General features: G+C 51.2%; 1 protein-coding gene and 1 pseudogene across 3 annotated transcripts; one reads left to right on the forward strand and one right to left on the reverse strand.

Moving 5' to 3' along the window:
* Nucleotides 1–12,831: 12,831 nt before the first annotated feature.
* CBX7 (chromobox 7) lies at nt 12,832–34,192 on the reverse strand. Of its 3 annotated transcripts, none has more exons than XM_021668767.2 (6): nt 33,893–34,192; nt 30,759–30,802; nt 23,347–23,412; nt 20,313–20,379; nt 16,445–16,517; nt 12,832–16,087 (listed from the first exon to the last, which is right to left on the reverse strand). In XM_021668767.2, the coding sequence occupies exons 1-6, from the start codon at nt 33,959–33,961 to the stop codon at nt 15,930–15,932; spliced, it is 477 nt and encodes a 158-aa protein (XP_021524442.1). In that variant the 5' UTR covers nt 33,962–34,192; the 3' UTR covers nt 12,832–15,929. The 3 variants fall into 3 exon arrangements, with proteins under 3 accessions (XP_021524442.1, XP_021524441.1, XP_021524440.1); XM_021668766.2 differs by having other exon boundaries at nt 12,832–16,084; nt 16,445–16,796; XM_021668765.2 differs by having other exon boundaries at nt 16,445–16,796.
* A 751-nt stretch (nt 34,193–34,943) lies between these two features.
* LOC135271245 (FUN14 domain-containing protein 2-like) lies at nt 34,944–41,601 on the forward strand (annotated as a pseudogene).
* Nucleotides 41,602–70,842: the final 29,241 nt, after the last annotated feature.

Genomic DNA, 70,842 nt, shown 5'->3' on the forward strand with positions numbered 1-70,842 from the left:
AAACCTCTGATCGTCCTTCTATGCTAATTAATTCTCGTGCTAAAAGACGCCACCACCAGTGCCTTGACAGTGACAAATGCCATGGTGACGTCTGTAAGTGTAAATGGTCTGAAATGGGAAAGAGTCCTCAGTTTGGGGAATCCCCCACCCCCCGCTTCCCAGAAAACTCATGAGTAACTGAATGAATAACTATTGATAACCTTCAAGTCACATTTAACAGTAAGCAGCCTTCCAAATGTAACCCAGCCTATGCTATATCATAAGATGTTTGTTACTCATTTTCTTCTCTGTTCTTTTTTCCTCCGCATGGGGTCATTTAAGTAGAGAGTGGCCCGCCAATTCACTAATTATTGATCACTTTCACATTCTGCCCCCTGGAGGCTGCCTGCAAGATTAATTAACTTGTTTTGATTCTAAAGAACAAAGATCCTGGCCAGATGCTGTGGCTCACACCTATAATCCCAACACTTTGGGAGGTCAGGGCGGGAGGACTGCCTGAACTCAGGAGTTGGAGACCAACATGGGCAACACAGTGAAACCCCATCTCTACTAAGATACAAAAAATTAGCCTGGCGTGGCAGCATGCACCCATAGTCCCAGCTGCTCAGGAGGCTGAGGCAGGAGAATTGCAAGAACCCAGGAGGTGGAGGTTGCAGTGAGCTGAGATTGCACCATTGCACTCCAGTCTGGGCAACAGAGCGCGACTCTGTCTCAAACAAACAAAGAAAACCAAATCCCCCCCACCAACTACAAAAAAAAAAAAAAAAAAAAAAAAAACCACCAAAGATCCTGAGGTCACACGACCTCCTTTACGATGTCCAGAAGTTTGATTGGTGAAGAGACACAAGCAGCTTTGATCATGGGGGAATCTCACCTCCCAACCTACCCACCTTACTAAGGCAGGTCAGATTTTAGAGTTTGACTCTCCCATCCTCAAGCTGTGGCCAAATTGAATAAATCTTTCTCTGCTCCTAAGTGCCCATGTGTCAGTGTTTGGCTTACAGTATATCGGTTACTCAAAATCTACCCTTTGGGGTTCTTGTGACTCAATGGTGACATTCCGTCTCCAACTAAAGAATCTTATCATAAATTCCTCAAATGACTGATGTACTGACCGGTGTGTAACCTGCAGACACTAAATAGGATGCTGATTTTTTTTTAAGGTGAGCTTACGTCTGAAGTTCAACTGATTGTCTGGTATATAGTCCTTTTTCATTTTTGAGATGAAGTCACGCTCTTGTCGCCCAGGCTGGAGAGCAATGGCGAGATCTCGGCTCACTGTAACCTCCGACTTCCTGGTTCAAGCAATTCTCCTGCCTTAGCCTCCCTAGTAGCTGGAATTACAGGCACGTACCACCACGCCCAGCTAATTTTTGTATTTTTAGTAGAGATGGGGGTTTTACCCCATGTTGGCCAGGCTGGTCTCGATCTCCTGACCTCATGATCTGCCCTCCTTGGCCTCCTGAAGTGCTGGGATTACAGGCGTGAGTCACCACGCCCGGCCACATTTCTTAACCTGTCTGATGTCATCTGTAGCCCATGATGGCAACCTCTATATTGTATCCTCTAAGGAAAGGAGTCCCCCTCCATTTTTTTTGTTTTTTGAGACAAAGTCTTGCTCTTGACACTCAGGCTGGAGTGTAATAGTGCAATCTTGGCTCGCTGCAACTTCTGCCTCCCAGGTTCAAGCAATTCTCCTACCTCAGCCTCCCAAGTAGCTGAAACTGCAGGCAAGTGCCACCATGCCTGGCTTTTTTTTTTTTTTTTTTTTTTTGTATTTTTAGTAGAGATGGGGTTTCACCATATTGGTCAGGCTGGTCTCGAACTCCTGACCTCAGGTGATCCACCCACCTCTGCCTCCCAAAGTGCTGGGATTACAGGCGTGGGCCACTTCACCCAACTCCACCTCCCTTCTTTTAAACTTTCCTATAAAAACCTTACGACAGACTCCAAAATAACCCCAACTCTTGGTGTGTCTTCCTGGGTCGATCCTCACATCTGGCTTCCAATAAACCTTTATCAAATTATTTCTGCCTCAACAGCCTTAATTTCAGTGGGCACTCTGGATTGCTTAATAAATGGTGCTGGCACAACTGGCTATCCATCTGGAAGAAAACTGAGTCCTTTTTCATGCCATATGCAAAAATAAATTCCAGCTGGCTTAAAGCTTCAATGTAAAAAATTAAAATCTTAGAAGAAATCCAGAAGACATGTACAAAACAGAAATTACGAAAATCCTTATAATTAAAAGAGAGAATACAGAGACCATCAACAAAAATATAGATCTATTACATAAAATCTGAAATGTGTGTATGGGAAAAGATATAAATAGATAACTAAAACCTGGGGAACGTAACAGATTTGAATAAATGCACATAGCAAAGAGATGATGCCCTACAATATACAAAGAGCACTTAAAATCAATGAGAACACAATGTAAAGGTGGGCAGAGGGATGATTTTGGCCAATCCAAATGGCCAAGAAGCCTATGAAGAAATGCTCAAATTACCAGTAGTCAGAGAAACAAAAATTACATTACTTTACAGCTAACTGATTAGCAAAAAATTAAAAATGCAATTGACCCTTGAACAATGTAGGGGTTAGTGGTGCCAACCCCTTAGTTAAAAATCTGCAAAAAAGCCAGGCAAAGTGGCTCATGTCTGTAATCCCAGCACTTTGGGAGGCCAAGGCGGGCAGATCGCTTGAGGTCAGGAGTTCGAGACCAGCCTGGCTAACATGGTCAAACTCCATCTCTACTAAAAGTACAAAAATTAGCCTAGTGTGTGGTGCACACCTGTAATGCCAGCTACTCGGGAGGCTGAGGCAACAGAATTGCTTGAACCCGGGAGACCAAGGTTGCAGTGTGCCAAAATTGCGCCACTGCACTCCAGCCTGGGCAACTCAGTCTCAAAAAGAAAAAAAAATTCTGTATATGACTTTTTGTTTTTATTTTTTAATAGACTGGGTCTCACTATGTTGTACAGGCTGGTCTTGAACTCCTGGGCTCAAGCAATCCTCCTGCTTCAGCCTCCCAAAGAGTTAGAATTACAGGCATAAGCCACCATGCCCAGTCTTTTTTTCTTTTCTTTCTTTTTTTGGTGGGGATCGGGGGAGAAGGAGCCAATGCAACAGCTAGTCTTTATTGGAAAGAAGAAACTTTATAGCACATTTTGAGTAACTTAGAGCAGGCGCTCAGTGCACCAGCTGGTGGGGCACCTGCTTGTAATGGATTCCACAACTGGGGCATTGCTGGGTCTTGCCTTCGTGCCGCCCAAATCAGAGGACAGTACTTCTGTCCTCTACACAGATTGAGACCACTATTTACTTGTTGCTGATGGAGAGGACTAAATTAGTCTTCTTTGGTGCCTGAAGCTGCCTTTGGGGTAGTATATTGTAAGGGTCCAGACCCTTCCTTGCAGCCATCATAACCTCCCTCTCCAACCCAGTTGTCTGCTCGTCATCAGTAGGAAGACCACCTCCAGATGCCATGGAGCACACTGTGACTGTGCCACTGGGACCTCGAGCCCTCAGGGCCTGCACTGCCAGTGTTCCAGCTCCGGGAAGTAACCTTGAACCCATCATATCATGTCTGCAGGCCTTTTTCTTTTTTTTTTTTGAGACAGAGTCTCATTCTGTTGCCCAGGCTGGAGTGTAGTGGCATGATCTGGGCTCACCACAACATTCGCCTCCCAGGTTCAAGCGATTCTCCTGCCTCAGCCTCCCTAGTAGCTGGGACAACAGGCACCCGCCACCATGCCTGGATAATTATTGTATTTTTAGTAGAGACAGCGTTTCACCTTATTGGCCATGATGGTCTTGATCTCTTGACCTCGTGATCTGCCCACCTCGGCCTCCCAAAGTGCTAGGATTACAGGTGTGAGCCACCATGCCCGGCCTTTTTTTTTTCTTTTTTTTTTTTTTTTTTGAGACTGAGTCTCACTCTGTCACCCAGGCTAGAGTGCAGTGGTCCGATCTCGGCTCACTGCAACCTCCACCTCCTGGATTCAGGTGATTCTCCTGCTTCAGCCTCTTGAGTAGCTGGGATTACAGGCATGCACCACCATGCCAGCTAATTTTTGTATTTTAGTAGAGACAGGGTTTCACCATGTTAGTCAGGGTGGTCTCGAACTCCTGACCTTGTGATCCACCTGCCTTGGCCTCCCAAAGTGCTGGGATTACAGGTGTGAGCCACCGTGCCTGGCCTCCTTTTTTCTTTTTATATAGATGTGCATATAACTTTTGACTCCTCAAACTTAAGTCTACTGTTGACTGTGATCCTTACTGATAACATAAACAGTGGATGAACACATATTTTGTATGCTATTATATAATATATATTATATATGTACTATTATATTATATATTATATGTATTATACAATGTATTCTTACAATAAAGTAAGTAGAGGAAAGAAAACATTATTAAGAAAATCATAAGGAAGGGAAAATATATTTACTGTTCATTAAGGGGAAGTGGGTCATCATAAAGGTCTTCGGCTTTATCATCTTCAGGTTGAGTAGGATGAGGAAAAGGAGGGAGAGCGGTGGGCTTTGGCTGTCTCAGGGGTGGCAGAGGCAGGAGGGGAGGCAGGAGAGGCAGGTACACTCGATGTAACTTTTATTCAAAAAAATAGCCAGGTGAGGTGGCTCACGCCTGTAATCCCAGCATTTTGGGAGGCTGAGGTGGGCAGATCACTTGAGGTCAGGAGTTTGAGACCAGACTGGCCAACATGGTGAAACCCCATCTCTACTAAAAATACAAAAATTATGGTAAACAGTGCAGCTTATAAAAAAAAAAATACAAAAATTAGTTGGGTGTGGTGATGGGCACATGTAATCCCAGCTACTCAGGAGACTGAGGCAGGAGAATCACTTGAATCCTGGAGGCAGAGGTTGCAGTGAACCAAGATTGAGCCATTGCACTCCAGCCTGGGTGACAGTGTGAGACTTCATCTCAAAAAAATTAAATAAATAAATAAAGTAAATATTAGGGGCCCTCTAGTGGCTGCACATTTTTTTCCTCCACTCTGACCGGTACCCCAAAAGCACCTCTATAACAAAGAGAAACTTGGTCCCGGATGCCACATGTCAACATTGTTACAGTGATTTCAAGAGACTTGGCCTAATGATGAAAGGTTCCCATTTAAATCTCCCTGGTTTGCGCATCCCTGTAAAGAATCAATCATCAGATTGCTCAGATCCCGCCATCTCAGTCAGTCTCAAATACTGTATTTGTGTGCATCTGGGCTGCTAGTGAAGATGTCTGGAGTGTTCAAAAGACTCAATCTAGATTTATAATACTGGATTTATAATTAGTCAAATTAACAATGCTTAAATGCTTAAGGAAAATTGATTTTCAGAGTTACATTACTTAAATAGATTGGGCAATAAAGTACCAATACTAATAAGTATTCCTCTCCATGCACAGAAATATCTTGAATAAAACAACTATTAAAAAATCTATTTTGCCAGACGCCATTACACTCCAGCCTGGGTGACAGTTCGAGACTCTGACTCAAAAAAAAAATATATATATATATATACACACACACACACACACACATACATACATATATATATGAAATGAAAACTGAGAAATCTAAAAATACCTAATCATTAAAATACTGAAGCCATTACTTTTTTTTTGATACAGAGTCTTGATCTTGTTGCCTAGGCTGGAGTATAGTGGTGCAATCTCAGCTCACTGCAATCTTCGCCTCCTGGGTTCAAGCGATTCTCCTGCCCACTTCAGCCTCCCAAGTAGCTGTGATTACAGGCACCTGTCACCATGCCCAGCTAATTTTTGTATTTTTAGTAGAGATGGGGTTTCGTCATGTTGGTCAGGCTGGTCTCGAACCCCTGACCTCAGGTGATCCACCTCCTCACCTCTCAAAGTGATGGGATTAGAGGCATGAGCCACCGCTCCTGGCCTCTAATGTGATAAGTATTGATAGCTATAACCTATGTACACAAAAGCTCTCTGGGGTTCTTAACAGTTTTTAAGAATGTAAATGGACAGCCAAAAAGTTTGAGAATTGCTATAAAATGATTAGTAGTGAGGTGTCTGGTGCTAGACACAAGTTCAAATCCTTGCTCTGCTATATCCTAGCACACAGCATCTCTAACCACTTGTCTCACTCAGAAACAGGTGCAACAATACTACCTCCCTCAGAAAGTTGTCGTGATCATGCAGGTAACATACACGAGAGCTATGCTGAGCATGTGCATCAGGGCAATTCTGACACTTTTCTCGTTTTTCTTTTTTTTCCTTTGAGACAGGATCTCACTCTGTCATCCAGGCTGGAGTGCAGTGGCATGATCAGAGCTCACTTCAGTCTTGGCCTCTCGGACTCAAGCAGTCCTCCTGCTTCAGCCTCCCGTGTAGCTGGGACTAACAGGTGCCACCATGCCCAGCTAATTTTTTCTTATTTTTCATAGAGATGGGGTCTCACTATGTTGCCCAGGCTGGTTTCCAACTCCAGGCCTTAAGTGATCCACCTGCCGTGGCCTACCAAAGTGCTGGGATTACAGGCTTGAGCCACCACACCCAGTCGTGACACTGTTCTTGGGAGTCAGAGTTCAGGCCAAGGCTTAAAGCTAAAGGCAAAGCACGCTGAGTTCCCCACTTTTTTCTTTCTTTTTTTTTTTGAGACAGAGTCTCATTCTCTTGCCAGGTTTGAGTGCAGTGTCGAAATCTTGGCTCACTGCAAGCTCCGCCTCCCAGGCTCAAGTAATTCTCATGCCTTAGCCTCCTGAGTAGCTGGGATTAGTAGTTGGGATTACAGGCGCACACCACCATGCCGGCTAATTTTTATATTTTTAGTAGAGATGGGGTTTCACCAAGTTGGCCAGGCTGGTCTCAAACTCCTGACCTCAGGTGATCTGCCTGCCTCGGCCTCCCAAAGCGCTGGGATTACAGGCATGAGCCACCGCACCGGGCCCTGAATGCTCCACTTTCTAAAGGGAGATATCAAGGAGTTGCCAGCAAGCAGCTAGGGCCAGACTCTACCCCCAGTGCAGGGAACCAGGAGGAGGCAGAGTTACCACCTGTGAGCATACACACATGCGTGCATGTGCATGCACACACACACACTTGAGCATGCTATAGGAAAACAGCCTGTTGCATAGCAAGAGTGACGCCATCTTGAAGCATAACCATGAGGACTGGTGTCTGACCCCTGCATACCAATGTGTTCTACAGCAAGGTCTAAAGACCCATAATGACCCCTCGTAAAGATGCTTATCCACTCTCCCCAGTGCTCATGAGTCTTGACAACAAAGTCTAAAGATGTGACCAGCTCCACATTTCACCCTAAAAGCTTGCTATATAAAGCACATTTTCTGGAGGGTGGGTGCAGGGATCTGCCATCTCTCGGCTGCCAGAGACATGGCCTCTGTTCCTAAGTAAGTCCCCATTAAATGTTTCTTTCTCAGAAACTGGATTTGTCAGCCTCTGTCTTTGGTCTCTTGGCTCCCTTGATCTTGGGGGCAGGTCTGCAAAGATCTGCCCACCACCAATCACACACAGGCACATCACCTTCTTCCTCCCCTGACCCTTCCCCAACCCCTGTGGCTTTCTCTAGCTCTATGTGCCCAGGACCCCGAATCTGCAGCCCAGCAAGTGTGGGGTAGCACTAAGGGCGGTGGTGTCTGGGTGATGGGTGTAAGGTCTTTTAGGCTGACTGATGGCATCATGGATGCCATGGCAACCTCTGTGACCTGCACAGACACTCCAGATGAGTTCCTAGAAAATCTGAAGTAACTGGAAGACCATCAACCCTTGTGGCACCTACTTAACGTCGAGACCCTCCCACCCCAATTGATAAGCCAATTGGACTTCATAATCAACCTTGGTCAACCCTATGACTCCAGACCCTACGACCCCCTCCCAGTTTGCAAAAACTGCCCAAACCAAACCTATAAAACCAACTCCTATCCCACCGCCCTCCACTGACTCTCTTTTAGGACTCAGCCCACCCGTACCCAGCTGAATAAACAGCCACGTTGCTCATGTTCCCACAGCACCCACCTCAATAATGCATCCTTACCCTGGCTTTCCCTCCTCCCCTGGCCCTGTCTCCACTATTCCGTCCTAGAACCCCGTCCCAAATAAACTACCTGCACCCAAGTCGCAGCCTTAGACTCTGTTCTCACAGACACTGCGTTAGCTTGCTATGGTGCCATAATAAGCTCCCATAGACCAGGAGGCTTAAACAATAGAAATTCATCCTCTTATCGCTGTGGAGGTTGAAGTTCAGGATCAAGGGTCAGCAAGGTTGGCTCCTTCTGGGCTTGGAGGGAAGGCTCTGATGCAGGCCTCTCTTCCTGGCTTATGGATGGCATCTTCTCTGTCTTCACAGGGTCATCCCACAGCATGTCTCTGAGTCCAAATCTCCCCCTGCGCCCCTCTTTTTTTTTTAGACGAAGTCTCACTCTGTCACCCAGGCTGGAGTGCAGTGTCATGATCTCGGCTCACTGTACCCTCCACCTCTCAGGTTCAAGAGATTCTCCTGCCTCAGCCTCCGGAGTAGCTGGGATTATAGGTGCCTGCCACCATTCCCGGCTAAATTTTGTATTTTTAGTAGAGATAGGGTTTCATCATATAGGCCAGGCTGGTCTCAAACTCCTGACCTCTGGTGATCTGCCCACCTCGGCCTCCCAAAGTGCTGGGATTACAGGCATGAGCCTGCCCCAAATCTCCCCTTTTTATAAGGACACAAGACATAGTGGATTAGGAACCACCCCAGTGACCTCATTTTAACTTGATCACCCCTGTGAAGTCTCATCTCCATATAAAGTCACACCCTGAGGTGCTGGGAGTTAGGACTTCGACATGGGAATTTTAGAGGGACACAGTTCAACCCCTAACAGAGACTGAAAACAGAGGCATTGCACATGGACCCTGAAAGCCAATCTTCAGGATGGGACTTAGAACTGGATCCCCCACCAGACAGCAACCTCCACCTCTTGAGTTCAAGTGGTTCTCATGCCTCAGCCTCCCGGCAGCTGGGTTTACAGGCGCCTGCCACGATGCCCAGCTAATTTTTGTATTTTCAGTAGAGATGGGGTTTTGTCATGTTGGCCAGGCTGGTCTCGAACTCCTGACCTTGTGATCTACCCCCCTCAGCCTCTCAAAGTCCTGGGATTACAGGCGTGAGCCACTGTACCTGGCTGGGGTGCCCAGGATTTTGAAACCACACGTGCTCCTGCCTAGGCACGGAAACCCTTAGCCACTAACCACAGCAAACACTGAAGCCAGCCCCTTGTCCTGACTCTCTCAGGCCATTTTTGCACCTGCTCGAGGGACCTGCCCTGCTCTCCCCAGAGACCTCAATCATGTATGTGACTCAGCCAACACTCTCAGGTTCTTGTGTGTATGTGGCATCATCAGCCAGTAGGGTTGGTTCCTTCTGAGCTTGGAGGGAAGGCTCTCAACATGTGGACCAAATTTTGGAGGTGGTGGTTGTGGGGGGAGGGGGGCGGTCCCTCTTCCTCTGCAGGCAACCATAACAGATGCTAACAGAGCCTTGTAATAGTTTTGAGGGAGGAGTCAGAAAGCTCAGGTTGGTGGAAATTTTGGACTTGTTTTATTATTTTTTTGGGACAGGGTCTGGCTCTGTCACCCAGGCTGGAGTGCGGTGGCAGGATCCTGGCTCACTACAGCCTCAAACTCCTGGCCTCAAGTGATCCTCCCACCTCAGCCTCCTGAGTAGCTGGGACTACAGGTGGGTGCCACCACATCCAGCTAATTTTTGTATTTTTTGTAGACAGCAGGCTTAGTCACATTGCCCAGGTTGATCTCAAACTCCTGGGCTCAAGTAGTCCTCCAGCCTCAGCCTCCCAAACTGCTGGGACTACAGGTGTGAGCCACTGCGCCCAGCTGGATTTACTGCATGAGACCAGAGGGCCCACCTCTGACCATGTTCTCTTCTTAGGTTTGTGTGGACCAGAGAGCACTCATCATAGAGGAGACTGGAACACAGGAGGAGAGGACAGTCATCTCCCCCTCTATCCTCTGCAGTGCACGACAGCCAGCCTCTGTCCTTGCCACACTGGTGCCTGCACCATAAGCCCACTGTAGAAATGGCCACAGTGGAAGACACGCAGGCTATAAGCGGGCCTGTCAGCACAGGCTTCCTCACAAAGCTGGTCCTACTGGGCGCAGTGGTGGCTTATGGCACTTTGGGAGGCTGAGGTGGGCGGACCACGAGGTCAGGAGTTTGAGACCAGCCTGGCCAACATGGTGAAACCCTGTCTCTACTAAAAAAACCCACAAAGCTGGTCCTAAGCCTAGTTCTGCACCCAAAGAACATCCAATTTGTCAAAGGCAGACACTGAGGGCGAGCCCTGACGTGGTGTCATCCCTCCCAGAGATCATCGGCCAGAAACGTCACGGCAAGTTGATTACACTGGACTCCTTTCCCTCTGGAGAAGTCAGTGATTCACACTTACCAGACTTCACCCCCAACTCAGGACGTGGCTTTGCCTTCCTTGTCCACAGTGTCCACACCACCACCACGATCTGAAGGGCTACAAAAGGCCTGACTAACTAACAGCATTCCCATAGAACACAGCTTTAGATGGAGGAACACACTTCCTAGGGAAGCAGGAGCAATGGCGTGTTTGCCCATGGGATCTGCTATTACAACTGTGCCGTCCGGAAACTGCTAGCCTCACAGAACCAGGGCACTGCCCACTGAAGCCCAGCTAAAGCATCAGCTCACCCTGCAGGACTGGGGTGCTGTCCCCTGGATTTTTTTTTTTTGAGACAAAGTCTCGCTCTGTTGCCCAGGCTGGAGTGAAGTGGTGTGATGTCAGCTCACTGTAGCCTCTGCCTCCCAGGTTCAAGCAATTCTCCTGCCTCAGCCTCGAGAGTAGCCGGCACTACAGGCGCGTGCCACCACACCCGGATTTTTTGTATTTTAAGTAGAGATAGAGTTTCACTGTGTTAACCAGGCTGGTCTCGATCTCCTGACCTTGTGATCTGCCTGTCTCGGCCTCCCAAAGTGCTGGGATTACAAGCGTGAGCCACCGCACCCAGCCGCCTGGACTTAATACATTTACTGAGCTAGTGATGCCCCAGGGAGAACCAAGGGGTGGAAGCTGGGCAGGCCCTTCTCATCTCCTTGCAGAACTTGTGCTCCTGCCCACTGGGACTGAGACCTGGCAGAGCAGAGGCCCCTGTTTCCAGGACAGGAAGCACATCTACCAGGGGACAGGGTAAGGAACGCAGAAACCGAGGCTACAACTACGACCCAGTCGCTTTGGGCTCCTAGGACTAGTAGATCCGCAGGCAAGAAGAAAAAAGTTGGTAAATTGATGAGGTTTCCTGACCTTGATCACCCCGAGATGTGAGTTGCTGATACATGCTGTTGGCAAACAGGAGTCTGTCTGGACGTCAGGGCAGTCCCTGAGGCATCTCTTGGTGCCTCTGTGCCCATTGGTAGCTGCAGGGGCAGCTGCAGAAGCCTCTGGTGCCCCTCTTGGGCAACCATCTCTCGGCCTCATCTCTGATTTCAGCTGCGGATGGGGTGGACGACTCCCTGTGGGTTCTGACAGCCAGCATGTCTTCACTTTCTACCCTGGGCTCTTCCAACACAACAGATGGGTGAAAGCTGGCATCAGCAGTGCTTGGAAGTTGGGGGATGAGGAATAGCACATCCAGGGTCAACTCTCCACCAGGGAGGGGTTGTGCGCATGCACTAGGCTCCACCTCTCTCACTGGGAGTGGCCATTCGGGGGCATTTGTATACTTCTCAGGTGATCTCAGGCAGAATCACACCCCAGTTCCCTGTAACACTGACTTCAGCAATACACTCTTGTATGCCACTCTCTCTAGCCCCTAATTCCTGCCCCTTGGATCACCTCCCAAATAAACTCCCTGCCCAGAAAATCATCCCAGGCTCTGCTTTTGGGGGTGACCAAGTCAAGATACTTCAGAATCTGCTTCTTCTCCTTTATCCTCCATCCAGATCTTTACCCAGTTGTCCAAACTGGAAACCCAGGCATATTATTTTTTTTTTTGAGACGGAATTTCACTCTCGTTGCCCAGGCTGGGGTGCAATGGTGCAATCTTGGCTCACTGCAACCTCCGCCTCCCGGGTCCAAGTGATTGTCCTGCCTCAGCCTCCCAAGTAGCTGGGATTACAGGTGCCCACCACCATGCCTGCCTAATTTTTGTATTTTTAGTAGAGATGGGGTTTTGCCATGTTGGCCAGGCTGGTCTTGAACTCCTGACCTCAGGTGATCTGCCCACCTCGGCCTCCCAAAGTGCTGGGATGCAACAGCCTCTTAACTCTTTTTCCCCACCATCAGCCCTGACTGCTCCGGCCCAGCCTCTGTCCTGCAGCCTGTGATGCACTCAAATGCAGATGTGCTCCCAGGACTTGACCTTGGCCAACCACCTGTCTCAGCATTCAGACGTGTGCTAAGCTTGGTTAAGCACACAGTAGGTGAGCGTTAGCCCAACGACAGCTTTGTGATCCAGAACCTGCAGTTGCAGAGACCCAAAATGCTCACCGCCACAAGGTCTGGAACAGAGGATTCTCGGGAGAAGCAGGGAAAAGGTGCCAGAAGCACTCCAGGCCTCTGATGACATGCTACAGACCATGGCAATGGCCTCACCCAGAGACACCCCCACCCCTCGTTTCCTGTTCCCGTCACCTCAGTTAATTCACTGTCCCTCTGGGGGCTCAGCAGATGGAAAGGCTTGTCTGAGATCAAGGTCAGTGACTAGCGGACTGGTGTCACCAGGGTCTGGAGTGCTCTCCTCGGCACAGTGGGGATGAAACCAGAAGGAACGATCAAATGCCCAGGAACTTTCTTTAATTTTATCACCTTTAATGTATTTTTAATAATTTTTTGCCTCGTTTACCAGATAAATCATCTAAATAAATAGATGCTATACAGTCTCTTACCAATGTCAGTACAAAAATAAAACCGCGCTCTACATCCACTCTGACTCTCCCAGCACACACACACTCGGCAAAGGCATGTGCTTGGAATCAACTCGTGCCCCCGACCCCTCCCAGATACATTCATTTAGTCTGAACAAAGCTCGAAGCTCATTCTGTGCAAAGGAAGCGCTCTTGTGCTGAGACCTGGTGGCCGCGGCTGGCCACTTATAAAGCAAAAGCTAAACCACCTCACAGAAGCACAGCGCCTGCCCCTGGAACACGGGGAGAGGAGGAGACTGGCAGCGAGGTCACCACCCTAACAGCAGTGACGGTCCTGCATTCCAGGCGGCCATGCCAGGGGTCGGGGTACGTCCTCCGCACCCCCCACCACAAAAGGAAAGGTACCCACAGGCCTCTACATTCAAAGCGGGTAGGGGCTGGGGAAGAAAGGCAGGTGGGCAAATGCTTTCTAAGCCCTCCCCCCACCCCCAAGATTACTGGCCTTTTAAGGGGGCTTCCAGGGTGGAGGTCACCGTCTGCCTTGCTCTACTGGGCCACTCTAGGCTGGAAAGAGGCCTGCACGGCCACAGCCATAGGTGACCTCATAGAGTCACCTGTCCTGGGGAATGGTCCTAATGGCCCACAGCCTTTTCCCCCAGGGAGCCCGCTCACTACAGCCTATGAGCCATGTGGCTGCCCTGAGCTGGGCACCTCAGGCCCACCCATCCCAGGTCACACCACTGGAGTTCGGCTCTCCCTGAGTCACGGGGTTCCCCATGGGCCATAAAGGGCTGAGTAAGGGGAAAGATACGTCCTGCCGCTACAGACAAAACAATGGCAGCCCCCACACAAAAAGCCCCGTGGAACCACAGACCCATAGATTGCACAAATAGGTGTTTGAAAGTGACCGGGAAGCAGGAAAAAGGTCCCATGTCCCCTGGGGGATGGGGAGCCTGACTTCTGCTGGAAGCTGCCAGCCATATTCCAAAGCCATGGGCCAAGACATTCAACGAGAGATCCCCCCTCACAACCCTCTATCACCTTGCCCTCCACTGGGCACCCCTCTCCTGGAAGAGCTCCCCTGGGACCCCAAACTTTCCCTTCCCCTCCACAGGGCCCCACAGCTGGAGACGGGTAGTGATTCCTGCCGCCCCTTTTCCAGACCCACCCCACATATTCCTCTAGATTCCATTCCCTGGGCTGGAGGTGAATCAGGTCACCCCGGTGGGGACTGTCCCCCAATGGAAGCACTGAATTGACCGTGGACAACTAAAATCGAGGAGGAAGGACAGAGACTCAGGGATCTGGGCAGCCTGTCAACAGAGCACCCCAAGCAGAAAGGGCTGTAGGCCATCTTTGGTTTGGGAACTGGGAAGACAGGGTCTGGGGAGAACCACCCTCTCCTTGCCTCCGCAGAGACTCTGTGACTTCCTGAGGACACAGTACAGAGCTTCGGGGAGGGCAGGCAGGTTTCAAACTCAACGGGCACACTCCATTCTTGCTGTGTAGTTACCCTGACTGACAGCCAAAGAAAGACAGGAGAGCAGGCCTTTTCCATGCTCCCCTCTGGCCCCCCAATCTGGCTTTTTCTCCCCTACAGGACTGGAAGAGAAGGAGAAGTCACTCCTCACTGGCAGAGAAGCTACTGGCTGCCACGACACCTTGTACAAGCCAGAAAACAGTGCCCCTCACCAGGGGATGGGCTGGTACAAAGCCTGCCCATCACACACAGGCAGCCTGACCTCAGAGAGGCGTGGCAGAGGTCCCTCCACAGGAACACAGCTCAGCCCCAGCTGTGGCATTTAGGTTGGATGGGCAGGGGCTGCAGAATGCGAGGAGGAAGGGGCTTAGGAGTCTAGGGCTGCCCTGAGAACATGGTGGGACACTCCCTCCCTTCCTGACTGCCCACACCTGGGCTGGCTGAGTTGGAGGGGAGGGCAAAAAAAAAAGGGGAATCTGAAGGGCTGAAAAGTCACCTGAGTCAGAAAGAACAAGAACCCCTCAGGGAAGGAAGGACAGGGTCCAGATGTCTCAAAGCCTGCACTGATACATCGCACAACTTAGCAGACGCCTGCACACCCGCAGCCTGGCCCGGTGCAGCTTAGAAACCGCTTCTGCATGCCTGGAGCCTGGGGTGCCATCACACCCGTGCCAGACCCCTGCCCTCCGCTGAAAGCTGCAAGCAAGTAGCAAGGTGCATGCAAGGTGGAGGAAGTGTGGGTGTGGTGGCGCATTCTTTTGTGCTATGAATTGCCCAAGTTCCCCTGGCCGGGGTTTCTAAACCAGATTTGCAAGGCCCCTGTGGACACCTCTGCAGACCCACATGCGTTCGTGGGGCACATAGGAATGTACACGCGAAGGGTAACACGTGCACACCTGTGCAGCCAGGCGTGCGTGTGCATTTCTGCATGGGCCAGGTGATGAGGGGAGGGCAGAGCTCTCAGCAGAAGGGTCTCAGCAGCGCCTCCTCCCTGGGAAGGGTAGAAGCCTCTCTGAAGGGGAAGGGACTTGCCCCAAGTGACCTCAACCCTTCCTCCTGCCCCTTCCTCCTGCCCCACTCACTTTTGGTTGAAACCAGCCTCCACAGCCCACTGCAAAGCTGGAGTGGAAAGTTCAAGGTAAAGACCCAATCAAAACATAAAGGGAAAAACAGCCAGCCAGGCTGGGGTGGGCCACTCAAGGGAGAGGGTTTGGGCCTTCCAACACTCCTTTAACTCCTAGAACCAGCGGCTGCATCACTAGAGGATAATGATAATGGTGGTGTCCCCGGCAGGGGACATCCTGTCCCCATCCTGTCCTGGGGCTGGTGCCCCAACTCCCAGAGCAACTCTCTCCATCCCCAGCCTGAGGTCGCGTGGTAAACGTCCCTCAGAAAAAGGGCCAGGTGGTGGGAGAGTGGTGGCATCTTCTCCTCTCTTGCTGCTCGGTATTTTTTTTAAATAAAATAATTACCCCGCCCCCAACCCATCCCTATCTCTGGAAGTCCCACCCCAAGCCCAAAAGAAAACAGTTTAAGAAGAGTAAAAACGGTGATTCAGAACTTCCCACTTCGGTCTCGGAAGAAGCCCTCAGCCGCCTGAGCCTCACGGAAGGTGACGGTGATGGAGTTGGCGGTGATGTCCGTCACGGTCACCTCACTTGGGGGGAGCGCAGGTGTCCAGGGAGGGGGCCCCTCGGCCAGGTCGGCATCTGCTGCAGCGTGAGACACAGACAGACAGATGGGAGCAGCATTGAAAAGTGAGAAGCCATGCAGACCACCCAACCCCACCCCAACTCCAGGTCTTCCTCTCTGTGTCTTCAGCCAGCTCAGGGCCTTGCACAGGACTGGACACTGGGAGGAGGGCACTGGGGGCATCTTCCCAGCCTAGACAAGAGCTCGTCTGGAGCGGGAAAACAGGAGGAGCCCTGGGCTAGTGTCAGGGCACTGAACCCAGACCCGACTGTCCCCGCAAAGCTTTAAGGGCCCTCTTTGGACATTGAGTCAGTTGGACCTGATGACCCACAGGGCCCTTTCCAGTTCTGAGGGTCTCTGGGCCTGGGCTGCCTTACCCTCCTCTTCAGGGGGCTGCACAGCAGGCTCCCACTCGCCGGCCGCCTGCAGGACATCTGGGGCCGGTTGCTCCTGCAGGAAGAGCTCCCGTCGATGGGTGTGGCTCTCCAGGTTGGGCCCGCGGGGCGGGAACTTCTTGCGTGAGAGCCGCAGGTACTTGTGGGCCTTTCGGGGCTTGCGGAGTGGGAAGGGCAGGGTGGGCACCAAGGGGCCCTTGTCCACCAGCTCAGGTGCCCCCGCCTTGACCACCCCCTCGGGGCTCCCGCTGCCGAGCGGGCAGGTCAGGGAGAAGCAGAGCTTCTCCTTGCCCTTGGCCTTGTGGGAGCTCCGCAGGTCCATGCTGTACAGCCGCTGCGGGGGCAAGCCAGGGCAGCGCGGGTCAGCCCCGCCCTCCCTCCTGCCACACCTTTGCTCATGCTGTTCCTCCCACCCGGAGTGCCCTTCCCACATCTGCCCACCCAACTCCTCCCCATGCCGTGGACGGCCACCACCCCCACCCCACCCAACTCCAGCCCAGAGAGTGGGCCCCCAAGCAGCTCCAGGCTCTGCCAGCTCAGCCCCGCCTCTGGGCCCCACAGCGCACTCTCATCTCCCCAGGGATGGGGACTGGGGCCACAGGTTTACTCCTTCCATACCCAGCAGAGAAGCATACAAGAAGGACAAACTGAAAACTGACCAAGAGAAACAAATCTGAATGCATTACAGAGTTAGCCTTCATTTTAGGAAAGGCCTCTTTGCTTGCCAGAGCACCTCCAAAACTGACGCTGCCGGCTCACCCAGGAGATGGTGCAGGGCAGAGGGCAAATGGTGTGCCCTTGGAGTTGCTTGGGGCAAAGCCAAGCAAGCGGCACACACAGCACCGCATTCCCGTGCCGCCCAGCCGAAGGGACAGGGCTCCACCCAGCTGCAGATGCACCTGACCCCTCCAGGGTCCTCCTGGGCCCTGTGAGCTGCCTCATGCGGCTCCCTCTGCTGACTGCCTGCCACACCTCTGGAGCTGGAGGGCAAGTCCGTCCACCCCTGAAGTTTGTAATTTTGGAATTTATCTTATTTACTTTGGGAGAGTTTACATGAATCCACAAAAGATCCACTGTGCCAAGATGTTGGGAAACTCTGGATCACTGGGATAGTACCTTCTCCTGCCACCTGTCACCAAAGGCCAGGAGATCCCAGGAAGAGAATGCAGCCATTAGATGGGACCTGTGAGGTCAAACATCTCCAAGCTGAAGGAAGAGATGACAATGCAGGCCCCGCTCACAGTCGTGACTGCTAACGGCACCACATGTCCCGAGGTGCGGGCTGCTGCAGTAACGGGAGAAGGCTGAACTGGGAGGGGACTGGGAAGACACTGCAGCGGCTGGGAGGCCCATCCCGCAGGCAGCTGACTCAAAACCCACTCCTCCCACCAGGCTCGCAGGCCATCAGAAGCCCAGTATAGGCTGGGCATGGTGGCTCATGCCTGTAATCCCAGCACTTTGGGAGGCGGAGGCAGGCAGATCACCTGAGGTCAGGAGTTTGAGACCAGCCTGGCCAACATGGCGAAACCCCGTTTCTACTAAAAAATACAAAAATTAGCCAGGCATGGTGGCGGGCACCTGTAATCCCAGCTACTTGGGAGGCTGAGGCAGGAGAATCACTTAAACCTGGGAGGCGGAGGTTGCAGTGAGCCGAGATGGCACCATTACACTCCAGCCTGGGCGACAGAGCAAGACTCTGTCTCAAAAAAAAAAAAGAAGCCCAGGACATTCTACCATTCTGCAAGGCAGCTTCTTCCTTGGCAACCTCATCACATGAGAACTGCAGCTATTAAAGGGACACAGGTGGCAACAGTCATGTCCTGGGTAACCTACCAGCCTCCCTGGGCCTCGGTTTCTTTCTCAGCGAAACAGTGAAGAGACTGTAGGAGCCAGCCTCCAAGGAAGGCCCCACCCATCCCCGCCTCCTGGAATTCCCACCTATGGGCAGTCCCTTCCCACACCCGAGTGCTGTGGTGTGTGACTTCCCAGGCTAGGACATAAAAGACACTGTGGCTTCTTCCCTGCACACTCAAGCAGCCCTCTGGAGAGGTCCACGCCATGAGGAACAGCTCCTGCCAACGCCCAACCCTGACTTGCCAGCCCATGAGCAGCCCCCTCGGAAGCAGATCCCGCAGCCCTGGTCAAGCCTACAGATGACTACAGCCCAGCCAACACCTTGACTGCAGCCCAAACTCAAACCGCTAAAGAACCAGCCAGTGCACTCCCTAATTCCTGACCCCCAGAGACCATGGGAAATCATAAATGGTTATTGCTTTAAGTTGCCACGTTAGAGTGGAGAGATAACGAACACACTTGCCCTGTGGGCTTAGTATGTGGAGTGTGTTCACTGGTGAAGCACACCAGCACAGAGCCTGGCATGCAGACGTCTGGGAGATGTTACTTTCCTTCCTAGGCTCAATTCACGCCAAACACAGTGGAACACACCCACTGCATGAAGGGAGGCCCACCCACGCTTGTGAAAGCCTCCGTGGGCTACAAGCAGGAGTGGCCAGAACACGTGATGTGGACCACATGCAAGTGGACCATGAATCCTGACTTTCTGGCTTCCAATGCCCTGCCTGGGGGGCCTTATTACATTAAGCAGAGTGGGTGTTCTCTTCACCCCCATTTTACAGGTGAAAAGACTTGCCTGCAACAACACACATGCAGAGTATTCCTTACCCGAAATGCTTGGGACCAGAAGTGTTTCGGACTTCCAATCTTTCTAGGAGTTTGGAATATTTGCATTATATTTACTAGCTGAGCATCCCCAATCCAAAAATCTGAAATTCAGAATGCTCCAATGAGCACTTTCTTTGAATACCATGTTGGCGCTCAAAGTATTTTGGATTGTGGAGCATTTCAGACTTTGTTTTTTTTTCAGGGGGACAGAGTTTCAGTCTTATCACCCAGGCTGGAGTGCAATGGCATGATCTTGGCTCACTACAACCTCTGCCTCTCGAGTTCAAGCAACTCTCCTGTCTCAGCCTCCCGAGTAGCTGGGATTACAGGTGCCCGTCACCACACCTGGGTAATTTTTGTATTTTCAGTAGAGATGGGGTTTCACCCCATTGGCAAGGCTGGTTTTGAACTCCTGACCTCAGGTGATCTGCCTGCCTCAGCTTCCCAAAGTGTTGGGATTACAGGCATGAGCCACCACACCTGGCCGAATTTTGGATTTTGGATCAGGGAGACTCAACCTGTGACTGCGCTGCTCCACACTCCACTGGCCTGTCACTGCAAAGCACTGAGGTTAGCAAAGGCCCCGAAGACCTACGACGTGGGCAGGCCAGATGCTGCAGCGACTCGGGCCCCCACCTGACTGAAGGTTGGAAGAGCAGGCTCTGTAAGTTTTTTCCCCACTCAAAAATGACACACTTCTAAGAGTCTGACATTCCAAGGCTGTAGTCCTACAAATCTAAGATTCCGTTTCTTGGATTCTGAAATTCTAGTCTCTCATGTTTCCTCAATTCTAATGTTTATGTTTCTGAGGTTCTCAAAGATTATAATTTTGTGTTTAAGGATTCTGAGCATCAAAAGGCTCAAAGCTTTCAAGCCTTCCTTACAGCAACATTCTAAGCTTTCAAAATCCTAGGATTCCACTGGCCCTAGGCCCACCCTCCCTCCCACCATGGCACCTCCCACTCAGTCTGTCTTGCCAGGGCACCAGCCCCCCGCCACAGGCTTTCCCCAACTCCTCCCATCAAAACTTATCCACCCCACAGTGCCCTGGGGGTGCAGGGGAGGGAACACAGATCAGCTCAACCAGCCAGTGTAAATGCGCCAAGGGGCGGAAGGGGACCGGGGGCTGGACAGGGCGAGAAAGGAGGCACAAAGGCAGACTGGTTACCTGCAGCAGAAGCCGCTTGGGTTTCGGACCTCTCTTCCTATACCCCGACGCTCGGTCTCTCTCCTCCCTGGGGTGTGAAGCAGGTGGCAGAAGAAAAGGAAACACTGGTGACATCTAAGGGAAGGGAAGGCGTCCGCTTCGCCTGTCCTCTGCTGTCTGCCAGGGAGTGGACACTCCCCACTGGCCTGCCCCCACATCCTCCCCATTGCCTGGCTGGAGCCCTAACAATGGGGGTCACATGTTCAGCTCCCAGGGCCTCGGTTTTCCCATCTGACAAATGGGGAGGGCAACTGCTGAGGCGGGGATTCGCAGCATCTCGAAAAACACGTGGGTCTTTCTGGGGCTCCAGGGCCATGTGAGGGCTCTGCTCGACATGCTCCTGGGGACCTCCTAAAAACATGGCTCAGTTTTTCCTCCTAGGGGAGTGATACAGAAGCCTGTCAATCCAATTTGCCTTGAATGTCCCAGGGGAGCTGATGGGAATGGCAAGTTCCTGTGCGAGTGATGTTCTGCACAGGCTGCCCCAAATTTGGGATCTCTGTGAACCTGGGAGAACAGAGAGGCTCCTACCCTGTCTGCACCATCTTGTTGGGGGACAGGAGGAAAATCAGCCTGTTCTGAGTGCCCAGCAGATGCCTTCCCGTGTACCAAACACACAAAGCACAGCTGAGGCCGGGTGAGGTGGCTCATGCCTGTAATCCCAGCACTTTGGGAGGCTGAAGTGAGCAGATAACTTGAGCTCAGGGGTTTGAGACCAGCCCGGGCAACATGGTGAAACCCCATCTACCAAAAATATAAAAATTAGTCAGGCAAGATGGTACACACCTGTGGTCCCAAATACTCAGGAGGCTGAGGCAGGAGAATTGCTTTGTTTTTTTTTTTTTTTTAATGGAGTCTTGCTCTGTCACCCAGGCTGGAGTGCAGTGGTACGATCTCAGCTCACTGCTGCAACCTCCACCTCCCAGGTTCAAGCGATTCCCCTGCCTCAGCCTCCAGAGTAGCTGGGATTACAGGTACCTACCACCACACCCAGCTAATTTTTGTATTTTTAGTAGAGACGGGGTTTCACCATGTTGGCCAGGCTGGTCTCAAACTCCTGACCTCAGGTGATCTGCCTGCCTCGACCTCCCAAAGTGCTGGAATTACAGACATGAGCCACAGCACCTGGCTGAGAATTGCTTGAACCTGGGAGGCAACTGTAGTAATGCTTATTTACATGAGCCAAGATCACATCACTGAACTCCAGCCTAGGCAACAGAGTGAGACTCCGTCTCAAAAGAAAAAAAGCATGACTTGACGATGCCACAAAGCTACACATGACATGCAAGACAACACAACCAGAGACTCTAAACTGCCAAAAGTAGTGGGGAGAGTGAAAGTCACGTCATCCTGCCTCCCGCTTCAGTTCTCTCCACCCACACTCTCTGCAGCCCCCGGTACAGAGGCCACGTGGACAGCAGAAAGAATGTGGAGGCCAGGATCTCACCCCTTCTGCCCTTCCTGGTCATGTGACCTTGGGCCAGGCTCTGACTCTGAGCTCAGCACACACCAGTGAACCTGCAACATGTATTGCAAATGTCTGAACATCCACAGAGCATCCATCCCCTGCAGGGTACCCAGGGGCTGGGTACCCAGGGAAAGGACCCTGGAGGAGGATTGGAATCTGGGCCTTTGATACCTGCCCACGCTCCATGGATTCCCAAGTGTCGCACCCTGTTGGACCAAGACCCCACCACATACCTGGGAGGCAGAAAGAAACACTGGGACGGGGACACCCTGATTTTTTTTTTTTTTTTTTTGCGATGGAGTCTCTCTCTGTCACCCAGGCTAGAGTGCAATGGCAGGATCTCCGCTCACTGCAACCTCTGCCTCCTGGGTTCAAGCAGTTCTCCTGCCTCAGCCTCCCAAGTAGCTGGGACTACAGGTGCATGCCACCATGCCCAGCTAATTTTTGTATTTTTAGTAGAGACAGGGTTTCACCATGTTGGCCAAGATGGTTTCAATCTCCTAACCTCAGGTGATCCACCCACCTTGGCCTCCCAATGTGCTGGGATTACAGGCGTGAGCCACTGCGCCTGGCCAGACACTGATTTTTAAAGGAAAGAATAATGAAATTTGTCCTTTGAATCCACGGCAGGAAACCTCCTGGGGGAGGAGCCATGAGAACCCGGCAACAAGGGGCAGTGAAAAGCCCCCACTTGGAGGCGGGAGCCCTGGCCAGGTCCTTGCTGCGAGGCTCCTGGACTCCTTGAGCCTCAGCTTCCTTCTCTGTCAAACAAGACCCTCATCCCTGCCTCAGGAGGTTGCCATAGGGGCCAAACACAAACGATTTTGTTAAATGGTCCCACGCCACACAAGGCAGGTGGACTGGGAGAGGCAGGGGACCTGGGTTGCCTGCTGGCAGGGAGGGCGGCCAAACAGGGCACATGGAAGTCAGGGCATGCTCGGAATCCCTGGGGTGCTCTGGCAGAGGTGGGAGACTGACTTTGCCCAAGCCACTTGGACAGGAGGCGGCAGGGAGATAGGCCAGAACTCAGAAATACCAGCCCCAAAGGCCACGCTCCTGCCCAGCCTTTCTTGAGCTTGATCGGACGCTCCTTCTGGCCCTAAGAGGTCCTCTAGAGATGCCGTCTCTGACCTGTCACTCCAGCACTACCGGCAGTGCACACTGGGGATCTCTGTGAAGCGTTTTCACATTCTTCACTGGAACGGAAACCTCTTACGGGCCCCTCTAAGGTTTCACCCTGGCAAAATCAGGGTGTTCTTCAGGGTGGCCCATTTTAAAGCAGAGGGACTGAGGCCTGGGTGGGTAAAGGAAGTGACCAAAAGCACCCCACGATAGGAAAGGGACCTAGGGTCCTCGACTGCCCTGGGACTTGGTGCTCATCACTTTCACCCAGCTGTAGACCAGGCTGGCCTACCCCATCGGACACCCCTACCCTGCCCCAAGAACTCCTGCCAAGCCGGCAGCAGGCTCCTAGGAAGCCTTCAAGCCGGTCCTAAGTCCCACCCGGCAGCGCCGAGGACACCGTACTTCTCCTCGTAGGCCATGACAAGGCGGGGGTCCAAGATGTGCTCTTCTGGCTCCCACGTGCTGTACCTGGGAAGAGGAATGAACGGTCAGAGTAGGGTCTAGGCACGGTGGCTTACGCCTGTAATCCAAGCACTTTGGGAGGCCAAGGCGGGCAGATCACCTGAGGTCAGGAGATCGAGACCAGCCTGGCCAACATGGCAAAACCCTGTCTGTACTAAAAATACAAAAATTAGCTGGGCGTGGTGGTGGCGCCTGTAATCCCAGCTACTCAGGAGGCTGAGATAGGAGAACTGCTTAAATCCAAGAGGCAGAGGCTGCAGTGAGCTGAGATCACGCCACTGCACTCAACCTGGGCAGCAGAATGAGACTCCGTCTCAAAAAAATAAAAATCGATTTTTTTTAATTTAAAAAAAAGCTTTAAAAAAGAAATTAAAACTTTTTTAATAGATGAAAGTTTATAGAATATAAAGCAAATACTTTGTACAACTGTACATGTTTGTGTTTTAAGCTAAGCGTTACTACAAAAAGAGATAAAAAGTTAAGTTTATAAAGTAAAAAAGTTACCATAAGCTCAGGTTAATTTATTTTTTATTTTATTTTTTTGAGACGAGGTCTTGCTCTTGTCGCCTAGGCTGGAGTGCAGTGGCACAATCTCGGCTCACTGCAACCTCCGCCTCCCAGGTTCAAGAGATTTTCCTGCCTCGGCCCCTCTGAGTAGCTGGGATTACAGGCACACACCACCATGCCTGGCTGATTTTTGCATTTTTAGTAGAGACAGGGTTTCACTATGTTGGCCAGGCTGGGCTGAACTCCCGACCTCAGGTGATCCACCCACCTGGGCCTCCCAAAGTGCTGGGATTACAGGTGTGAGCCACTGTGCCTGGCCTAGATTAATTTATTATTAAAGAAAAACATTTCTGGGCTGGGCGCGGTGGCTCACGCCTGTAATCCCAGCACTTTGGGAGGCCGAGGCAGGTGGATCATGAGGTCAAGAGATCGAGACCATCCTGGCCAACATGGTAAAACCCCATCGCTACCAAAAATACAAAAATTAGCTGGGCATGGTGGTGTACGCCTGTAGTCTCAGCTATTTGGGAGGCTGAGGCAGGAGAATTGCTTGAACCCGGGAGGCGGAGGTTGCAGCGAGCAAAGATTGAGCCACTGCACTTCAGCCTGGTGCCTGGTGACAGAGTGAGACTCTGTCTCTCAAAAAAAAAAAAAAGAAAAGAAAAACATTTCTGTATAAGTTAGTGTAGCATAAATGTACAATGTTTACAACAGCCTAGGTCTTCATATTTCACTCACTGACAGTGAGTGGCACGTGTCTGGGTAACAGAGCAACTTCCAGCCCTGCAAACTCCATTTCTGGGAAGGGCTCTAGAAGGTGTCCCAAGTTTTGTCTTTTATGCTGCATTCTTCCTGTACCTTTTCTACATTTGGATGCATTCAGTACAGTCATATGCTTGTAGCCTAGGCACAGCAGGCTCTACCACATAGCCCAGGTGTGGAGCGGGTTGTGCCATTTAGGCGTGGGTAAGGTCACTCTATGACATTCACACAATGAAATCACCTAACAATGCATTTCTCAAAACATATATCCCTGTCATTAAGCAACGCATGACTGTGTATAAAACATATGCAGACAAAAGCAAAGCAATGCTCTGTAGTCCTGTCCAGAGGCTCTGCTAGGTAAGATGGAAGGCAATGGGTGTCAGCAAGGGGTTAAAAGGCAGAAGGAGCCTGGGAGAGCCCCTGCCCTGATGCCTCCCAGGCCCTAGAGCCGAGGCCTCTACCTCACGCCATCCTAGGAACCACCTAACGCTAGGTCAGTCCCGAAAAGTTACGTAAGGACAGGATGCTCACCTCCTTGCTTCCTCTAACACTCTGGCATACCCACTTAAGTGTCAGGCCTCCGTGGGCTCGCAGTGAAGCCCTGAGCCGGGACTGCCCCTTCCCATGTGCTCCCTGCTAGCCGGCCCTCCCTCCCTGTGGGTGTCCCCATCAGTCTAGTCAACTCCTAGTGGACCCTTAAGAGCCAGGTCTTTGTAGCCTTCCCTGACATCCCTCCCACGCTGTCCCACTGCCAGCAGGATGAGCCTGCCCCTCCTCCGCTCTCCCTACAGCTACACCAGGCCCTGGCCATAATCATGGCTGGACCAGGAGACACCCTGGCCTGCAGAGCCCTGCAAAGTGGCCCGCTCAGGCCCTCCCGGGGCTCTGGGAAGGGCTGGGGAGCCCCTGCAGAAATACTGAAAGCGAAACTACAGCAGAAGCCACCAGAGGCTGGCAGCCACTCTAACCCTTCCTCCCCCTGGAAAAAGCTGAATCTCCTCAGCTCCAACTGGTAGGAAGGGGAATTCTGTGCTCCTCCTGATAGTGGGTTTCAGCCTCTCTACGGCATGCTCCTCCACACCGTCCTGCCCATGGCTTGCTGAGGTCCCTGCGGTGTGGATCCTGGCAGGTCCCTACCCTTCTCTGAACTTGTTTTCTCATCTCAAGAATAACGACCACACAGTAACAGCAGGTGCAGCGGGGATCGCGCCCATCCTCAAAAGGTGCTAGTGAGGTAAGTGCTTAGTTCTTACCCCCATTTTACAGATGGAGAAACTGAGACACGGAGGTTGGGCAGCCAGCCCAGGGTCACTGAGCCAGTCAGTGGCCACCCTCTGCCTTCAGGGTCCTCCCAGGCCACCGCGTCTGGGACCCCCGGCTGTGCCGCCCCCGGGTGCCCCGGAAGGCTTGGCTGGAGGAAGGGGTGGTAACCAGCCCAGGCGGCAGGGTCTGAGGTAACACGGTCCATCGCACTTGGCAGCTGGGTGCAGCCCCAAGTTGGGGGCGGGGGCGGCACCAGCGTCTTAACCGCTTGGACCCAGCCGGTAAAGGGGACGCCGCGCCACGCCTCGCCGCGCCCTCCGCAGTGCAGAAGCCCCGAGGCGCCGCGGGGAACGCGCTTCCGAAGAGCCAGGTGCCAGCAGCCCAGGAGCATGCCACCAGCGTGGGCACGGCGGATCGAAGGGATTAGACCCCACGATCACCGGAGACCTTTGGGTGCCTGGAGGACAGCGGGCCCTTCTACGTCCCAGGACACCCTTCCCACACCAGGAGAGAGAGGGTGGAAAGGAGCCAGGGCTCTGGGGACACGCACGTTGCCTGGGGTGAGCAGACCGCGGCGTGGACACTGGGGGACCACGGGGACTGCATTGGGCTAGCGGCGCCGGCGGGGCGGGAACCGAGCGCCCTGGCCCCGCCCCCGCAGCCGGCGGCCGCGCGCACGCAAGGGCCAGCGCGCGCGCCGGGATTACCGGCAAACCAAGGAGGCGGGGACGGGGACAGGGCCAGCTCCGAGATAAACACGGCCACGTGACCGCCCCACCCCGCCCCACGCCCGGTAAACAAGCCCTGGCGGTCTCGCCTGAGCCCAGCCGCGAAGGGCTTGCCACGCTAGAGTGAGGGCATGGAGTGGGAAGGGGCGCAGCGGGTACAGGACCCCTGCCCCTTGCCGGCCATTCCCGGGGGGCGGGGGGAAGCGGGGCTTAGGGGGCGCTGCTGAGCTGTGACGCAGGCGGCCTTGGGGGCAGGTGGAAGCACCCCGAAACCCTACAGAGCCAGGCCAACCCCCAAGTTCCAGTCCCCACTCCAACTGAAAGCTGCCCCTTATGAGAAAAACCATGGGCTCCGGTCCAGACTGTGGGGTGCAGCGTCGTTCAAGTGACTCCACTGCTCTGGGGCCTCATTCTAAAGTGGGCCCACCAGTAATCCTAGCCGTTTAGGAAGGTGGTGAAGATTAGATGTGTTAAGCCACGTGAAACATTTCCATCAGCATGGTACATAGTGAAGGCAAATAAGCCTGAGTGAAATCAAGGAAAAGCCCAGGCGGCGGAAAAATCTGCGGCTCCTAACGCCAGGCTCCCCAGCCTCAGTGGAGACAGCCCTAGCTCCTATTCTGCCCCGGCAGGGTATTAATAAATCTTATCTTGTGTCAGGCAATCTTCAGCAGGGCCCCATGAGGTTAGGGCCTCTCTTATAGGTGGGGAAACTGAGGCACAGAGAGGCTGAGGGCTTTGCCCTGGGTCACTCAGCGGTAAATCACAACTAGAGTTCAGAGGCGGAAAGCCTCAGCACTTCCCACTGAACTGGCCAAAAGGCCAGTAGACAAGAGTCCTGGTCACCTCTAGTGGAGCTGGCTGTGCATCAGAGGGGTAGGCCCCCAAGCCCTGGGGCCAGGCAGCCCTTAGTTCACATCATCGCAGCTCCATGACCCTGGGCAAGGCCTCTTCTCTGTTGTGGGCTCTGTCTCTCCATCTGTAAAACGGGTTGCTATCAGTGGTTCAATGAGCCAATGCCTGATTTACAATAGGGGCTTATTCTCTGACAGCCTGGCCATGGCTGTGACCACTGATATCATTCCTAAAACTCCACAGAGCCAGTTCTTCCAAAAAGATGGAGAACCGTTCACAAGTGGGGAAGAGAGGAAGACATTCTGGAAGGGGGAAGAGCAGGGCCCTAGACAGGCTAAAATGATATCTGAAGGCCTCAGGCACAGCCGGCACCTGTACCTGACCATGTAACATTCCCTGCCCCGTGCCCCGGCCCCTCACTGTGCCATTTACTGTGCTTTCCAGAAGCAAGAGAGCCCCTCTGCCACGCTGGGGAGACTAAACAGGCAAGGCATGTAGTGGCTTAGCGTGGGCCTTGCACAGAGCATCCACTTTTTTGGGGGGTTAGGGGTATGGAGTCTTGTTGTGTCCTCCAGGCTGGAGTGCAGTGGTGCAATCTCGGCCCACTGCAACCTCCGCCTCCCAGGTTCAAGTGACTCTCCTGCCTCAGCCTCCAGAATAGCTGCGATTACTGGCACGTGCCACCATGCCTGGCTAATTTTTTTATACTTTTGGTAGAGATGGGGTTTTTGCCATGTTGGCCAGGCTGGTCTTAAACTCCTGACCTCAAGTGATCCACCTGCTTCAGCCTCCCAAAGTGCTGAGATTACAGGCGCGAGCCACCATGCCCATCCCAGAGTGTCCACTTAAATCATGGTTCCTGCTACTGAGAGGAATACAAGTCTCCCCACCCAGAGGGCAGCTGCTGAGCAGGAGAATGACTCCCCCTACCCAGGCTGGCACTGCTCAGCCAAGGCTCCCAGGCCTGGAGGACACAGTCTGCCTAACTCCCCACCTCCCCACCTCCCCACCCTCCTTCTCAGCTTTTTCTCTAAGCAAGGCCCCCTGAGGAGGGAAAGACAGAGTTGGCTTCCCTGCTTTTCCCCAGCATGAACTTCTGTTTCCCCTAAGTGAGGTGAGGATGGTTAGCAGCTGTACTTGCCTCACACCCAGACTGTGGTGGCGCTGTGCAAGGCATGAGGTGGGCACCATAGGGCGTGGGGTTGGCAGTTATATTCTTGTAAGGACCACCCCTCTCTGGGCCTCAGTTTCCCCATCTGAAAAATGAGAGGACTGGCCTAAATGATTTCTAAGGACATTTTGAGCTCCTAAGAAGAATGGAATCCCCTAGGTCCCTTTCCTGACTGGGAAAAACAAAAAGAACTATGTTATCTATCTAACTTAGTGTTAAAACCAAATGTTTACTAAAGCGCTTGTACTGGGCTGAGCACGCATTTGCTAACTTACATCCACCATCTCACCCTCACAGAAGCCTGCAAAGGAGACTTCGCTATCCCAATTTGAAGATGAGCAAGCAGAGACCCAGCCATGGTGGGCCCCTGCCCCCAGGGCTCATGGCTGTCGGGTGGGCAGCCAGGCCTAAAACCCAGGATCAAAGTGGAGGGGGGTGACAAGGCAGTCAAGAGGGCCCATCTGGTAGCCTCAGCATGTTAAGAAACAAATGGGTCCCCGGACCAGGGGTACCGCGCAACAGAAGCATTGAGGGCCTCTGCTCTGGGAGCCTGGTTCCTTCCCTCCTGATGAGCCGCAGTGGGCAGATGGATTCTCATCCAGGATCAATCAAAGTGGGGGAAGGAACTTTTCATTCATAAGGGCCTCTGCTTACAGAAGAAAATCTTCCAAAGAGTAGAGTCTCCAGAGGAGGAAAAATAGGCAACAGCGTCCTGAAGGCTAACAACTGGTGACCACGGCTGTGATGCCTCACCTTCCCGGTGCAGAGCGAGAGAGGCAGGGCTGTGCGTGCCCAGGGAGGCGGTGTTCCTGCTGCCCGCTCTGGGCATCAGTGCTCCCTTTGCTGCCCCCTTCACCCAGGCCGGAAGCCCACCTTTAAGCAGCCCTGGGGGCAGGGGATCCTCCTTCAGCCCTCAGAATATTTGGGAAGGGAGAACAGGAGTGGGGGTTGGCGTGAGGGGTGGAGTGTATTCTCTGCCTGCCAAACTCAGTCATCAGGATACCCGCAGGTCACCCAGAACATGTGCCCAGGCCTTTCATCCCACAGGGCCACCAAGCCTGTGAGACGAGTGCAGGGCCTGGGTTTCTTAACCCATTTTGCAGAGAGGGAAGCTGAGGCACTGCGGGCTGTCTTCCTTTCTGCTGTCTCTCCCCACCATCACCCCAGAATGGCCACAGGACCCCACACCAGGTCAGCCCCCATCAGCACAGCAGAGAGTCCCTGTCCCTGGCAGCAGAGGTCCTGGGCAGAAGGGGTTTCCAGGAGTCAGCCTCCAGGAGGTGGGGCAGGGGGTAGGGCACCCACAGACCAATGGGGAGGCCCCACGACTAGCTCATTCCCTCCCCTCCCAACAACTCCCTGCCAGAAGGCATTGGTGGGTTCCTGGTAGGGCCTCAGCAGGGGAGGTGGAGCAGCTGGGAGGTCTTAGATGCAGACTGGGAAGGCACAGAGGAGGCACCTGAAAAGGAGAAGGCCTAGTTCAAGTCCCAACTCTCCCTCCACTTGCTGTGTGACCTAAGGCAAGCTGCTTACCCTCTCTGAGCCTGTTTCCTCACCTTGAGAGAGCCTGATCACATCTGCCTTACAAAGCTGTATGGTAGCCTGCTCCGTAGACTGGAAAGTGCCGTCCAGGGGTGAGAGGGATTCAGGCTCTGCCCTTGGCCACAGAGCACTGAGGACTCAGGCAGCACTGTACTTAAAGTGGCTGGGGGCCCCTCCTCCTGTCCAGCAGCCCTCTCCAGTAGCCCAGATGCTGGGCCTTCACCTCCCAGTTGCCAAGAAAAGCCAGAGGGAGGGCAGGAGGGAGAGGAGACGCTCCAGCCAGCAGAGGCGCTCAACACTGTGCGAGGCAGGGTGAGAAGAGAAGCTGGAGACCCACCTTGACCCTCCTGTGGCCCAAGGGGAAACTGAGGCCCAGAGAAGATGATGATTAAATCAAGGTCAGCTCTTCAGTTACAAGAGCAGCTGAAGCTAATAGCTAGGCAGGGGAGGGGGCAAAAGGCAGGTGGAGGAATGCATGAGTAGACAGACAGACAGACAGACACACACACGAAGGAGCTTACTTTGGGGGCCATCCTTTCCACTTCACCAGATACTCGACTTTACCCTGAGAAGAGAGAGAAGCAGACACAGTGAGTCTCATGGTTGTCCCTACAGCCACTCAGAAGGACAGATAAGGCCCAAAGGATCCCAGCTCCAAATCCCCTCTGCAGACAGGTGTCCCCCAACACGCAAACATGATCCAGGGACCATCCACCAGATCCTTGCCAACCCGTATCACCGTGGCTGCTGCATGATCACCCCACACTGCCCTCCCTACGACAGCACAGGAATGCATCTGGCCCCAAACACCTCTGAGGCTCCTGAGGCCTAAGCCCAGAGTTCATGTCACACGTGGGGAACTGGGACTGCAGGAAGGTGTGCGTGCATGGCCAAAGACCCACAGTGTCTGGAGCCCCAGTGCATAGGTCGAACGCTTACTTTCTTTTTTAGATTGGAAGAGTCTCCAAATCTGAGAACATTCCTCTCTGGGGTGTTCCCCATGCTCCTCCCCCATCTGCTGAGTCTCCTCTCAGTCTTTGAGAGGCTGCCTCTGGCTCAGAGGCAATGGGCCAGTGACTTGAGGACCCTTAACTCAAAAGACCCTGGCAAGACCCCATAGAAGACTGGCAAACTCTCCACCTTCAGAAGGGGTGGTCAGCCCTTCAGTTGTTAGAAAGTACAGCCATTTGAAACTTTACAGTTATGGTGGCTCATGCCTGTCACCCCAACATTTTGGAAGGCTGAGGCTAGAAGATCGCTTGAGCCCAGGAAGGAGTTTGAGACCAGCCTGGGCAGCATGGTGAGACCCCCACCTCTGAAAAAAGGAAATTAGTCGGACATGGTGGCACTTGTCTGTGGTTCCCAGCTACACAAGAGGATCGTTTGAGGCAAGAGGATCGTTTGACCCAGGGAGGATGAGGCTGCTGTAAGCCATGTACATGCCACTGTACTCCAGCCTGCATGATAGAGGCCTTGGTGCCAGAAAAAAAAAAAGTTTACAGTCCAACCTCATTCGGTGATAACCTACTTTCTGCCAGCTAAAACTGACTCTCTTTCTCAGACCGAGAGCTGTTCAGGCTTCACGTTAGCTTCTGGAGCCAGACAGACTCCATCTTGGCTTCTTCATTTTAGTTATTTTCCCACCATTAAGTATGTAACTGTAGTACGTAGCTGGGGCAGGCTGACACTGGGCACCTCCAGGAATGTATCTGCTGATAAGAGGCCGAGTTAAGTGGTACCAGCAGAGCCGGGGAATGCAGGTGCTGTCGAGTGCCCAGAGTCCCCATTATCTATAAGTTGTATGTCTTTCATGACAGCTTTACCCCTTGCACCTGGCACTATTTTATTTCTCATGTACTAGTTTATCTTTTAACTTTTTGCTTACTCTGCTTCTGTGAAAAACTTGCTTCAGCTAGGTTCCCCCTCCCTTTTAAAACTAGGGTATAAAAGACCACCTAACTTTTTCTTAGGGGCCTAGAGAATTTTGGGCATTAGCTGCCTCTCGGTCGCTGGCATAATAAAGGATATCATTCAATCTCCGAGTGGCACGTTCCTTGACTCGCTGAGGTACAACAATTCAGTGAGTGAAGCCCCTCCATGCCAGGACTTTAAGACCAAGATATGATACCTCCTGAGAGAGGCTTTCCCTGGCAACCCTCTCCCATGCTGTCTCCACTGGCACCTTGCAGTTCTATTTCTGCAGAGCACACAGCTCCATCTGAAGGCATCTGTCTGTATCTCCTCATTCACTGTATGCCGCCTCTGCAGAATGCCAGCTCCCAGAGGGAAGGGATGGATCCCTGGGGCTTGCTTAGACTGGTGCCTGGTACATGATAGATCCTCAATAAATATTTTGAGTGACTGGCCGAAGAAATGATGGTCTCCATCTCTTGCGCTACCCTGCGAGCCCCATCATAGAAGGGGTTAGTGCTGTACCTGCTTCAGGCTACACAGCATGAAAAGCACTGAGCTTTGTGGAATAAACTAATTCTCTTTTAAGTCGAGGAAACCCTAGGAAAAAGGAAGAGAAGGAGTAACAGCTGCCTCAATCAGAAGAGTACAACCCCAAGCAGAGCTGGAGGAAGAAACGATGCTCCTGACCACCTTGACCTTCACCCTTGGCCCAAGATGCCAGGACTGAGATTTCTCTATGGAGAAAGAAGATGGGCTGGCAATCAGCCCAGCTGAGCTCTTGCTCTACCTCTCTAACTCGCTGAGTGACCTTGAGCAGGTCACTTCTTCTGCCTGAGCCTCAGTTTTTGTCTCTGTTAAATGGGAGGAGGTAACCCCCTAGGGCCCCTCCCAGTCCGCCTGGAGCCTCCCAAAGGGCTGCAGGGAGAAGGAGACAAAGGAAGGACAGTAGTGAGTACCAGGAGAGGAACTTCTCCCCAAGCCTAACCTCCAGCCTTGGGCAAGCCCCCCTGCCAAACAAGTGCACAGGAGGTGTAGATGCCAGGCCGGGACAAAGTCCAGCCCCAAGTGTGGGGTTCTGAAACCAGCAGATCAGACGCCTCCTTAAATTGCAGGGTGTATGTTTTGAAGGAGAAGGCAGATGGGATAAGGAGCCTAGGGGATGCCCCAGCGCAGGGGGCGGGCTTCTGAGCCCTGGCGCGGGCTAGGAGTTGAGGTGGGGTTGGGGCAGGGAAGAGGGATGTGCTCGGGTGAGGGTAGAGGCGACGGGATCGGAAAAGGCCAAAGTCCAGCAGGAAAACTTCTGAGGCCGGAGGAGACTTTTCCAAAGCTCCACTTACAACTCGAAAGGACTTGGTGCCAAGCGTCCAGAGACCCGAGTTCAAGACCCAGCTCTGACGCTAATGCGCTAGGCAAATCCTTTCAACTTGGGCCTCAGTCTCCCCATATTTACAATAAAAGGGAAGCGCGAGGGGATGGTGCTCAGGATCCCTATGTCCGATCCTAATCTCCAGCTCAGGCGGGCTCAGCCACCCCTAGCATCCTGGAGAGACAACTTTTATTCTACTCACCCTACACGGTGGCAGGGAAACTGAGGCACGGACTGGGGAGACGGGCCCAGTAGCGCAGGGCTGCAGGCGCCTCCGCGCCCCGCTTTCCCCCTGAGCCCCAGCGTGGAGGGAGCGGTGCTGGGGACGGGAGGGACCCCACCGGGGTCCTGGGAGCCGCCCCCGGGCAGCCTCACCTTCCGCACACGCTTCTTCCGGATGCTCTCCACGGCAAACACCTGCTCGCCGATTGCTGACAGCTCCATGCGGGGCGGCAGGGGAGCGGGCCCGGGGCCGGGCCGGGGGCGGAGCTGCGGGGCCGCGGCTGCGGCGCGCGATGCTGGGGCTGGCGGGGTCCCCGTCACCCTCGCCCGGGCGCGCACGCGCGCGCGCACGCGCGCACACCCCCTCGCGCTCCCTCACGCCGCCGACGTTCCATTTTTGAACCTGCGCAACGTTTTCAGCGGCGCCAGCGAGCGAGCGCGCGCAAGGAGGGGGCGGGGCACGAGCGCGCGGGCCGGCCGCCGGGCTCTGCTCGCGCCCTGCGGGTCAGCCCCGCCCCCGAATCCGGGCCCTCCCCCGCCGTAGCCCCGCCCCGGGATCCGCCTCCCGGGGTTGCTATTGGGCGGCGCGCCGCGTGCGCCGGGACGCGGGACTTATTTGTCTCGGGCGCCGGCCGGGGCGGGGCGAAGGGTCGCGCGTCGCCTTTCGCTGTGGTGCTGGGGTAGGACGTGATCCTTAATTCCTCCGAAGGCGCCTCACAGCCTCCCGGTGACTGCGAGGGGCCAAAACGGCTGGGCTCTGTGGGGCCAACGACAAAGTCGAGGCTCAAAGCAGGGAGGCCATTTGCCCACCTCCCGCAGCGGAGGAGACGGGGCCAGGGCCCTTGAGTTGCGGAAGGGCCGGGACCCAGAAGGCTTCCCACCGTGTCTGGACGTCGCAGGGCCGAGGTCTTCCTAATCCCGCCTTCGCCGCGGCGCAGTTTGGCCGGCGTCTCCACTTCCGTCCACCCACCCCTTCATCCTCCCCTACGTCAGTCCACCCGACCCTCGAAGGTCGGTGCTGAGACGCGCGGGTCAGAAGCGGGCGCTGCTGCCTCAAGGACTCCCAGGTCGGGCCCTGGTTCGCAGCGGAAGCGGCCGCGGTGAGCTGAGATTCCCCGAGGACGGATTTTGCCGCCGCGCTGCCCCAGCCTCCCCCAGGCCCGCACGCACTGGGCGCCTGGTGCATAGTAGGGGCTCAGCCATCTGTGGCACCAGGTCCGAGACGAACTCTTGATTCCCCACCCCTTCCTTTTTGGCTAACGCGCTTCCATTCCTCGCGGGGAGCCGGGAGTCGTCCCTGCTCCTTCCTGCACTGCCCGCAACTCCTGGCGCTCCTGCCTCCCCTCAGGGACTCGGGTCGGCCCGCTGTCACCGCCCGGGGGGCTGTCGTTTCTCTGGACCACAGCAGAGACCTCGCGGAGCTGCCTTCCCTCCTATCTCGGCCACACAGTGCCAGAGTGCGCGTCTAAAATGCAGATCTGACGGGGTCACCCTGTGCTTAAAAACTTTCCTCCCTATTCCCCTCAGAATAAAATCCAACACCTCTTTCTGGCACACAGAAAAAGAGATTAGATTCACACCTGACTTTTCATCAAGAAGAACGGAAGCCAGAAAGAAAATAACCATCATCTAAGAATTATATATTCGATGGAAATATCTTTAGAGAATTAAGTATCCGGTATGAAGCACATGTATCCAGAACGCAGGTGAAATCATGGTACTTACAAATGCAAAAACTTAACAGTTTGCCACTGGCCGACTCTCCGGAGGGAGATTCCAAAGCGGGAACTTCAGGCAGGAGAAAGATGATCCCAGACGGAGCTCTCATGCAACAGGGAATAAAGAAAAATGAAGAACATTGATAGTGTGAAACAGTAACAGTGTCTTCTGGATGGAAACATTTGAAACACACAGCAGTGATGGTATATACTTGGGTGAGTGGAGTTAAAGTGTTTTAAGATCCTTATATTCTTCAGGAGGAAGGTGAAGATAAGATATCAAATACACTGACAAATTGAAGAATCCAGGTTGTCATTACTGGGATGAACACTGTAGGAGTGGAAATGCAGTGTATACTTATCCAAATTATTGGAGGAGGAAAAAGGATGATCAAACCAACCCAAGCAACCCTAAAGCAGGCAAGAATGGAGAGAAAAATAAATACAAGATGAGGCGGGGATGGCACAAATAGACGATAGGTATAAATTCAAATATTCTGCGATTCAGTAAATGCAAGTGGACTAAATACTGCAGTTTAAATACAAAGATTATCAGAATGCATACATTGCTACATGCAATTTACAAGAGAAATCCACAAGAGACACTTGGAAAACGTAAAGGTAGTGAAGGTCAAAAGTAAACACTTGGGGGAAAAATACCATGCAAATGCTAACAAAAAGAAGGCTGGTGCCGTTGTTTTAATATCGAGGGGAAAAACATCACTAGAAATAAATAAGGTCACTTCATAATGAAAAGTGTCCAATTCACCAGAAAAATAGAACAATTTCACATTTGTATGCAAATACCATAGTCTTCAAATATAAGAAACATGAAGAAGAGAGCTAGATGGAAAGACAGACAATTCCACAATTAGAGTGGGAGAGTTTAACACTCATCCCTCTGTAATTGGTGGGAGAAGACGACAAATATTCAATAACATAGGAGATTAAAACATAATTAATAAACTTAACTAATGGACTTTTATAGCACACTGTATCTACAGTGGTAAAATTCTTCCCTTTTCAAGACATACAGGATACCTACAAAAACATTTAATTTCAATAAATTTCAAAAGCTTGAAATAACAGTACATTCTCTGACCACAACACATATAAGCTAGAGATGAATAATAAAAAGTTTACTTCAAAACCCCACATGTTTGGAAAGTAAGAAGCACTTCTTTTTTTCTTTTTCTTGTTTTGAGATGGAGTTTCACTCTTTCACCCAGGCTGGAGTGAAGTGGCACGATCTTGGCTCACTATAACCTCTGCCCCCCGGGTTCAAGCAATTCTCCTGTCTCAGCCTCCCTAGTAGCTGGGATTATAGGCACCCCTCCCCCCGCCGGATAATTTTTGTCTTTTTGGTAGAGACAGGATTTCACCATGTTGGCCAGGTTGGTCTCCAACTCCTGACTTCAGGTGATCCACCCGCCACAACCTCCCAAAATGCTAGGATTACAGGCATGAGCCACTGAAGAAATATGTTTTTATGTTAACTAATGGTTCAAAAAAAGAAATTGTAATAGAAATTATGAATAAATATGTATGTGTGTGTATATACACACGTGTATTTTTTTTTTCTTTTTGAAACGGAGTAGTTTTGCTCTTGTTGCCCAGACTACAGTGCAATGGCATGATCTCGGCTCACTGCAACCTCCACCTACCAGGTTCAAGTGATTCTCCTGCCTCAGCCTCCCAAGTAGCTGGGATTACAGGCATGTGCCACCACACCCAGCTAACTTTTTGTATTTTTAGTAGAGACGGGGTTTCTCCACGTTGGTGAGGCTGGTCTTGAACTCCCAAACTCAGGTGATCCACCCACCTCAGCATCCCAAAGTTCTGGGATTACAGGTGTGAACCACCACGCCCGACCTATAAAATATTTTTAACTACTCTTCCACTGCTGCCCGTGGGAATGGAAATCTGTCCCACATGCTGGAAGGCAACTGATGGTAATGACTGCGGTACTTCAAGTCCGACCATGTGGATCCTCTGTGTGTGTCCTCGAGAGATGAGCTCGCCGAAATGGCCAAGTGCAGTCAAGCAAACTGTGAGGGAAATTTTGAATCCCTGAACCTTATGGAATTTGCTAAGAAGCAGCCATGGTAGCATAAGCTGTTCCAACAGGAATCTGGATCTTTAGCCGAAAAGTATAGCATGGCAATCCATCCGTTCACTGGAGGTGTCACTGAATGGTGCACGGGTTTCATATTCCAGAAGGTTGGAAATTGGCTGCAACAGTTGTGGGAGGTGGATTTTTTTTTTTCTCCTTCAGCTTGCAAACCATACTGGGTACATCAAAGTTGACTGGCAACGAGTGGAGACGGACATAGAGAAAGCCAAAGAGCACCCGAAGAAGCTAAGAGCAATCAGATACCTACCGAAGTCAGGAGCAAAGCTGAGAAGGTGGTGTCATTTGTGAAGAAGAATGTTCTAGTGACTGGGGGATTTTTCGGAGGCTTTCTGCTTGGCATGGCATCCTAAGAAAGATGACCTTATTTTCCTTTCTTCTTTCTTTCTTTCTCTCTTTCTTTCTTTTCTTTCCCTCCCTCCCTTCCTCCCTCCCTTCCTTCCTTCCTTTTTTGAGATGGAGTTTTGCTCTTGTTGCCCAGGGTGGAGTGCAATGGTGTGATCTTGGCTCACTGCAACCTCCACCTCCTGGATTCAAGCAATTCTCCTGCCTCAGCCTCCAGAGTAGCTGAGATTACAGGCATGTGCCACCAGGCCAGCTAATTTTCGTATTTTTAGTAGAGACAGGTTTCTCCATGTTGGTCAGACTGGTCTTGAACTCCTGACCTCAGGTAATCCTCCTGCCTTGACCTCCCAAAGTGCTGGGATCACAGGCATGAGCCACTGCCCGGCCACCTTATTTTTATTGTTCTTGTTTGTTTCCACCTAGCAGCCTCTACACTCCATTGTAGGACATCGAGTCCCTCCTCCTCTTCTCCCATGCCTTTCTCTCTGCTGTAGCAAATCTGAGTGGCTTCTATAAGCATCTCTTGGTACAAGTTAGTGTGGCCCTACCATGAGCTTGATGGTGGCGGAAGAGACAATAATTGTTAGCTCTCCTCCCACTACACCCGCTACTTGGCCAATCTGTAGGTCAGCAAGAAGGTTCCTTTTTTACCAAAACATATTGCAAGATGGCTCACCATGGAGGATCAGTGGATCCTGAAACGTTGTCTCTAACTGTTGATTTGGTAAAGAAATAAGCACATAGATAACCTTATTGTGTGCTGCATGGAAAGGAACTGAATACATTTGCCTTTAAGCATGAAAAAAATATTTTTAACTGAACGAGAAGAGAAATATTACATGGTAAAAATGTTGGGCTATGGCGAAAGCACTACTTAGAGGGAAGTTTGTTGCCTTTTGTGCTTGTATTAGAAAAGAGAAAAGGCTGAGAATAATGAACAAGCACTTGTTTCAAGAAGCTAGAAAAAGAGCAGCAGAGTAAACCAAAGAAAATCAAAGGAAGTCAAGAGTAAAGGTAAAGGAGAAAATAGGCTGGGTGCTGTGGCTCATGCCTGTAATACCAGCACTTTTGGATGGAGGCCAAGGCAGTAGATCACCAGAGGTCAGAAGTTAGAGACCAGCCTGTCCAACAAGGTAAAATCCCGTCTCTACTAAAAATATAAAAATTAGCTGGGTGTGCACTTTGGGAGGCCAGCACTTTGGGAGGCCGGGGTGGGTGGATCACCAGGTCAGGAGTTTCACCAGCCTGGCCAACATGGTGAAACCCCATCTCTACTAAAGATTTAAAAAATTAGCCAAGCGTGGTGGTGCGTGCCTGTAATCCCAGCTACTCAGGAGGCTGAGGCAGGAGAGTCGCTTGAACCCTGGAGGTGGAGATTGCAGTGTGGCAAGATCGCACCACTGCACTCCAGCCTGGGCAACAGAGTGAGACTCCATCTCCAAAACAAAACAAAAAAATAATCATAATAATAATGAATTGGGATCAGCAGCAAAACCAACATTATTTCTATGAAAAGACTAATGATATGGATGACCCCTTTTGAAATTGATCAAGTAAAAGAGAGAAGACACAATTGACTAATATCAGTAATTAAGAGTTAAAGAACCTGCAGACACTTTAAAAAGGAATAAAGAGGATATTATGAATAATCTCATTACAATACAAAATTTAAATAAAAGGGGAAGGTCGGGCATGGTGGCTCACACCTGTAATCCCAGCGATTTGGGAGGATGAGACAGGTGGATCATGAGGTCAGGAGTTCAAGGCCATCTTGGCCAACATGGTGAAACTCTGTCTCTATTAAAAATACAAAAATTAGCTGGGCATGGTGGTTTGTGCCTGTAATCCCAGCTACTTGGAAGGCTGAGGCAGGAGAATTGCTTGAACCAGGACCCTGGGTGACAGAGTGAGAGTCTATCTCAAAAAAAAAAAAAAAAAAAAAGGCAGGGCAGGTTCCTAGGAAAATATACCTTACCAAAATGGACCTAAGATAAAGAGAAAACCTGAATGAGTACCATCCCTAGTCATAGGACCAAATTATGAAATACTTTCATAGCCAGTCATTGACCATTTAAAACACTTTTCAGCCTTCACACAGAGCAGGGTCCAGAAGGCTATCCAGGCAATAGTTCTGTGACTTATGTGTCATCAGAAGGTCTGGGGGATCTGGGACATCCCTGGAAGAGTCATTGCACTTAGGAGGTTGATTGTATTGGCTGCGTACCAATTGGTATGAAATTATTTTGGAACTTGAACAACCTGAAGTCCTATGGCATCAGACCTCCCCATAATCATTAAAGGAACTGAATCGGTAATGCTTCTACAAAGAAAACTCAGACCCAGAAGACTTCACCTATGAGCTATTGAAAGAACTGATTCCAATGCCATCCCAACTTTTCCACGTAATAGAAAAAGAGAAAATACTTCCCAATTCTTTTTATGGCAAGTACAGCACAAGAGAAAATTACAGCGCAATGTCACTTATTAATATAGATATCAAACTCTCAAATAAAATATCGGCAAATCAAATTGAGTAGTATGTAAAAATGATACTACATCATGGTAAAATTGGATCTAATCCAGAAATGCAATGTTGGTTTAACATCTTAAACCAACATGGTGGTGGACGCCTGCAATCCCAGCTACTCTGGAGGCTGAGGCCGGAGAATCGCTTGAACCTGGGAGGTGGATGTTGCAGTGAGCCAAGGTCTTGCCATTGTACTCCAGCCTGGCAACAAGAGTGAAAAAAAGAAAAAATTAAAGGAGGAAGACATGATTATCTCAGTATAATCATCTCCTGCATAATAATTCAGGAACAGTTCAATATCTGTTTGTTTTAAAATTTGTAGTAAACTACCAACACAAGGCAATGTCTTTATCTTGGTAAAGGTCTCTATGAAAAACTTGCAACAAATAACTATTAATGGTGAAATGTGGAAAACGTTCCCTTGAGATTTGTAACAAGGCAAGGTTGGATGAATCCCCATTTCCATTTAACATCACGTTGGATATCCTGAATCTTTGTTGCCCACTGTGGTGGCCATTGACCACATGTCACTGTCTTTGTTGCCCACTGTGGTGGCCATTGACCACATGTGACTGTCATTTGAAATGTGACTAGTTTGAACTCAGACATAAGAATATAAGAATGAAATTATTATAAGAATAATTATATAAGAATAAAATTAGACATAAGACATAAGAATAAAATTAGATACATGACAGATTTAAAAAATGTAGTACCCCAAACCTGTAAAATGTCTCATTAATAAGTTGATATTCATTTCATATGGAAATGATAATATTTTTGATACGTTGGGTTAAATAAAATGTTATAGAATTAATTTTTAATGAAGATTTTAGAAAATTTTGAATTACAGTTGATTGTTGAACAACACGGGTATGAACTGTGTGGGTCCACTTATTCATGAGTTTTCTTCCACCTCTGCCACCTGGGAGACAGTAAGACGCACCCCTCCTCTTCCTCCTCCTCCTCAGCCTACAAAACATGAAGACAAAGTGGAGATGAAGACCTTTATGATGATCCACTTGCACTTAATGAATAGTAAATATATTTTCTCTTCTTTATGATTTTCTTAATAACATTTCCTTTTCTCTGGCTTACTTTATTGTAAGAATACAATGCATAATGCATATAGCATACACAATATGCGTTCATTGACTGTTTATGATCAACAGTAGGTTATTAGTAGTTAAGTTTTGGGAGACTCAAAAGTTATATGAGGCCAGGAGCAGTGGCTCACTCCTGTAATCCCAGCACTTTGAGAGGCCAAGGTGGGCAAATCACCTGAGGTCAGTGGCTCAGGACCACCTTGGCCAGTATGGTGAAATCCAGTCTCTACTGAAAATACAAAAATTGGCTGGGCATGGTGGCGGGCACCTGTAATCCCAGCTGCTGGAGAGGCTGAGGCAAGAGAATCCCTTGAACACAGGAGGTGGCGGTTGCAGTGAGCTGAGTTGGCGCCACTGCATTCCAGCCTGGGTGACAGAGTGAGACTCTGTCTCAAAACAAACAAACAAACAACAAAAAAGTGAAGATGAGAGCATGGCCTAGACTAGAGCCCTGCAACAGAATGGAGAGAGGCAATCAGATTAAAGAGAGAGAGAGAAAGAATGAATATGGGATGAATTAACTAACTGGGGTATGGGGCAGGGAGGAGGTCAGTTTGGATACCCCAGTCTGGGAAAGGGTGGTGCCCTCCACTGAGCTGGGCCTTCTCCTTTCACGGGGGGAACAGAAGTCATCAGAGGAGAAGCCCCTCACCTCCCTGCCTTGACCCCCCGCCCCAGGAGGATCAGCTTCGTGGGCAGGTGGTCCATCAGTCACACAGGACTTCCCTCCTCAAAGGGGCAGGCACGTGGGTTCATGCTCTGCTTTCTTGAAATTCATAACAATTGTTGAACAAAGGTCCCCATGTTTTCATTCTGCATGGGACCCCACAAATTATGCAGCCACCTCTACCCCGCCAGTGTATCTATACCCACGTCTGGCTCGCCTTACCTGCTGAGGCATCAGAATCATCTGTAGAGCTTGTAAAAACCCAAACCCTCAGACCCACCTCCACCACTATCTGGGTTCCTGATCTCAAAGATAACTGCCACCAGCCTCTAAGTGTCTTAGGCCTTCTGTCCTCCTCAAAGTGTGGTCCAAGACTTGCAGATTCAACCTCACTCGGGAGCTTGTCAGAAATGCAGATTCCCAGGTGCCACCCCACACCCACTGAGTCAGAACCTACAGTGTAGCCGGACCCCCAGGGGACTCCCGTGCACGTTGATCTGTGAGAAGCACCGTCTTAGGCTATATCAAGGGAACATTCTAGACTTTTCCCTCCTAACTCACAGGTCACCAGGTACTGTGAATTCTTCCCTAGTTACATCACACATCCCGCTGCCACTGCCCCCAGGATGGCTCCTCTTGGAAGTCCCACGACCTCTCAGACTGAACAGCTGCAGACCTGAGTGCCCTCCCTTCTTCTTCTCCCAGGTCACCTCCTCCTCCCCTTTTTCAAGTACCTACCTGTCCAGGTGAACTGAGCCAGCCAAGCCAGGTACCCAAGGAGTATTCCAGGTCCTCCTCTGACTCATCTCCCTCCTCCTCTCACCACCCCTTGTCCCAACCTCCATAGCCACCACCGCTCACCCTCCAAGACACGTAGCCACTAGTACCTCTCACTTCAACCACCTCCACCATCCCGCACTGGCAGTGGAATGACCACATCACTCCCTAGAACAAGCCCTCCGTGGCTCTCAGCTCAGGGCCATTCCGCCCTGGCATGCCTCCCCACGCCCTCTCTGCTTACTAAACACTTCCACTATCACTATTTCATCCAGCTTTCAAAAGGAAACCCGACCAGCTCCTCCTCCACAGCCTCCCCTGGCTACCTCTCTGCCTGCTCCCAGCAAGACTTCTGGGCTCCCCTCAACCACAGCCCTGGTTCTACTGCGGTCTACCTGCCTGTCTCCCGGCCTCCCCAGCTCCTCTGGGAGGGAGAAGGAACTGCCGGGTTCAATCACCTTCCTGGTGCTCTGCCTGGGGCCACACACACACAATAGGGGTCTGGTATTTGAACAGATAAAGGCCCAGTGAGGGGCTGGTCTGCAGCAAGTGGCAGGGAGGGAGCAGAAGATGGGGTTATGCAGTGGGAGTGGGGAAAGCTCTTAGAGGTGCCCTGTAGACCCAGCTACAGGCAGGAAGATTGCTTGAGCCTAGGAGTTCAAGACCAGCCAGGGCAACATAGCAAGACTCCATCCCTAAAAAAAATTAAATTTAAAATTTTATTTTATATTAATTTTATTTATTTATTTATTTTTAGTAGAGAGTGGGTTTCACTGTGTTGCCCAGGCTGGTTATGAACAGCTAAGCTCAGTCAATCCGCCCACCTCGGCCTCCCAAAGTGCTGGGATTACAGGCATGAGCCACCGTGCCTGGCCTATTTTATTTTATTTTATTTTTAGATGGAGTTTCGCTGTCACTCAGGCTGGAGTGTAGTGGCATGATCTCGGCCTACTTCAACCTTTGCCTCCCAAGTTCAAGCGATTCTCCTGCCTCAGCCTCCTGAGTAGCTGGGATTACAGATGTGCACCACCATGCCTGGCTAATTTTTATACTTTTAGTAGAGACAAGTTTTTGCCATGTTGGTCAGGCTAGTCTCAAACTCCTGACCTCAGGTGATCCACCCTTCTCGGCCTCCCAAAGTGCTGAGATTACAGGTGTGAGCCACAGCGCCTGGCCAAAAAACTAAATTTAAAATTGTACGAAGGTCAGCCCAGGTTGAATAAAAAGTAGAGAGGGATGGCTACACGACGCCTGATGCTCTGTCCCGGTCCAGAGTTCTGGAGAACAGCAGGACTCTCTCTGCCCACCAGGTGGCGCCAGGACCCCAGCGTCCGGCTGCCCAGTTATCAGTTCAGCCCCGGCTTCCCCAAGTGTTGGGTGGATGGAGCCCTAGGGAAGCCAGAGCAGAGCCTGCAGGACCCACAGCAGGTCCTCGAGGGGACTTGCCCCATCTGCTTTCCCTGCCTGAGTGTCCACCATCAGCACCCTCTACAATACAAGGCAAAGGGCTGTGGATGATGGGCGTGTCACGGGAAAATGGAAGAGAACACTGAGCTCCTTGCAAAGCCACTCAGCTGTGGAGTGATGGAGCCAGACATTTGCACACCTGCAGGCTGGGTCACATCCTGTTTTCTGAAGGCGCTCACCATGGGGCCTGTCTGTATGGCCACCGGAGCCAGGATTGAGCCCAGACAGTCCAGCCCCAACCAGACCCACGTTCGTAAGCACTGGGCTGCCTGCTGCCCCTCCCTGGGGTCAGATCCCCTCCTGTTACAGATGGGGAAACTGAGGCCCAGGGAGGGGAATCACTTGCCGAGAATTCCACCCCTTGTGTAGAGCAGAACCAAAAATGAGAGCTCCTGCCTGTTGGCTCCGAGGCCACCACCCCTTTCTCCTCCATCTTGGAGACCCCTTGTCCCTTCTTGTCCAGGGAACCCCAGCTCCCTTCCCATGGGCTTTTCCCAGGAGTCTCCCTGCGCTGCCAGCTACCCCCTGCTCCCTTGCTGCAGACCCAAGCCACCCACAGACTACAACCCTTCCTACAGCCCCTTTCAACGGCCCCCGAGAGGATTTCCACCAGGGATTGGAAGAGGTCCTCATCCCTCCCACCCCCGGGCCGGATGGGAGCCGGAGGGGCAGGTGCACGAGCGGTGCCGGATGGAGGATAGAGGCAGGAGGAGGTGTGGGCAGGCATGTCTTTTCCGGGTCCCACCTGAGGCCCCAGGTGCAGCCCCCTTGCACCATCCCCCGTCTGCCTATGTTTGGGATCCGGGGCTGTGGCCTCGATCCTTTTCCTCCCAGCCCCTGACCACCTGCTCCTGCCCCTCAGCATGTCTGTTTCTCCCCTTGTCCCCTCACCAAGCCCTGGCATCTGCTCCTTTCCTGCAAGTGCCCCACAGTTATCCTGCCTCTTTTCGGGGCACCCCTCCCTTCCTCCCTGTCTCAGTCTTGTCTTCTCCTAGCTGGGCCCGGGGCAGCCTCTTCCCTCAGCACTCCTCCACCAGCCCTCATTACACAGCTGGGAAAACTGAGGCCTCGAATCTGGGGGCTACTCAGACTCTTAGATACATGGCTGGAGCTCCGTTATCTGTGTGTCCCCAAGGCCTGGCACAGAGCCCTGCACTGGGGTAAACTCTGCAGTGTGAGATGGTGAGTGGGGTCATCTGGGCCGGAATCTAGCTCTACCATAGCATGCTGTGCAGCCTGGAGCAGGTCCCTCAACATCTCTGAACCTCCATTTTCCCCTTTGTAAAGCCAGGGAGAATTAGGCCTATTTTGTAGGGTTGTAGTGAAAATCGACAAGACAATGTATGCAAAATAAATATCACAGTATAAGGCAGTTGCCATTCATTCATTCAATAAATACTGATTGAACACTTTTTTTTGTTTGTTTGTTTGTTTGCTTTCCAGATGGAGTTTCACTCTTGTTGCCCAGGCTGGAGTGCAATGTCATGATCTTGGCTCACTGCATCACTGCAACCTCCGCCTTCTGGGTTTAAGCAATTCTCCTGCCTCAGCCCCCCAAGTAGCTGGGATTACAGGTGCGTGCCACCACACCCAGCTAATTTTGTATTTTTTACTGGAGATGGGGTTTCACCATGTTGGCCAGGCTGGACTTGAACTCCTGACCTCAAGTGGTTCACCTGCCTCAGCCTCCCAAAGTGCTGGGATTACAGGTGTGACCACCACACCCGGTCTGACTGAACACCTATTATGTCTCATTATTATTAAGTTCAAAAGAAAAGAAGCCAAGTCAGCAGAGCCCAGATTCCCTGACCTCCCATCCTGTGCTGTTTCCTGGTGCATCCTCTGCTCCTAACCCTCTCAGAGGCATCACCCTAAATTACCCGGCTGCACATATCACTACTCTGGTCAAAAGCCACCAGCAGTGTCCTGGTGCCTAGGGTGCCAGCTCCTGACTCCTGGCTGTGACACCCAATGCCCTCTGCAATCTGGCTCCAGCCTCTTTTCCATGGGATCTCTCTTTATTTTGTGACACCAACTTCGACTCCAGGTATGTGGATCTGGGTCCCATGGCCAGAATATCTTGGGGTTTCTCACTGCCACACCTGTGCCCCTGCTATGCCATTGAGTGGAACAGCTACCATTTTTGTCCTTACCAAATGAAGTCCCGTCAGCATTTTCTGTTCCATTTCCCCCGCATGGCCTCTCTGACCACTTGGAGCCAGGCTCTGAACCTTGGCCTTCTTGCCTAAGCATCCCATCCCCCACTCCGCAGCCCGGGCCCTGCCAGGCCTTGCTCTATCAGCAAACATTGGCAGGAACCACTGGGCCAACAGCAGGTGCTGGACCGAGCCACATGGCAGAGGATGGCCTGACATGACCATGTGGTTGGAGTCCAGCTCTGCCACTATCCCATGGGGATTTTCTTTTTTTTTCTTGAGAAAGACTTTCACTCTTGTCACCGAGGCTGGAGTGCAATGGCACGATCTTGGCTCACTGCAACCTCTGCCTCCCAGGTTCAAGTGATTCTCCTGCCTCAGCCTCCCGAGTAGCTGGGATTACAGGTGCCTACCACCACACCTGGCTAATTTTTGTATTTTTAGTAGAGATGGGGTTTTGCCATGTTGGCCAGGCTGGTCTCAAACTCCTGACCTCAGGTGATCCACCAACTCAACCTCACAAAATGCTGGGATTACAGGCGTGAGCCACCGCACCCAGCCGGGGATCATTCTTAGGTATCGGATTCCTAAATGGACTAGAATGGTGGCCTCCTCTGCCCCGGGACCTATGCTTTCCAGGCAACAGAGAAAGAGCCAGGGGTCCCACCACGACCAACTGCTCACTGACACTGCAGGGTCTCTTCCCACAGACACCATGCAGGCATCAGCCAGATACCAGACTAGATGGGATTATCCAGACAGGACCACTGGGCTAGAGCCTTCTGCTGAAGGGAGGGAGCCTTGCTCCTCCCCTACACCCTCCTGTTCCAGGGCTCAGTCCCTTCTAAGAGGTCCCACTCAGCCTTCACAAGCCTGCCCCCTCTAGCGACAGGGAGCCCCACACCCCTAGGGCATCTTGCCATTCTGATGGTTAGTTCAGAGCTGAGCTAGCTGCCTCCACGGAATTTCTGTCCCATTCATTCATCCTCCATGAGTTTCTTCTGCATGCATTGAGCACCTACTGGGTGCTAGATGATGTGCCAACTCACCTGAGCTTTGCAACACCTCTGTGAGGCGTGGAGGCGGATGCTGATGATGGTGACGGATCCAAAACCAATGAGGAAGCTGAGGTGCAGAGAAATAGTCACTTGCACAGAATCTTACAATGAGGCAATAGCTGGGCTAGGAGTAGATTTTTTTTTTTTTTTTTTTTTTTTTGAGATAGAGTCTTGCTCTGTTGCCCAGGCTGGAGTGCAGTGGCATGATCTCAGCTCACTGCACCCTCTGCCTCCTGGGTTCAAGTGATTCTCCTGCCTCAGTCTTCTGTGTAGCTGGGATTACAGGCACCTGCCACCATGCCCGGGTCATTTTTTTTTGTATTTTTAGTAGAGACAGGGTTTCACCATGTTGGCCAGGCTGGTCTTGAACTTGAGACGTCAGGTGATCCATCTGCCTCGGCCTCCCAAAGTGCTGGGATTACAAGGCATGAACCACCATGCCCGGCCTAGGAGTATATTTTTTTATCTGGGTGGCCCGGGAGCCCGTGTTCTTTCTTCCACTGAACTGAATACGTTCCTTAGCAGGACTTGGGAGGAGTAATACTTGGGGAGGTGGGGGCAGGACTAGTCCATCCAGTCCCCCAAAGCCTTCAGTAGAGGGCACAGAGCTGGACCTGGGTTGAGGTTCCCAGGGGCGACCGGGGGTAGCTTTGGAGGCCTCAATGGAGGAGCCTCGGCAGCTGCTGCTCACCCCCAGGAGCTCCTTCTGAGAAGGAAGTATGATTGAGCCCACATTGTGTTAGGAGGGAAAACGTGGGGTCCCTGGAGCCCTGCCAGCCCCCTGCCTTCAGGCTGTTTGGCTTTGTTTGTTTTTTTGGCCTTTTTTTTTTTTCCTTTTTCTTTGGGTTGATTGTTCTCATTAAATCTTTTTGTCCTGTTTTGTTTTTTACAGGGCTGACAATGCGGCTCAGTCCTTAGTGTGGCTTCCTGTGTTTCTGCCCCAGCGCGGGCCTGGATGGGGCTGTGCTTCCTGTTGTGAGCCATCGCCATGGCAACTGGAGGCCTGGTGGGCTCCTCAGGGGTGCGGGGACGGGGTGACATCAGTGACGTCACCGGGTGAGAAGGCAAGGGGCAGGGGTCTGGAGGGGATTGCATGGGGAACCGGCAGCCCCGCAGCCAGCCTGTGGCGCATTGCTGAGAGCTGACTCACAGCCCGGGAAGGGGAAGAATGCCTCACATTCTTTTGGGAGGTAAACAAGGTCAGGGAGTGTGGCTGGGATCCTGTTTACCTGACCCTGGCCCCCCGGGGGACCCGAAGCCTGTACAGGACAACACACTGGAACAGAACCAGCCAGACTTCAGGGGGCTAGCAGAGAAGGGAGGGACGGTGAGGGGCCCCCAGGTGGGGGCCAGAGAGAAAGACCAGGATTCAAATCACAGCTCCACTAGGTGTGACAGCTCTATGACTTTGAGCAAGCCATGTGGCCTCTCCCTGTGCCTCAGTTTCCCCAACTTCTAAATGTGGAGAATTTCTTGAGTAGATGGTCCCTTGGTCTCCAGTTACTTTGGGGTGGTTTTGGGGTTTGTGAGGGCTGCAGCTCAGCCCGTGCCTCTGCATTTTCTGTTCTCCACCTGCCATCCAAGACTGGGCCTCCACGTCTCTGTCTGGCTGCACCTGACCCCGCTGCGGTAATGCCCCAGACCTGTAGCTAAACCAAAGGGCCGAGGTGGGCTGACTTTGAAGGGAGGAGTAGGTGCGCAGCCCAGGCAGGGCACAGCACCCCTAGGATCTGGAGATGGTCCAGCTAGTCCCGTGTGCTCCCCACTCCCAGCCTGTGTCTCGCCTTCAGCTCTCCCAGAGCCCTACCTCCTATCCTTGGACCTTCAGAGTGACAGCCTCCCCTGCTCATCAGGGAGGGTCCAGAGGAGCCCCTCATGGTGCCAGTGATCTGTACCCTGATCAAACTCTGGGAGTCCACGGTGCTAGGCTCTACAAGAACAGCCCTGGGAGCAGGGCCAGACCCTGCATATCTGAGACAAACCTTTGCCATCTTTGAAACGCTCCAGCTTCGAACAGTGTGCCCTTCCCTCACAGGTGCCATGTGAGGGCGGGGGCCACGGACCCCCATGGCTACAGTTGAGTTGGGGCCACCTGGCCCATGGCTGAGAGTCTGGGAATCAGAGTCGGACTGGTCTGGGTTCCAGCCTGGCTTTGCCGCTTGCTAGCTGAGGACTTTGGGCAAGCTCCTCAGCCTCTGTGAGCCTCAGTTTCCTGATCTGCAAAGCAGAAGCTCCCAGGGTTTATGTGAGACTGAGTGAGTTAATTCACTTGAAGTCCTTAGCACGTAGTAGGCCCTCACGTGTGCTGAGCCCACACAGAGCCAACCCCTCAGACCCCTGCATCCTCCCCAGCAGCGCCTCATGGACCCCGCTCCAGCTCCCCCATGCTGAACACCCGTCCCAGTGCAGGAACGGTGCCTACCAGATGCCCCATGGTTTTCCCATAAGGGGACCGGACTTGGGTTTCCCTGGACAGGGAATATCCTGTTCTAGGCTGGTGGGGGCGGGGAGGAAGAGGAGCGGGAAGGACACGGCCGCTCTGCATTCCTGGCATTCTTGGCGGCTGCCTTGTCCAGCTGCCTCAGGGCTGCCGAGGGGGGCCCTGGCCTCCTGCCACGCTGGCCTGACACGGCACAGAAGCACCCCACTTGAGGTACTCCTTGGACTTGGAGTGACAGGGGACCCCTCTTGTGCCCCATAGCAGGCTATCACAGAAGCAAATGAACCCCAACCCTGGAAGCAGAGATTTGGGAGCTCTGGGAGGAGTCAGTGAACAGGGTTTCTGCATCCAGTTCTACCTTATGGGGCTCCCTGGCCTACATGCCTTCCCCAGGGAAGCTCTGGGGGTCAGGGCTGGAAGAGGAAGAGGGGAGATGTAGAAGACTCCCGGCTTACAGTCTCCAGTGCTCAGGACAGCCACTTTCCCTCTCTGGGACTCAGTGTCTCTATCTGCAAGATGGGTGGCTTTGCCCCTGGTTTGGGCAACTGCAACCCTTGTCACAATCTATGGCATCGTCACTGCCTCTCTGCAGAGCCTGTGCCTCTGACCAAGGGCAGGCGCCCACCCCTTCTCTGCACTGGGCCGGGCCTGCATTTCTACCGCCATGCAGCCACCATCTGCAGGATTCAAACATTCAGAGGGGAGGGCCTGGGGGCAGTCAGGCTTTGGAGCCCTTGCCCTGGGAGTATCTTTGGGGTCCTAGGAGGATAGGGGTCTTGTCCAAGATCCCACAGCTAGCTCACTTGAGCTGACCAGGAATCCAGGGATTTGCTGTTCTGCAAAACCACCAGAAACTAGGATTATTCTTTTCCATGTTTTTCTGCAAATGGCCCCTAGTTTCAGGCCCAGAGCAGTCTGCGGAGGAGCTGGGAGCTGGCAGCTTCAGAGACCTCCCCTCTGCAGGACACCAAGCCTGTGAGCAGGTGACCGCAGTCACTGGCCCCTCTGTCTCTCCCTGTGCTGTCCTCTGCACTTAGGAAGCCTGGAGGGGTCTTACAGAGCCCGGTGGGGACAGGTGGGAGGAGCTGCAGTGGGGCGGATGCATCTAGGCTGCCAGCCTCTGGACCCCCACCCTCTCCCTCCCCTCTCCTGCTGGCTCAAGGACCACCCCAAGCCCCTGCCCAGTCCTGGAAACTCCAGCTCCATCTGCACCGCAGGCCCTGTTTCCCACTTCAGCAGCCCACAGCGGCTCCGGAGACAGATACCAGAGCAACCTGGTCCAGGCCACAGGGAGCAGCTCTTTGCTGGAGTCCGGAGCCCTGAGAAGTCTCTGGGCCTCTGCCCTCCACTGGACCATCACAGGGTTAGAGGATGTGGTTCCCGGGGTCAGCCCCATCAGCCCTCTGTGGTCCCAGGATTCTGAAATTCAGCTTTTTGGTTCTGAGACCATCAGTCACCTCCCTTTGCATGCCCTTGAGAGGATTAAACAGAGGAAGCTCCTTCCTGTCACCTGCCCTTCTCTAGGGCTCACCCCGAAGCACATAGCTCCCATCCAGGCCAGCGTCCTGCTCCCAATGACCCCACCCCCATCACTCAATCCTTCTGAAAAGCCGGACACCTCCAGCGCTTTTGCCTCCGCCTTCCTCTGGTGCCTCCCGCCTGCCTGTCCTGATGCCTGTCTGTCTGGCTGACCATCTGTCTGTCTCTCTGTCTGTCTGAGGGACAGTAGGAGGAAAAGGCTGGAACCCCACCCTGCTGGGTCCACACGTCCAGGCCATTGTTCAGCCTCCTCTGGGAAATCACCTCAATTGTGAGGCTTAGGAGCCACTGCCGCACGAGCCGGGTGTGTTCACAGACGAAGGGGTGGGCGGGAGTTGTGTCTGTTGAGGAAGATGGGCACAGGGGATGTCAGGATCATTTGTGTGTGGCGTGCTTGGTTAAATAATGATAAAATGACAAAATGGAATATTACACAGCCATCAAATAGGATGGCTTCAAAGAACAATGAAGATGTAAGAATGGTCACAAAATAAGATTTAGTAAAAGGAAAAACGCAGCAATAGAAGAAGTGACCCGTCGAACGCTAATCACGGTGACCTCTGGGTTGGTGATTCATGGGCAATCTCCTATTTCCTTTATACTTGTGTATTTTCAATGTTTTTGGCAATGGGTACATTAGTTTTGTAATCAGAAAAAGGAGAATACATGTTGTAAAAACAAAGATGAACTAGAAAACAAATGGATGTGATTAAAAGAAAATAAACTCACTGGGCATGGTGGCTCACACCTGTAATCCCAGTTACTCGGGAGGCTGAGGCAAGAGGATCACTTGAGCCTGGGAGTTTGAGGCCAGCCTGGGCAACACAGCGAGACCCTGTCTCAAAACAAAACAAATAAGCAAACAAAAAAACTAAATAAAATAAGGCCAATGGACAAGACTAAACATAAAACTATGGCAAATGTTTAACTCTAGTTAGCAAACACTGAGTGGGCGCCTGCTGTGTGCCGAGGCTCTGCGAGTGCTGGGGTTACAGAAATGAAGGACAGCCCCTGGCGAGTTCACTGCCTGTCAGGAGGGTGGGAGGGTCACCAGTCACAAGGCCCACAAACACAGGTAGGACATGGTCCCCCTCAGGAGGGCACCTGAGAAAAAGAGGGAGACATGGATGAGTCAGGAGGCCTTCAGGGAGGAGGTGACTGCTCACACAGAGGCTAGGGAGAGGGAATGTAGTCCTGGTGGTAAATATGGCAGGTGGTTGGAGGGTCCGCGGGTGGCAGGAGCACTGTTTAAGTATAAAGCAGGGAAGACAGGCTGGCTTCAACTCACTGAAAGTCTAGAGTGCCGGGTGGAGGGAGATTCTTATCCAACTGGGCATTCCTCAGGAAAGAACACAGGGATTGATCGGTCATTCGGTCACTCACATTTATTCAATTCAACAACTATTTCTTGAATACCAACCACACGCTAGGCACTGTGCAGCTTCCATTCAGGTACAGAGGAATGGGCAGAAAGCAACTGATGAGTAAAGGGAATAGAAGTCAGAGCTGTGAGGAGGAAGGATGGGGCAGGGTCCAGGGGTGGGGGAGGTAGTTTGATGTGGGGTGGCCAGGGAGGGCCTCACAGCCAAAGGGCCTCACAACCAAAGGCCTCGGAGGGAGTGAGCCCACCGAGGTCGGGTGCTGCAGGAGGAGGGCTATCGGCAGAGGGGGTCCAGCGTGGACAGACTCAGGGTAAAACCCCATAGGTCCTTGTGGGCCTTTGTAAGGACCTGAGCTGCGGCTGAGTGAGGACCAGAGCGGGAGCCGGGGAGGGTCTGAGCAGAGAAAGGCAGGATCTGACTTAGGCTGTAACCTTAAGCAGCCTTCGGGAGGGGAGCTGGCAAGGCTAGGCTGGGCCAGCAGCAGTGGGGAGGGTGAGAAACAGAAGGCGGAGCCAACAGCCATGCGGCCTATTTGATGAAGGGGGGTGGTAAAGGAAAGAGAAGGTCAAAGCCTATTCCAAGGTTGGGGCCCTCGCACTTGGAAAGACGGAGATAGCAAAACGGATGGGGCCAGCTGGGGAGGGCAGGTGTGGGGTGGGATGGGAGCCGGGAGAACAGGCGCTGAGGCTGGACAGGTTGAGGTTGGGATGTCCGGTGATAAATCCGAGGCTTCCACGGGGCAGAGCCGAGCAGGCAGCGCTCAGCTGGGGACACTCATTGGGTGTCACTGGCTCGTGGGTGGCGATCAGCCCCTAGAGCAGGATGAGACCACCCTGGGGAGGGATGTAGACAAAGAAGGGCTCCAAAGATGGAGCCTCAGGCACCCTCGACATTTAGAGATGAGGGAGGCAACAAAGGGGGCTGAGAAGGGCAGCGGGGAGGAGGGAGGCCCAGGAAAGGGGGCCTCAGCCAAGGTGTCTGCAGGCAGCAGATGGAACCGCCACAAATGAGGCTCCCGAAGAGCCATAGGTGACAGCCTGATGGGGAGGGAGACTTGTAAAAAGGACAGGAGAGAGCACATTAAAAGGGAAGGAGAGGCCAGCTGCAGTGGCTCACGCTTATAATCCCCAGCACTTTGGGAGGCCAAGGCAAGTGGATCACCTGAGGTCTGGAGTTTGAGACCAGCCTGGCCAACATGGTGAAACCCCGTCTCTACTAAAAACACAAAAAAACAGGCTGGGTGTGGTGGCTCACACCTGTGATCCCAGCACTTTGGGAAGCCAAGGCGGGTGGATCACCTGAGGTCAGGAGTTCAAGACCAGGCTGGCCAACATGGTGAAACTTCGTCTCTACTAAAAATACAAAAAAAATTAACCAGGTGTGGTGGCAGGCACCTGTAATCTCAGCTACATGGGAGGCAAAAAAAAAAAAAAAAGAAATTATCTGGGCATGGTGATACATGCCTATAATCCCACCTACTTGGAAGGCTGAGGCAGGAGAATCACTTGAACCCGGGAAATGGAGGTTGCAGTGAGCCGAGATCGTGCCATGCACTCCAGCCTGGGCAACAAGAGCAGCGAAAATCCGCCTCAAAACAACAAAGGCAAGGAGAAAGGACTCTCCCCAGGAGTGTGGCCATACAGGGGACGGCAGGGCTACCCTGAAACCCTCAGAGACTCGAGGTTCTCACCCTGGTCCCCATGGCTGTCCCTCCCAAGGGTGACCAACAGGTGGCTGTTTGCTGTGGGGGTAAGTGTGATGGGCAGAGCTTGGTGTGGGTGCTCAGGCAGCAGTGCTCCAGGCCATTCAAGAAGGCGGATGCTGTTTAGCGGGGCCAAGGCCAAGGCTGGCTCTCCCCACACAGCCAGGTCCCAGGAGTCCGAGAATTCTAAACCCAGCCCTCATTGAGAATATCTACTTAGCGAGTAGGAAGAGCGCATACTTGATTTAACAGTTTGTTCACGTATTTATGACATCTTGATATTTAGCCTGAGAGTGCGCAGACCTCCATCTGCCCCTGGGCCCCGCACACGTTAGGGCTGAGTGGGGAGCAGATGGCTTGAGGGGAGAGGTGAAAGGAGAGCATTTTCTTTTGTTTTGGTTTAGTTTTTAGTGGTTGCTGGGGGTTTTTTGGTTTGTTTGTTTGTTTGTTTGAGACGGAGTCTCTCTCTGTCACCCAGGCTGGAATGCAGTGGCGCAATCTCAGCTCACTGCAACCTCCACTTCCCAGTTTCAAGCGATTCTCCTACCTTAGCCTCCCAAGTAGTTGGGATTACAAGGGCCAGCCATGACGCTTGACCAATTTTTTTGTATTTTTGCTAGAGACAAGGTTTCACCCACCATGTTGGCCAGGCTAGTCTCGAACTCCTGACCTCAGGCAATTCACCCACCTCAGCCTCCCAAAGTGTTGGGATTACAGGCGTGAGCCACCGCGCCTGGCCAGTGGTTGCTGTTTTTAAGAAGAAAGGAGAATGAGCATTCTCTCTTGGGGAATGACCCTGAAGAGCCCACACTGGGGGAGCAGGAGGTGGGTATGTACTGCAAGAGGGGTGGGTCCACCTGCCTTGACACACAGACTCTCCATCATAGTGGCAGCAGGAGGCAGCCTCAGTGGGCACAGCAGGGAGATGTGAGCACAGGGAGGTTCCCCAGGACGCCTTCTGCTTTCTCAGTGAAAAGGCAGCAAGGCCCTGGAGGTCTGAGCGGTGAGGAGAAGGCATGGAAGAGCATTCTCAGATGGAGGGGAGCACGTAGACCCAGGAAATGCAGCAGCATTGCCCAGCAACACTCTGGCAAATTGCATTTTCCAAGATGGCTGCAACAACATCTCCCACCCCACAAGTTATTCCAGAACCTTTTGCTCCTCCACCAAGAAGTAGAGTCTAATTTTGCCTCCCCTAGAACCTAAGCAGGCTTGGTGACTCACTGTGCTACCAATGGACTGCAGCAGAAGTGACACTGCATCACTTTTGAGGCTAGGTTATCAAAGCTTCTGCCTTATGGGGTACTCAGACTGGAGCCTTGAGCTGCCATGCTGTGAGGAAGCCCAACCAGCCCCTGCACATGGAAAGGCCCTAGGAGTTCCTGAAGAGAGAGATGCTCCAGCCACCATGTGTCTGCCACCCTGTGAGACCCTGAACAACCTAGCTGAGCCTCTCCCAAGTTCATGACTCACAGAATTATTGAGAGATATTGTTGTCTCAAGCCTTTAATGTATTATGCAGAAATAGGTAATTGGAATAAATACTAAGGACCAAACTGAGATTTGTGGTTGTGAATTTAAAGTGACACTCCTTTTTAACCAAGTGATATCTAATGCATTTCTTCAGGGACAAGAGGCTGCACAGTTACTGCAGGTTTCCCCTCCTTGGGGCAAGTGAGGAGAGAGAATGGAGGAGAAAAGGTAGAGGGAATTGGGTCTAATGTGTCAGGATAAGTTGTGTGGACTTGACCCTGTAGGTAACTGGGAGCTACTGAGGGTCCCTCAGTGAGAGCTGTTAGATTCTGTGCATATGCTGGGCTTACTCTAGGCTTAGCATACAGAATACAGCCTCCATCCTCAGATGAACTGGGGTATGGGGAGGAGAGAGATCTCCCCAGAAAGCCTGGCCACAGGTCTGAGGCCTGGGGACTCTGGGCATAGCGGGACCTTCTGCCCCTTCCCTATCTGCTTGTTCTTTAGACATACAGCCAATGTACTAAGAGAGGGGTGGAGAGTGGTGGGCCTCATTGTTCCTACCTGAAAAATGGAGACATTGGACTTCAGGTCTCTAAGTGGGCTTCTGGCTCTGAGACTACAAACAGGAAAAGGACATTTTTGGTCATATTTTCACACACACATTGCTTGTGGTCAGAACAGATGCTGTGCTGAGCCCTGCACTCCATCCTGGTGGCTGGAGATACAGGAAGAGCCCTGGAGGCCTGGCCCTCATTACATGATAGGTCCTGCTCAAGATTCTTAGGTTCAAAGGAAGAGAAAACCCAGCTCATGGTGGTTTTAACAACTGGAATGTGTGAGCTACTGAGCTGCCATGCTGTGAGGAAGCCCAACCAGCCCCTGCACATGGAAAGGATTTGAGCTACTGAGCAACCAAAACGCATGGGGGTATTTGAGGGTTTAAGCAAAGTTTGATCCAGTCATGAAGACAGGGTGACAGGGCCCATTTCTCTGCCTCCCTCTCTCAGCTCCTCTCCTGGGCTGGCTCTCCCATGGGGATCTCAGGTGTCTCCCAATTGGTCTAGATCTTTTTTGTTTTTTTTAGAGACAGGGTCTCTCTGTCACCCAGGCTGGAGTGCAGTGACGTGATCTCAGCCCACTGCAACCTCTGCCTCTCAGGCTCAAGCGATTCTCCTGCCTCAGCCTCCAGAGTAGCTGGGATTATAGGCTCAGGCCACAGTGCCTGGCTGATTTTTCTGTAGAGATAGGGTTTCGCCATGCTGCCCAGGATCCAGTTGGTGTAGATGTTGTGCTTCTCTCCATGTTCAGTGGAGAGAGAGAGAGATAATCCTCCTCCTGGGGAGCTCAGACATCTTTGCTCTGATTGGCCTGACTTCAGCCTCATATACATCCCTAAACCAATCGAAGTGGCCACAGATGGGATATAGTAATTGTCTTAGGCCAATGAGGGCCCATCTGGAGCCAGGCAGAATCTACCCCACCCTGGACTGGGAGACACTGGGTCCTGCTGGGAGAGAGGAAGGGATGGGCAAAGATCGAAAATGTGTCCCTGGCTCCACCCAGTAGAACCTTCTGGATCCTGTGTGCTCTGTCAGAGAGGAAGTGGTTGAGCACCAGAAAGGGGGCAGTCAGTCTCCCATTAGGGCTATTTCCAGCCACCAGTACCAGCTGCTCATCTGGCCCGGCCTGGAGCCCCGGGATGTGGGCAGCCACGGTTGGCGGGAACCCAGGGCCTGCCTGGGACACTTGGGCAGCTGGAGACTGATTAAGCTGGGAAAAGTGCAGGCTGGAGAAGACTGGGGTGGGGAAGTGTTCTGACTCTTCCTTAACACCAAAAAAGGGAACAGAAAGGGTCAACCTAGGCGCCAGGAGGAATCCAAACAAGCAGCACATAACAAAAGCAGATGACCCTTCCGTTTGAGTCTGGCTGTGTTCCACGTCAGCAGGCTTCCTCCCCAACTGCCCCCCAGAGCATGGCTCGGTAGGGATGACTCCCTTGCTATGACAGGGAGGCTGAGGCCCTGAGAAAACTGACTCACCCAAGGTCACCGTAAGGTGGGGCAAAGCAAAGGTATCAGCCTGAGCTCTTCCAGGACCCCCACCCCACAGCTGCAGAGCTGAGCCATGCCTGTGCCCACTCCTGGAGCAAGGTGACTATGGTGACAATGAGGCTCCTGCCACCACTGCTGGGGAGGACATTCCAATCCCTCACGGCCCCTACTATTGGAGAGGCAGGGGAGTAGACAGGAAAGGGGCTGCCAGGTCCAACCGGCCCAAGTTCAAGTCCTGCCTCCCCCACTCTGGCTGGGTGAACTTGGGCAAGTCAGCATCCTCATTTGCAAAATGAAGAAACCGAGGCTTTCCCTAGCAGGAATGGTAAGGAACAAAATGCAGGAAATGACTGACATCACACGTGTAAAACAATTAGCACTGGCTAGGCGCGGTGGCTCACGCCTGTAATCCCAGCACTTTGGGAGGCTGAGGCGGGTGGATCACGATGTCAGGAGTTCAAGACCAGCCTGGCCAAGATGGTGAAACACTGTCTCTACTAAAAATACAAAAATTAGCCTGGTGTGGTGGTGGGCACCTGTAATCCCAGCTACTCTGGAGGCTGAGGCAGGAGAATTACTTGAACCCGGGAGGTGGAGATTGCAGTGAGTCAAGATTGTGCCACTCCAGCCTGGGCAACAGAGGGAGACACCATCTAAAAAAAAAAAAAAAAAAACAGCTAGCACGCCAGGGCACAGGGTAAATATATTTCTCATAGGAAGGAAGGAAGGAAGGTGTTTAAGGCTTAGTTACCACACCATGGCAGAAACGCTACCGTACACATGTGAACCCAATGCTGTGAGGAGCAGAGGTTCTGTGGACCCTTCCAAATAAATGCTGAAAACCAGAATGGGGGTGGAGGGAGTTTCCCAATAAATTAACCAGGGGCACAGGAGCTTCAGTGCTGTTCTTGCCACTCAGCAGGGACCCAGGGGCTCCAGAACCTGCTCCCACACTTCCCCCAGGCACTGGAACAGGACTTCCATCCCCTGAGCCTGGGCTCAGCAGGGGCGAGGAGGCTGCAGACAGGAGGTCATTGTCCAGCCTGACTGTGTCCAGATCCCACAGATGCCAACCCATCTGAGGGACAGGGTCTTCTGGGGACCCACCGGCCATGGAGGCTATTTGTCCCCCAGTTGCCACGGGAGACTCAGATTCGACACTGGGCACTCTCTCCAGTGTCCTGACGGTGACCCCAGAGCATCCCCACCAGCAGGCCTGGGTGGGGCCTGCAGAGACAAAGCGGCCTTTGGCTGCCGGCAGCTGGGTGGCAGAGCGTGCGTCAACTCAGCAGCCAGCTAGAGAGGCCTGGAAGTCAGCGTTGCTGGCCCCCTCCCTTGTCACCATGTACATCTTGTTTCTTGTCATGACATGATGTGGCAGATGTTTCTTGTCAGCTCTGCCGCTGGTCCCTTCTGTCCACCCCCATAGCCGTTGCCCTGGTCACCCCCACCACCCCTTCCTGGTCTCACGGTCAGTCTGTGCTGCACACCACAGCCAGAGGGAGCGTTCAGGTATGCAGTTCAACCACATCGGTCTCTGGTTTGGAATCCTTCTGGGAATATTTGCAAAACGAGCACCTGACAAAGGATTCATATCCCAAATATGTAAAGAACTTCCACAAATCAATAAGAAAAACAGAGGCAACCAGTAGAAAGGGGTCAAGAGACTTTGAGCAGGCCCTTCACAAAAGAGGTTCTCTAGGCTGGGTGAGGTGGCTCACACCTGTAATCCCAGCACTTTGAGAGGCTGAGGCAGGCAGATCACTTGAGGCCAGGAGTTTGAGACCAGCTTGACCAACGTGGCAAACCTCCACCTCTACTAAAAATACAAAAATTAGCCAGGCATAGTGGTGTGTGCCTGTAATCCCAGCTACTCAGGAGGCTGAGGCAGGTGAATCTCTTGAACCCAGGAGGCAGGGGTTGCAGTGAGCTGAGGTTGCACCACTATACTCCAGCCTGGGTGACAGCGAGATTCCATCTCAAAAAAAAAGTTCTCCAAATGGCTTATAAATATGTAAAAATGTTATTATTTATCAGAAGAATGTAAAATAAAGCCACAATGAGATACCACTGCACACCCACCAAAATTGCTCAAAGAAAAATCATAAAAAATGTCAAGTGCTGGTGAGAATATGGAGCCACTGGAACTCTCAGCACGCTGCTACAGAAAGGAGTGCAAATCGGTGCAGCCACTTCGGAAAATTGTTTGGCATTATCCACTAAAACTCAACCTATAGCCAGCCTGTATTCAGCAATTCCACTCCTGGGTGTATGTCCAACAGAAATGCATGCATATGTTCACCCAAAGACACGCAGAGGAACACTGACAGCAGCTTCATTCACATCCGCCAACAACTAGGAACAACCAAATGTCCATCAGTAGTAGAATGGACTGGGAATGAGTGAGACTTGTGAGGTGCAGGTGCACACAATGACATGGGTGCATCTCACATCATGTCGAGAGAAAGAAACTAGGCATGAGGTGCTGCGGTTTGGATGTGTGTCCTCTCCAAATCGCATGCTGAAATGTAATCCTTGGCTGGGTTCGGTGGCTCACACCTGTAATCCTAGCACTTTGGGAGGCTGAGGCAGGCGGATCACTTGAGATCAGGAGTGAGGCCTGACCAATATGGCAACACCTTGTCTCTACTAAAAATACAAAAAAATTATGTATGCCACTATGCAACAACCCTGCATGACCTGCACATGTACCCCAGAACCTAAGTAAAATTAAAAAAAAATACAAAAATTATTCAGGCATGATGGCAAATGCCTGAATCCCAGCTACTCAGGAGGCTGAGGCAGGAGAATCGCTTGAGCCCAGGAGGTGAAGGTTGCAGTGAGCCGAGATCTCGCCACTGCACTCCAGCCTGGGTGACAGAGGGAAACACTGTCTCAAAAAACTTAAACAAAAACAAAAAAAGAAATGATAGGGTTGGAGGCGGGGCCTGGCGGGAGATGATTGGATCCTGGGGCGGATGCTTCATGAAGGTGCTTGGCACCATCCTCTTGGTACTAAGTGGGTCCTTGCTCTGAATTTGTGTAAGATTTGGTTGTTTACAAGTGTGTGGAGCCGGGTGCGGTGGCGCGTGCCTGTAGTCCCAGCTACTCAGGAGGCTGAGGTGGGAGGATCACTTGAGCCCAGGAGTTCTGGGTTGCAGTGCACTATGCCGATCGGGTGTCCGCACTAAGTTCAGCATCAATATGGTGACCTCTCGGGAGCGGGGGACCACCAGGTTGCCTAAGGAGGGGTGAACTGGCCCAGGTTGGAAACGGAGCAAGTCAAAACTCCCGTGCTGATCAGTAGTGGGATTGCGCCTGTGAATAGCCACTGCACTCCAGCCTGGGCAACATAGCGAGACCCCGTCTCTATAAAAAATAATAAGAAGAAAATAAAAGTGTGTGGAATCTCCCTTCTTGCTCCCTGTATGTCATGTGACACGCTGGGCCTGACTTTGCCTTCCGCCATGAGGAAAAGCTCCCTGAAGCCTCACCAGAAGCTGAGCAGGGCCAGGTAACAATGGCTCATGCAGGAAATCCCAGCACTTTTGGAGGCTGAGGAGGGAGGATCTCTTGAGGGTGGGAGTTCAAGACCAGCCTGGCCAACATAGCGAGATTCCATCTCTACGAAAAATTTAAGAATTAACCAGTCATGGTGGCATGGCACACACCTGTGATTCCAGCTACTTGGGAGGCTGAGGCAGGAGAATCGCTGGAACCCAGGAGTTCAAGGTGACAGTGAGCTATGATCATGCCATTGTACTCCAGCCTGGGCAACAGAGTGAGACTCTGTCTCAAAAAGTAAAAATAATGAAAGAAGCCAAGCAGATGCCGGCACCATGCTGGTATAGCCTGCAGAACTGTGAGCCAATTCAACCTCTTCATAAATTATCCGGCCTCAGGTATTTCTTTTTTTTTTCTTTTTTTTTTTTTTGAGACAAGGTCTTACTCTGTCATCTAGTCTAGAGTGCAGTGGCACGAACACGGCTCTCTGCAGCCTTGACCTCCTGACTCAAGGGGTCCTCCTGCCTCAGCCTCCCGAATAGCTGGGACTACAGGTACACACCACCACACCTGGCTAATTTTTGTATTTTTTGTAGAGACAGGTCTCACTTTGTTGCCCAGGCTGGTCTCCAGCTCCTGGATTCAAGTGATCCTCCTGCCTTGGTCTCCCAAAGTGCTGGGATTACAGGTTTGAGCCACCGTGCCTGGCTGCATATGTTACTCTTTAATAAAAAGTTTAAAAAAACAGCCTACGTGGCCCAGTGTAAGTTCTCACCCGCTTATCTTCAGCATTATCACATCTACACACCTTCCAGAATGACTGCCAGTTCCCTGGACATGCCATGCAAATCCTTCTGCCTGGAACTTCCTTATCCAGTTGGCAATCTGCTCTGGGGTCACTGCCACCAGGAAGCCCTCCCTCCTGGCCCCAGACAGAGGTGTGGTCACTTTCTCCTTGGGAATCCAGATGCACCTCCATTTCAGCCCTTATTCATGTGAGAGTCACTCCATCAGTATTCAGGGAGCACTGGTTATATGCCAGATACACGCAGTTGTAAATAAACATTCGTAAGTTGACAAATTAAATTAAAAATAGCAAAGTCCAAGCAGTCCACCGGAGGAGAATGCAGGGCATGGGGAGGTGGAAGGTGCTGGTTTATGCTGGAAGATCGGGGAGCGCCTCCAGTGCAGAGACCCAGGGATCAAAGAGGAGCAAGGCCAAGAGTGGGAGGAACTCTCCAGGCTGAGGGATCCACACTGAATTGAGAACGTTAAACTGTGAATTTCCTGGGGTCACAGACTGGGTCATTCCTTTCTCAACCCCCAGGAGCTTAGCACAGGGCCTGGCCCAGTTAGGTGTCTAGCAGCCTTTTATGAATGAATGAAGGGAAAAGAAGTGCAGAGCGACCACAGACAGGGTGGTCTGAGGGCCTCTGGACACTGGTTGTCTTCACAGGTCTGTGCCTCCAGCTGGCTCAGCCAATGTGGGAAACAGAGGGTGGGAGAGGTTGGGATTCCCAGCAGCACAGACCTTCAGCAAGTGCTCAGAGCCCCAGGCCAAGCATTCGTTCCTACCTTCATTCATTTTGTTGACAAATATTAATTGAGCACCTACTATGTGCTGGGCTCTCTACTAGAAGCTGTCTCCTTTGCCTTCCACTCGTGTCAAATCCCCAGCAGGTGATTGCTTCCTGAGCTCTCTGAGGTTTGAGTCTCTCTCTGCTTCTGGATGTTTCCCTACCCCATACCTGAGTCCCCTGCCGTGGGACCGGCCAGGACACCTTCTGATCACCAGGAGAAATCCAGGCCCATCTTTGGTTATACTGCCTTGTGATTCACAAGCCCAGACATGACTTAGGGGGCAGTTGCTCACTTTGCCAAAATAATTTCTGTTTTACTAAAAAAATTCCGAAAGTTATCTTAATTCATCTTCCCAGGAGGATTTCCCAGACACTACTGGCTGGAGTGTGAAGTGGAACTGCCCTCTCAGAAAGCAATTTGCTGGAGCTTGGAGCAATGACGAAAGCAGGTGCCCACGACCCAGCAGCCCCCACTCAGTGGCATAAACCCCAAAGTGCGTTGCACCCAGGTCTACAGGGGAGCATGCCCAAGGTGTTCCTGCAGCAGCTGTGGGTTAGAGGTAACCCAGGGGGCCCCCTCTAGTGTAAGTATAAAGCAATGGAGACACACATAGTGAGAGGAGGCCCATGCAGGGCAGCATGGGTTAAACCAAAAAGACAGCTTTGAGACTGGGTGCCGTGGCTTATGCCTGTAATCCCAGCACTTTGGGAGGCCGACGGGGGTGGATCTCCTGAGGTCAGGAGTTCGAAACCAGCCTGGACAACATGGTGAAACCCCGTCTGTACTAAAAATACAAAAATTAGCCAGGCATGGTGGTGCGTGCCTGTAATACTACCAGCTACTGGGAAGGCTGAGGCAGGAGAATCGCTTGAACTTGGGAGGTGGAGGTTGCAGTGAGCCGAAATTGTGCCACTGCACTCCGGCCTGGGCAACAGATTGAGACGCCACCTCAAAAAAAAAGACTGAGTAAAAAGAGAGAGAAATAAAATGGGATGTCTGACATAGTATTTGTGTAAATTTAAAATGCACACACAACAACAGCAAAAAGCTATACACTTGTTGAGGACACACATAGATTTAAGGGCACATATTGAGTGCGTTACATTGGAAGCCTTTGTGTGGGGCATTGGGGAGGAATGGAAGTTTGATCCAGGAATGAAGAAGAGATTTTTTTTTTGTATTCATACACATATATAGTTTGTTTTTGTTTTGTTTTACCTCGTTTTGAGACAGGGTCTTGGCTGGGGTACAGTGGCATGATCTCAGCTCGCTGCAACCTCCCCCCTCCCAGGCACAAGCGATCTTCCCATCTCAGCCTCCTGAAGTGCTGGGATTACAGGCATGAGCCACTGTGCCCAGCTCACATGTCTAGTTTACATAAAATAAAGGAAGGCTTTTCATGAACAATGAAAGTATACTACGAACCAAGGAATAAAATTATGTCAACAATCTCCACAAGAGATAAAAATGTAAACTTAAATTTGAAAGTTGACTGCTACTGGGAAGATGTAATAGACACTGCCTCCCACCAAGTATAATGTAAAACTCTAGGCATGATATATAAGACAAGCAGGAGAGCTGAAAGGAGGGAAGAAGAAGGCAGATCTCCTAGGCCCCCAGGACCCAAGGAACACCATGTGGTGAGTTTGCTGGGATTTGGTTCCTTTGTTTGAATTTGCCTCCTGAATCAGAGCTAAAGATGCCAGCAGCCAGAAACACCGAGGGGCATAGGCTTTTTAAAAAAAAAAAAAAAAACCCACAAAGGCCTGCTTTCTTGCCAAAGAACCAGAAAAGAGGCAGCCTGGCAAGACAGAAAATTTTCAGACAATAATTACTCTACTCTAGCCAAGCACCTCAGAAAAATCTGCAGCTGTCCCCGTGCCAGCAAAGGCCGAGTGGAGAGCCTTGACATCCTCTCTCAGCAGGTTATAACAAGGTTCTCCAACCTCCCTGCCAGGGCACCATCAGAGAAGGCCAAGTACGGAGCTGGGACTTTCATCCCCACCTGAACGGTAACAAAGCACACCCCCAGCTCATCCACCAACAAAGGCCAAGTAGAGTACTTGGATTTTTTATTTATTTATTTTTTTTTTGAGATGGAGTCTTGATCTATCCCCTAGGCTGGAGTGCTGTGGCACAATCTTGGCTCACTGCAACCTCCACCTCCCAGGTTCAAGGGATTCTCCTGCCTCAGCCTCCCCAGTAGCTGGGATTACAGGCACGTGCTATCATGCCCAGTTAAGTTTTGTATTTTTAGTAGAGATGGGGTTTCACCATGTTGGCCAGGTTGGTCTTGAACTCCTGACCTCAGGTGATCCTCCCATCTCAGCCTCTCAAAGTGCTGGGATTACAGGTGTGAGCCACCGTGCCTGGCTGAGAACTTGGATTTCTAACCCCACCTGGTAGCAATGGGGCAGCATCCTCACTTCCTCTGCTAATGCAGCATCAGAGGCAATTAACTAAAGCAGGTTTCATAAGATACAGAGGTCTTATAACAGAACACCCACAATGTCCAGGTGTCAATAGAAAATCATTCATGGGGCCCAGTGCAATGGCTCACACCTGCAATCCCAGCACTTTGGGAGGCTGAGATGGGCAGATTACTTGAGCTCAGGAGTTTGAGACCAGCCTGGACAACATGGTGAGAATCTAGCTCTACAAAAAAATACTAAAATTAGCCAGGTGTGGTGGTACACATCTGTGGTCTTAGCTACTCAGGAGGCTGAGGCAGGAGGATCACTGGAGCCTGGGAAATCAAGGCTGCAGTGAGCTGTGATTGTGTCACTGCACTCCAGCCTCGGTGACAGAGTGAGACCCTGAAAAAAACAAAAAACAACAAAACAACAACAACAAAAACACCCACAAGACAAAACAAAAAACTCTGAAAATCACTCATGGCCAAGAACCAGGAAGATCTCAAACCAAATGAAAAGGCAGTCAATAGAGGCCAACGCCAACATAACAGAAGTTCTGTTGCTGTTGTTGGTTTTGTTTTTGTTTGGACATAGGGTCATACTCTGTCACCAGGCTTTAGTGCAGTGATACAATTTTGGCTCACTGCAGCCTTGACCTCCCAGCTCAAGCGATTCTCCAGTGATTTTCTCACCTCAGTCTCCTGAGCAGCTGGGACTACAGGCACATGCCACCATGCTCAGCTAATTTTTGTATTTTTTGTAGAGACGGTGTCTTATGTTGCCCAGGCTGGCAGAAATGTTACAAACACACTTGAAACCAGTGAAAAAAATGGAATGCCTCAGCAAAGAAATAGCAAACACAAAGAGGAGCCTCAAACACAGCAGGGAGCACACCCAGGAAGGAATTCATGAACTGGAATATGGAGCAGGAGAAATCATCTAACCTGGATAACACAGATAAAACAGACCAAAAAAACCAAATAGAGCCACAGGGAGCTGTTTGACCACAATGAAAAAATCTAACTTTCATGTCATTGAAGTCACAAAAGGAGGTCAGGGCTGAAAAAGTACTCAAAGAAATAAGGGCTCAAAATTGGTCTCAAATTTAGCAAAAGACATAAGCTGACTGAATCAAGAGGGCTAAGTAAGGCCGGCCGCAGTGGCTCATGCCTCTATTCCCAGCACTTTGGAAGACCGAGGTGGGTGGATTTCTTGAGCCTAGGAGTTTGAAACAGCCCGGTCAACATGGTGAAACCCCATCTCTACTAAAAATACAAAAAATTATTCAGGCGTGATGATGTGCATCGGTCCAAGCTACCCGAGAGACTGAGGTGGGTAGACCACTTGAGCCCTGGAGGCCTCCACCTCCTGGAGGGTGCAGTGAGCCATGATTGCACCACCACACTCCAGCTTGAGTGATAGAGTGAAACCCTGTCTCAAAAAAACCCAAAAAACAAACAACAATAACAACAACAACAAAAACAAAAACAAAAAACGGCCAAACAAATACTACACAAGATAAACCCAAAGAAATCCACACCAAGAAGCATGATAGTCAAACTTTCCTGGAAACTGAAAACAAAACAAAGAATCTGGAAGGCAGCAAGAGAGAAACATTTTACCTGTGGGGTAAACAACAAAGACAGACAGCGGAGTGCGCATCCAAAAGTATGGTGTTCAGAGGGAAGGGGCAAAGAGTTTTTCAAGTGCTGAAAGAAAAACTGTCAATGCAGAATCCTATGTCCAGAGAAAATTTACCCTTCAAGAATAAAAGGAAAAGCAAGGTGTTCTTGGATAAAAAAAAAAAAAAAAAAAAAAACTAAGAGAATTCGTCACCAGCAAACCCACTCTAAAAAACTAAAGGAAGTTCTTTAAACAGAAAGAGAATGATAAAAGAAGAAATTAATCTGGGAACAGAAAGGAAGGAAGAACACAGCAAGCAAAGGTTTGGGTAAATACAAGACATTCCCCCTCATGTCTGATCATTGAAGCAAAAATGATAACACTTTCTGATATGGCTGTCAATGTGTGTAGAGGAAATATTTAAGACAATTATAAATGGAAGATATAAAAGGACTTAAGGAGAGGTAAGGTTTTACACCTCACTGAAACTGGTAAAATGACACCACCACTATATTGTGATGTTACATATATATACTGTAATATCTAGAGAAACTACGAAAAACTAATAAAAATGTACACTTAAAAACACCATTGATAGGCTGGGCACAGTGACTCACGCCTGTAATCCCAGCTACTAGGGAGGCTAAGGCAGGAGAATTGCTTGAACTTGGGAAGTAGAGGTTGCAGTGAGCAGAGACCCCACCACTGCACTCCAGCCTGGGCAATAAGAGCAAGACTCTGTCTCAAGACAAAACAAAACAAAACAAAACAAAACAAAAAAAAAACAAAAAAAAACACCAATGATAAACCAAAAAACAATTTTAAAGAATATCAAAGTACTCCACAGGAAGGCAGGACAATGGAAATAGAAAAAGAGAAACAAGTCAACAAAAAAGAATTCAGCCCTAACATATCCATAATTATATTTAATGTTAATGGTCTTAATATGCTAATTAAAGACAGAAATTAACAGAGCAGATTTCAAAGCATGACCCAATTAGATGCTACCTGTAAGAAATCCACTTTATTTATTTTTTGTTTTGTTTTTTTGGAGACAGAGTCTCACTCTATCCCCCAGGCTAGAGGGCAGTGGTGTAATTTCAGCTCACTGCAACCTTTGCCTCTTGGGTTCAAACGATTCTCCTGCCTCAGCCTCCCAAGTAGCTGGGATTATAGGCATGCACCACCACGCCCACCTAATTTTTGTATTTTTAGTAGAGATGGGGTTTCACCATGTTGCCAGGCTGGTCTTGAACTCTGGGATTACAACTGTGAGCCACCGTGCCCAGCTAAAAATTCACTCTAAGTATAACAATACAGGCAGGTTGAAAGTAAAAAGATATCCAGACACGGTAGCTCACACCTATAATCCTGGCACTTTGGGAGGCCAAGGTGGGCGGATCGTGAGCCCAGAAGTTTGAGATCAGCCTGGGCAACATAACCAAACCCTCTCTCTACAAAAAAACACAAAAGAATTAGCCATGTGTTGTGGCACCAGCCTGTGATCCCAGCCGGCTACTTGGGAGGCTGTGGTGGGAGGATCACCTGAGCCTGGGAGGCAGAAGTTGTAGTGAACCAAGATTGCACCACTGCACTCCAGCCTGGGCAACAGTGAGACCCATTTAAAAAAGAAAATAAAAGAAAGAAAAAGAGATAGAGAGAAAGATGGAAGAAAGGAAGGAAAGAAAAAAAGTGAAGGAGGGAAGGAGGGAAAGAAAGAAAAGAAAAAGAAAGAAAAAAAAGAAAAGAAAAGAAAAAAGAAAGATTATTGCTTGAGCCCAGAAGTTCGAGACCAGCCTGGGCAATATAGTGAGACCTTGTCTCTACAAAAAATTTAAAAATGAGGTGGAAGGGGAGGCGGAGCAAGACGGCTGAATAGGAACAGTTCTGGAGCGCAGTTCCCAGTGAGAGCTGCACAGAGGATGAGTTATCGCTGCATTTCCAAATGAGGTACCAGGTGCATCTCAGTGGGGCTGGTGGCACAGTGGGTGTAGCCCAGGAAGGGCGAACCAAGGCAGGGTGAGATAGACACAAAAAACCCTTTAAAAAAATCAATAAATCTAGGAGCTGGTTTTTTGAAAAAATCAACAAAATAGACAGACGGCTAGCCAGATTAATAAAAAAGCAAAGAGAGAAGTGTCAAATTGATGCAATAAAAAACGATAAAGGGGATATCACCAACGAGTCCACAGAAATACAAACTACCATCAGAGATTACTACAAACAACTCTACACACATAAACCAGTAAACCTGGAAGAAATGGATAAATTCCTGGACACTTGCACCTTTCCAAGACTAAACCAGGAAGAAGCTGAAAGCAACTCTGAATAGACCAATAACAAGGGCTGAAGTTGAGGCAGCAATTAATAGCCGACTAACCGAAAAAAGTCCAGGACCAGAATGGGTTCACAGCCAAATTCTACCAGACACACAAAGAGGAGCTGGTACCACTCCTTCTGGAACTATTTCAAACAATACAAAAAGAGGGAATCCTTCCCAAATCATTTTATGAGACCAACATCATCCTGATACCAAAACCCAGCAGAGACTTCAGGCCAATATCCAAAAAAAGAAAACTTCAGGCCAATATCCATGATGAACATAGATGCAAAAATCTTCAATAAAATACTGGCAAACTGATTGCAACAGAACATCAAAAAGCTTATCCATCACGATCAAGTAGGCTTCATCCTGGGGATGCAAGTCTGGTTCAACATATGCAAGTCTATAAACGTAATTCACTGCATAAACAGAACCAAAGACAAAAACCACATGATTATCTCAATAGATGCAGAGAAGGCCTTCAACAAAATTTAAGGCCCCCTTATGCTAAAAACTCTCAATAAACAAGGTATTGACGGAATGTATCTCAGAATAATAAAAGCTATTTACAACAAACCCACAGCCAATATCATACTGAATGGGCAAAAACTGGAAGCATTCCCTTTGAAATCTGGCACCAGGCAAGGATGCCCTCTCTCACCACTCCTATTCAATATAGTATTGGAAGTTCTAGCCAGAGCAATCAGGCAAGAAAAAAAAATAAAAATTATTCAAATAGGAAAGGAGGAAGTCAAATTGTCTCTATTTGCAGATGACATGATTGTATATTTAGAAGATCCCATCGTCTCAGCCCAAAATCTCCTTAAGCTGATAAGCAACTTCAGCAAAGTCTCAGGATACAAAATCAATGTGCAGAAATCACAAGCATTCCTATACACCAATAACAGACTAACAGAGAGCCAAATCAAGAGCGAACTGCCATTCACAATTGCTACAAAGAGAATAAAATACCTAGAAATACAACTAACAAAGGATGTAAAGGATCTCTTCAAGGAGAACTACAAACCACTGCTCAAGAAAATGAGAGAGGATATAAACAGATGGAAAAACATTCCATGCTTATGGTTAGGAAGAATCAGTATTGTGAAAATGGCC

The sequence above is a fragment of the Aotus nancymaae genome, unplaced genomic scaffold, assembly GCF_030222135.1.
Source record: "Aotus nancymaae isolate 86718 unplaced genomic scaffold, 86718_ANA_hifiasm-v0.15.2.pri h1tg000076l, whole genome shotgun sequence".
NCBI classification, from domain to species: Eukaryota; Metazoa; Chordata; class Mammalia; order Primates; family Aotidae; genus Aotus; species Aotus nancymaae.

Excerpts from the sequence above, each read along its gene's own strand:
- CBX7 (XM_021668765.2), bottom strand. The coding sequence starts at position 33,961 with ATGGAGCTGTCAGCAATCGGCGAGCAGGTGTTTGCCGTGGAGAGCATC. Across the intron at positions 20,380-23,346 it reads GTCATGGCCTACGAGGAGAA|GGAGGAGAGAGACCGAGCGT; the intron begins GTACGGTGTCCT and ends TTCACACCCCAG. Across the intron at positions 16,088-16,444 it reads GCAGCCCCCTGAAGAGGAGG|CAGATGCCGACCTGGCCGAG; the intron begins GTAAGGCAGCCC and ends CTCACGCTGCAG.